Raw genomic sequence first — 72,089 nt, 5'->3', positions numbered from 1 at the left:
ATTCGGTTTTGCCGGTCTAATTGCATTAGAGTGCTCCGCTAGTGACTGCTGCACAATTTCTTTTACCATAGTGGTCAGATCCTCCATAGGTTCCTCCTCTACTGGTATCGAGTAGAAATATTCGGTACAGACTAGCTTCCCTGGCATGCATGTTCTCCCACATGCCCAGCATTTTTTTTTTTTTTTTTTTAGATTTTTTATTTTCAGAATTTTTAACAGTTTAACAGTACAGAAGAAATCAATCATCAAAGAGGTTACAGGACAGTCTTTATGTATGTTCAGACAATGAGTTATATATCAATAATAATTGAAACACTCGTGTATGGAGTATCAGGCAGGTTACACTCATCGAAGTTTAGTGGTGTTGCAATTGGGAGATACCGAGCCAGTGGTATCTACGCTGGGAGTGTATTCTGCATTTTTAAATGTGCGAAAGTGTGGACTGGTGAGAGACAGGGAGGAGAATCACTCAAGGAGTGAGAAATGTGGGGAGTGGAGAACCACTCAACCGATAGCTGCTGCTTGTTGAGAATGGGAGTGAGGAATCCCTGGGGCCCATAGGGATCAATTCACCAGGGACTCACCTTAAGAAGGTATAATGTTGCCATGGAGTGTATTCTCCGTGTCTCTCACCATACGTGTGCAGTGAGTGTCCATACCTGGGGGAATCACGATCTTTCACTGGAGGGTCTATTCCGTGGTAACTATAGGCTATATGTTGTCCTGTTGTTAGACTGGATTAGCCGTCTGGAAAGGTAAAGTGGGTAGGAGGAAAAGATGAGATGAATAGGGTAGAGTGTAGTAGAGAGGAAAAGAAGAAAGAGAGAGGTAGAGGAAAGGAAGAAGAATCCCGTCGGCCAGGTGGCCCCTGCCACGCCTTAAAGGTCCGTCCCTTATATGAGTGATAAAGTATTTTAGGTGAGGATGGGTGGTTTGTGAACGCCAGGGGGTGTGGGCCGTGTCTATGGGGGCTGTGGGGTGGAGGTTATTGCTGCTTTGTATTCTGGTGATTCAGTATATATATGCCAATGGATCCATGTGCGATTATGTGATTCCTCTCTGCCGTGAATGGCATGTGTCATGGATTCCATTAGGTTAATCATTTGTATTTCCTTAAGCCATTCAGAGATTGTAGGAGGGCTAGTGGATTTCCAGTGGCGTGTTATGAGAATACGTGCTGCTTGTATTAGGTGTTTAGCTAGGGACCTTTTAAAGCTTTTAATAGATTTAGTAGTGTGATGTAGCAAGTAGTAAGCTGGGTCAGGGTTGGGTTCACCGTCTGTAAGTGTTTTAATTATCTTCTGTACTTCTTGCCAAAAGGGGTTGATCACGGGGCAGCTCCAGAGAATGTGTAACAAGGTGCCCTGGTCAGAGTTGCATCTCCAACATGTAGGATCAACTGCCGGGTACATGCTGTGTAGTCTAACAGGGGTATAGTACCATCTGCTCAGTATTTTATAATTAGATTCTTGAATCTTTGCTGAGACAGAGGCTTTTTGATTAAGGAGGAGTATTTTTTCCCATTGTTTATCTGTGAATACATGTTCTAGTTCCTGTTCCCATTTAAGTTTGAGGTTTAAGGACCAGGAGTCATCATGTATAAGCAGTTGATAAATCTGTGAGAGAGACCTTTTAGTCTGACCAGAGCCCAAGCAGAGTGATTCAAAGGGAGTTAGGTCCCGGGATAATTGGTCCCTAGTGCCTAGAGAGCGTAGAAAGTGTTGAAATTGCATGAGGCTCCATGCATCTAGGTTTGGGTTTTCCCTAGATGATTGGATCTTGGATAAAGGTGTCCAGATATTGTTGGAGATTAATTCCTTAGCCCTTAAGACCGGTTCCGATCTCCAGGCGTTGTATCCTCGGGGTTTATTTCCTGGTGGAAAGAGGGGATTGTTCAGTAATGGGAGCAGGGGGGTCGGCCAGGGTGAGATCAAATGTAGGCGGCGGTATTGGTAGAGAGAGGTGAGGGTGGAGGATGGCGAGGTGTAGTCGGTGGAGACCTTGGCAGACTGCCATGGGAAGGTGTTAAGGTCTTTTCCCAAAAGATCTTGTTCCAGCTGTACCCATCTTTTGTATGTAGTATGGCGGTGCCAATCAATTAGTCGGCAAAGAGATGCGGCAGCATGATATTTCTTTAGGTCAGGGACTGCCAATCCTCCTTGGGGTTTCGTTAGTACCATGGCTGAATGCCGAATTCTAGGAGGTTTCCTTTTCCATATGAACTGGGAAAAGCATTTTCTCAGATCCCGGAAATGTTCTGGAGGGGGCATAATGGGCAGCGCTTGGTATAGGTATAGCAGCCTGGGGAGCACATTCATCTTTAAGATGTTTATGCGGCCCAGCCATGAAAAATGGGGTTGGTCCCACCGCTGTAGATCCTGTTTAATTTTGGATACTATAGGAGGAAAGTTATATTTATATATTAGGGAGCTTACAGGTGGAAGATGGATTCCCAGGTAGCTGATGGAATGGGGTACCCATTTGAAGGGGAAGTTATGCTGAATGTTAGCTTTCTGCTCTGGATTAAGTGAGATTCCCATTGCCTGACTTTTGTCTGAGTTAATTTTATAGTTGGCTAGATTCTGGTAGGTGTTTAATTCGCGCATTAGGTTGGGAAGAGATATGTGAGGTTCTGCAATGAAAAAGAGAAGGTCATCGGCGTAGGCCGCCACCTTGTGTTCAGAAGAAGGGAGTTGTAGACCCTTAACATCTCTGTTCGCCCGTATTGTGCGTAAGAGCGGTTCTAGAGTTAGGGCAAAAATGAGTGGTGATAACGGGCAGCCCTGCCTGGTGCCATTAGTGATTGGCAGTGAGTCTGACACAGTTCCGTTCACCCTGACACAAGCTGAGGGGCGAGAGTATAGAGACAGAATCCATCTCAGCATGTGAGAGCCGAGTCTTATATGTTTAAGAGTGCCCTCTAAAAAGCCCCAATCTACCCTGTCAAACGCTTTTTCGGCGTCAGTTGACAGGAGCAGAGTGGGGACATGTGCCTTATGGGCCCATTCAATCAGATCCACTGCTCTGATGGTGTTGTCCCTAGCCTCTCTGCAGGGGATGAAGCCAGCTTGGTCGGGGTGCACGAGTTGGCCCATATAGGGGGAGAGCCTGTTGGCGAGGATTTTGGCAAACAGTTTGAGATCGACATTGAGTAATGATATAGGTCTATAATTGGAACACAAGGTGGCGTCCCTACCTGCTTTCGGGATGACAGTGATTTGTGCTGCTAGCATATCTTGGGGAAGTTGAGTATGCGGGGGATCATCTGAGATTAGGCTATTAAGCGCTGTGGTTAAGAAGGGGCAGAGATCTTCCTTGAAAGCCCTATAGTATTCCAAGGGGAACCCGTCTGGGCCGGGGGCTTTTCCTACCGGAGACTCTTTGATAGCTAGTCTAATTTCATCTGGTGTGATGGGTTGCTCTAGTTCCTCCGATGCCTCTGGTGAAAGGGAGGGAAGTCCTGATTTGCTCAGGTATTGTGTGATAGATTGTTCCTTAGTTACTGAGGGGGCGCGTGTCTGTTGCTTAGGGAGGTTGTAAAGAGTGTGATAAAAATTTCGGAAAATTCTTGCTATGGATTCATTTCTGGTTTTCTTGGAACCATTATGGTCTTGTATGCATGAGACATGTGATCTTGTCTGTTGCTCACGTAGGGCCCGGGCTAGATATTTGCTGCATTTGTTGCTATACTCATAGTACGTGCGTCTGCATTTCAGGATTATGTGCTTTTCTTTTTGGTATAGAAGTTGGCGTAATTTATCTTTTTCCTGCGTGAGATTGGAGTAATCCTCTGTTGTCATTGTTGATTTATGTTTTTGTTCAAGCTGGCTAATTAAGGAGAGGGAGTTATTTAAGGCTGACAGACGCTGTTTATTGAGTATACTAGCTTCTTGTATGAGAATGCCTCGGATGACGCATTTATGTGCCGCCCAGAGGGTTAGTGGGGAGATATTTTCAACGTTATTGGTTAGAAAGTAGTCTGAGATGGCCTTTTGTAGTTTTGATTTGAGTTCCGGTTTTTGTAACAGGGAGGTGTTTAGGCGCCATTGTCGAGGAAGGCTTTGTTTGGGACGGAGTCCTATCTCAAGGGTCACAGTGGAATGATCTGATAGGAGGGAGGGGTTGATATCAGTGGTGATTGGCTCAGAGAGGAGATTTTGGGAGATGAAAATAAAATCTATGCGGGTATAGGTGTTGTGTAAGGGCGAGAAGTATGTGAAGTCTCTGGAGGTTGGATTCTGTACTCTCCAAACATCAATAAGCTGTCTAATTCTTAGGGCAGTTCTGCAGGATCTGATTGCCTTGTTGGTCAGGGAGCTCTTACCTGCCGAGTTGTCTATCGTTGGGTCCAGGGCCGCGTTTAAGTCTCCTCCCAGAATGAGGCTTCCTTCGGCAAATGAGTCCAAGGTTTCAAGGGCCCTGACCAAGAAGGCTGGTTGCCCACCATTGGGGGCATAAAATGTACCCAATGTGAGTTTCCTGGATAAGTATTCACCTTTTATAAAAAGGAGTCTACCCGCAGAATCTCTGTGCGTCTGCAGGGACGAGAGAGATATATGTTTGGAGAGGAGGATTGCTACTCCTTTAGACTTGGAGTCTGGGTTGTTGCTGTAAAAAGCCTGGGTGTAGTTTCTATCTGTTAGTTTGGGGTGTGAGTCCCCTCTGAAGTGCGTCTCCTGTAGGAACACAACGTGTATTTTGTCTTTATGTAATTGCTTCAATAAAGCCCTCCTTTTTTCAGGGACATTAAGTCCCCTGGCGTTCACTGTTCTTATTTTAAGGAACATTTGAATGGTGTAGGTAGTAGCTGTGGGGACAGGAGTGACGCGGTGTGGGGCCTGTGGCCAGCGGGACAGGAAAGAATAGATAAAGGACAGAGTTAGAGTAATGAGAGAGAGATGGTCGTCCAGGATTGGACGACAAGCAAATTATTAATGTCATAATTAAAAATGCGAGTTTTCTGTCTGGAACACTTTGTATAGCCCTAAAGGCCATAATGTGTGGGGAACAAAGCAGCATGGTACCGTTTTTCAGAGCTCACGAGCCTGAATATCTGATATTGTATGGGTATGCCATAAGGGAGCATGGGGGGAAAAGAGATAGAGGGGCTGCAAGTACCGGGCCTGCGTAGCCAACCTTTTAAGGAGAGGCATATTGTAGATGTGTAGATTTCTCATGTATAATAGCGCACAACAGTATGTTCATACGGCAACTACATAACACAGTAACAGCATTAAGACATAGCTACCTAGAAGGAGAGTAAAAGAAAAGAACAGCTATCAACTATTGAACCAGTAGTGAACAAAAAATGCTTTCTGAGAGGCGGCGGGGGATTGCAATAGAACTAAATTATAGGAAAAGGTGAGGCCCCCCCTGCCCGCCTCTCTTTCTTGTGTCAAAGGGTGGTTTACAATATCAAAGTCAGGGTAGCAACGTAGGGCCAGGTATGTGCGAGTCTTGAGATAGAAATAGACTCACCCGGAGGCTCCGCATAAAGGCGGGGGATAGAGGGCTCAGTTTATGGTGGTGAGCAAACCATGAGGGTGTAGTCCCTGGGCCTTACTTACGAGGTTGCGGCGTCCTGAGGTCCGTTTCGTCGTGGTCTTTGCTGGCTTTCAATAAGTAGAGAGTCTGGGTCCCAATCAGGGAGTTCAGTTTGAGGGATGGCGAGTGCGGTGCAGAAGCCTTTGAGATCAGCAGGGGTTCTCAGGATAGCTGTGCGAGTGTCTATTTTTGCATGCAGATGGAAAGGGAAGCCCCAGCGGTAGATTGCGCCTGATGTCTGCAGCTGCTGCACTAACGGGCGAATAGCTTTCCGTTGTGCAAGGGTGAAGGGGGCCAGGTCCTGGAACAGGGTAACGGAGGCTCCATCAAAGTCTACTGCGCCATACTGTCTCGCTGCTCTCATAATTGCGTCCTTAATTTCAAAATGGTGGATCCGGCAGATCACGTCTCGAGGGGGAGCCTCTCCGCGTGGCATCGGGCGGAGGGCTCTGTGCACTCGGTCAATGCGGATCGGAGGGGAGTGAGCATGATTGAGGATCTTATCAAAGATGGCTCTTACCGAGTCCGCTAGGTCTTCCTGCCGGGTTGCTTCAGGTAGGCCTCTCAGACGCACATTGTTACGTCTGCTGCGGTTCTGCAGGTCTTCAATGTGTGCACGGAAGATCGCGTTCAGGGTGGCTTGCTTTGTGGAAGCATCTTGGAGGGTTTTCAGCTCCCCTCGTATAGAGGTAATGTCTGTTTCTGTGTGCTCGATTCGCTCTGCAAGAGTGCCGAGGTCTTCCTTCAGGGCCGCAATCTCAGACCGCGTGGTGAGAAGGATCGTCTCGGTTTGCTGAGCCATGTCAGATTTCGTGGGTAGGTCACGCAGGAAGGTCCAGATGTCCTCCAAGTTTTTGGTGTTGGGCGAAATGTGAGATGTGCCCGGGGAAGAAGGGCTCTGCGTGTTGCTGGACGGTGCTGGTGTCTCCGCCATCTTGTCTGCGGCCTGTCGAGTGAGCGGGCCCGAAAAGTACTTAGTTACTGTGTTTGTAGAGGACCCCGGAGCCGTTGCTTGGTTCGTTTTGGTGCCCCTTTTGTTTATCTTAGGTAGCCCGGTATCTGCTTCGGGTTGTGAGGTAGTGCTCTTGCTCATTTTGCGAGGAAAGGTTGCTGCTGGCTCGGAGCTCTGTAGACGCACGTCTTTACAGCACCATGTCCGGCTCCGCCCCCTGCCCAGCATTTTTTACTTCTGCTCTGAGGTTGAGCGGGTTTCTGAGCATCCTCTTTTGATCGAGATTTACTCGACTTTGAGGCAGCATCGTCTCTTGATGGTGAAGGATTTTCTTGAGGTTGGGAGACACTGCAGAGGAAGAAACAGAGCAAAAAAACAAACATATAATGTATAAGGAAGAGTTCTGTGTCTTCTAGCCTTGAAACACAAAACATTTTAGTACTTCTCAGCAAAAAGAAAAATAAGTGAGGAAGTACAAACAATATTCTTCATGTCCTACCTATATTTGTCTGGCTGGTCTGTTTTATGGGCAGAAGAGGCCATATTGCTGTCTTCCATAGGTGACAAGTAGAACCTATATGAAGAAATAGAAGTACTTTATATTGTACTATTTAAGTACAGTGCAACTTATAGCATGTGTAGTAACAGAAAAAGACAATTGTACCTTGATTTAAGGTAACTTGCAGAACTTTGTAGCTGTCAGCAGTCATGCAGGCTCACACAGTTCACCGATGTACTATAGGAACATCCACCTAGAAACAATATCCATCATATGTATCCATCAGAAACAAATAAATTTGCACTTGTGCAGCCTATTCTCCTGACATAGGCATTACACTAGCACATCTCTATAGGGATGACCTACTTGCTGTTACTCGTAGCCTCTGTCGTTCTGTAAGCGCAGGGACAGAAAGCGCACTCTCCTGTTGCTCTCTCCAGCGAAATCGCCGCTCTCAGCGTCCTGTACTCTGAGTTTTGAAGGTTTCTGCGCCGGCTGCGCTATGACTTCCTGAAATGAGCTCACTTCCTCCCGGAAGTGATCCTGCGTCCCAGGCTGGTCCGCATTCGGCATCTGATGCTGCCCAATCCGGTGTACGCCGGTTTACAGCGTATGCGGCCTCACAGGGAGAAGAAAACACCCCCAGAAAGAGCAGCAGAAAGAGGGGGACCACCGCTTATACCTATTTAAGGTAAAACAGCGGGGCTTCACGCTCAAGGCTAAGCGTGGTGGCTGCCAAGAAAGCAGCAGGTAGGACACAAAACATAAGTTACAAAAATAAATGGTAAAAAAAAGAGGAAAAAAATGACAGTCCTGGAGGAGGACAGGAAAAAAAAGCACTAGCTAAGGGAGGGCTTAAGATTTATATAGACATGTCCTGGAGGTGTTAAGGGGCGGGATTAACCCCGTAGTGTGCTGACATGGACATTGGAAGGAAAGAGAGGTTGCAGGGAGCAGGAGACTCCCAGCAGCATCTGGAGACAGAGCAAACAGGCAAAAAATTTAGCCTCTTCTCCCCCATATGTAGATGTGGGCAGCAGAAAAGGGATGCCTGATCAGAAATTAGAAGTTTTGACCATCAAATATCTGATCGCTACATGTTCCTGAAAGCTCTAGCTCACCCTGCTGGATTTTTTTATTTTTGGTAATGCTAAATAATGGGCTCATTCATTACCTGTGCAGGGCGAGTATTCACCAACTATAGAGTAGTTATCATTTTCTAGCTCTTCTCTATGCTGCTGAAGGATTAACTCTTTGTAGATAGTGCTGCAGGCCAGCAGATTCTCATTCTGCAATCTGCTTTTGCTGCAATGATGATCACAAAGAGTTAACATATCAGCAGGTGGAGAAGGTAGGAGAGGACAAGGGATCAGTGGTCACAAGAGGAAACTGGCTCCTGCTTGCTTCCCTTTGACTATTTTATGGATGAACTAGGTGACCTAAGCCCATTTAAAAACGGGCTGTAGGTCTTTCACTGCCGCATGTCAGCAAACGCGCAAGTCCGCCGCGCGCACACGCCGCCCCTTGGCTCCGTCCTCCCCTGCAAGCAGAGCGTCACTCCCCCTCAGTGTCTCTGCGTCCCTGCAAATGCGCAGAGAGAAAACACAAACACAGGGACATGGGACGCAGAGACACTTCCATTTTATTAGGTAGGATAATGATGAGGTAAGGGAAGCAGTGTAAACTGTTTTCTCTTTACTAAAACTGCTGTTCCACTACGCTACAGTGCATAGCCAGCTAGGCATTTTAAACATATATTGCAAGAAGTACAGAAATGCAATACACAACACATTGTTCATTGCTAATGAATTTATTATTTCAACCATATGCATAAAAAAATGGAAGCCTGAATTATGACCATAGAGTTGTAAAACACCATGACTACATGAATGGCAGCAATTTTGCAGGTATCTATATTAAAGAGGAGAGTTTTTTTACTGGCAAGAGAGGGGAACTCGGAGGAGATGGTCAGGAAAAGCAAAGTCCTGGCAATTTACTCAAGGCCTGTTTTGCACGGTCAGTTTCCAGCAGTGCATCCACCACCTTTCAGCTGCTCCCAATAATCTTGTGCAAGCATTCAGAACAGGAAGTGAGATGGCCTGGTGCCCTGCATGAACATCTGATTGGGTGGCAGCTGCTTACTCTACATTGCATGCCTTGGTATCCTGCTGCGCAGTGACTGCACCATGTGACAATTGTTATTGTTCTGTATAAAGGGGAGGTGGCCCACTGAACCACCAGTTAAACTAAGTGGGGGAGGTGGGGCACTAGATCACCAGAGAAAGTAAGGACAAGGGGCAAAGTTTTAGGACCACTATGAGAGGACATAACATAAGGGACACCACAGGGGTTGCTATAAAAGGGAGACCATATAACCACTGTATATTGAGGCGCTATAAAGGGTAGACGCTTTATTGGGGGCATTAAAGAGAATCTGTACTCTAAAATTCTTACAATAAAAAGCATACCGTTTTATTCATTATGTGGGCCCCTCTGTGCGGATCGCTCAAGTCCAGTCTTATCAGCTGAACGACAGACTGTACACACGCCCGATTTGACGTCCGAACGACCGGTCGTTTGGACGTCCAAACGACGGGTCATTTGCGAAAATCAGACGTGTGTATGGGCCTTTATGCTGAGAGTAGGTCAGTGTGAGTCATACAGAGTGTGCAGGGGGCCTAGAGAGGGTGTGCATAGCTTCTACCCAATCACAAGCAGCACAGCACATTCCATCTTGACTGCCTCAGTCCGACAGAGGAGAGAAGATTAGATCATATAACAGATAATACAGCCACTGTGCAACTAGGAAAGGCTGCAGTAAGCCAGAGCACATTAGAACAGGAATAGGAACTTATAGGATAGAAGAAATACGGATGAACATTTTGTTACAGAGTCTCTTTAAAAAAAGATACATTGAACAGGGACATGTATTAGGTACACCAATAAAAGGGAGGATACCATAGGTCCAGGGCCGTATTTGTACTTTTCAGTGCCCTAGGCCTGCTGTCACCTACCGCCCCCCCCCCCCCCCCACCGCCACCACCAAAAAACATTGTGTCCAAAACTCTGACTAGCGATCATTGGTTTGAATGGGCTCATTTCAGTTGTGCTGCTCTGCCTCCCATTCAGCCAAGAATCAGCATGCTCTGTCTGCTCAATAATTCATGCAATTTGCGATCCTGCCCGAATGTGCACAGCAGCCAATAGTGTTCTGGGCATGCATACTTGAGAAATGACGCTGATGTATGTACTTGTCAAGAATGCATAACACTGTACTGGCGTTGGTTGCTGTGCACATCTGGTCAGGAGCAGAAAACTTGCGCAAGTTGCAAGTGGCCAGAGCATGCGCTGCTTCTTTGTCCTCTGTGCGATTCGCTGCAGTCAGAGCCATAAACAGGTGGCAGGGCAGCTCAATGGCGAGAAGCCCATTCAAAACAGAGAACAGGTATGTAGAAAACATCCTCTCAATACCCACTTTGGATGTTTGGTTGCAATTAGAGCGGACCTGAACTCAGAACTTCCTCTCTGCTTCAAAAGATACACAACATAATTACCTTTAAAAGAAAAAACTTTTCTTTGTTACAGCTGATACAAATCCTGCAATAAATCGACAGTGTCTACTTCCTGCTTTTATGGAAGCAAAAATATTGATAACATCTTGTGCTTTCAAATGAGCTTAGATGTTGTGGCAGTCAGGGGACATAGGGGAGAGATCAAATTACAACTTCAGATTAGATGAGGGGGAATTACACAGGCTCTCTAAAAACATACAAGGTGGATTTTTCTATGTTTTCCTTCTGTCCTGTGCAAGAGTTCAGCTCCACTTTAAATCATCTGAATGATTTTTATTTATATTTGCTGAAACATCTATGTATCTCTTTTGAATGTCGAAAGTGCATATGGTGATGTGCTCTAACATATTGACAGTATACAGGAACAAAGTCTGAAGAAGGCTTATTCACAGAAAGATTACTTTTTTTCTTTTAAGCCAATAAATGGTATCATCCTGATTCAAAACTCTCTGCTTTCACTGATGGCTAAGATGCTCTACTGCTACAGGAAAGGAGAAGGATGCCAACCATACACACTAGCATAGAGGTAGTAACAGCTCAGGTGACAGTGACAGTTTAGCAATGAAAGGAAAGCAAACAGCATTTTTATTCCTGCAGTTCTCATAGATGGTAGGAACTGAAGGACGGAAAATGAGTCAGGAAAGAGTTAACTGAGATCACTGCTGGCTAGGAAGAAAAAAAAACCTAAAGCCATAAATGTAGGTAGACTAGAGATAAGAAAGTGTAGTTTACAGCTGCTGGGGTCAGTGTCACAGCTGTAAAGGAGAAAGTTAAGAAACTAGCAGAGCTCACTGATGTCTGTGAATGCCTGCATTAAAACTCAGCGGAACTTAGTTCTATCTGTTTGTAATGTAAATCCCTGGTATTTCTCACATCAACTTGTATGTCCATGATACAGAGGAATGGATCATCAGGTGAGGTGACAGCAGATGTTGATTGTCGTAACACACCAGGAATTGTGAGAGAGAGACTTGCTGGAATTGGGGAATTCTGCAATTCAACTATTAGTGCAGAGCAGGGCGCTGGCTGGCTGCTCTGCGGGACAAGAAGAGGTGATTAACTTTGACATATGACCTCCTCTCTCCAAGTCATGCTGCCCTTCTTCTCTTATCTGATTTTATCGCCCTAGGCCATGGCCTTTGAGGCCTTCCCAGAAATCCGGCCCTGCATAGGTCTATTACAACCTACTGTTATGCCCCGTTTACACTTAATCAGTTGCTCTCAGTTATAACTGAAAGAAAACCTGATTTTCAAAGTAATGCCCATGTTTTCCTATGGCACCTTTCACACTTAACGCGTTTTAACTGAAATCTTTTTTACAATGCACTGCTATAGAAAAAACGCATACTAATGCACACCAACTGATTAAGCGTAAATGGGCCCTTAGCCACCTGCTGTAATCATGCCCACTTTGAGAGCACATACCATATATAATAGTTGCCCTAAAAAAAACCTCATCCCATTTTTGCCATTAAATACGGTTATGTTTTTATAACTTTAATTACAAAGATTAAAATGTACATGATACCGAAAAATATACATTTTAACCTATTTTGGTTCCTGGACGTAGAAACTACGTCCAGGAACCATGCGCGCTACCGCGCGCTCCCGCGGCCCGATCGCGCGCGTGCACACGCACTCCCGGCCGCGGATTCGGTAGCCACGGAATCAATGTATCGGGCTATGGTGCCCGATCACTGATTCCTCTCCCCCGCTGAAAAAGCGACAGCTTCTCTCGGAAGCTTCGCTTTTTCTGGCCGTTCCCTCCCCGATGCGTCACTCTAAGCGTGTGTTACGCTTAGAGTGACGTCATGTAAACAAACTCATGGCCGCCATCTTGTGGCCAAAAAGTAAAACTACAACAAAAAGTAAAAAAAATTAAAATCAACACACATTTACATTAAAAAACTTTGGTTTACATCCCACCCTCCCAAAAATACCCAAATAAAATGTTTAATATAAAAAAAAAACCATTACAATAATAAAAAAAACCATGTAAATATTTACCTAAGGGTCTAAACTTTTTAAATATCAATGTAAAGATGAAATATTTCTATATTTTTTTTTATTTTAAACTTGTAAATAGTGATAGATGCAAAACGGAAAAAATGCACCTTTATTTCCAAATAAAATATTGTCGCCATACATTGTGATAGGGACATAATTTTAACAGTGTACTAACCGGGACATATGGGCAAATACAATACGTCAGTTTTAATTATGGAGGCATGTATTATTTTAAAACTATAATGGCTGAAAACTGAGAAATAATGATTTTTTCCGTTTTTTCTTATTCTTCCTGTTAAAATGCATTTACAGTAAAGTGGCTCTTAGCAAAATGTACCCCCCAAAGAAAGCCTAATTGGTGGCGGAAAAAACAAGATATAGATCAGTTCATTGTGATAAAGTTATAGGCTAATCAATGGGAGGTGAACATTGCTCAAGTGAAAACGACGGAACGTGAATGGGTTAATAATGTTACCATACTTTGTACCAGCAACATCATTTAAAAGTTGATGATGAATACCGTAGATACAATTTGAGGTTTTTTACTACAGCACTTCTGGCAGATCATAAAGCAATTTGTTGTTAACAAAGGCAGGATCTGCAACAGAAATGCCAATTGATCATTAAACGAGATGATTGTCAAATGATGCAGAGTGTAGCTATAGCACCATAGATTTTGTGAATGCCATTTAAAAATTGAGCATAGGGCTGTACACACTGTGGACGATGATCAATTCTCTGCCAAAGTGATCCGCTGTGTCAGTCGTTAAAAATGCCCAAGCATCATCATTTTTTAACAATATCTGATTAATGAGTTTTTTAGGGCTTGTTTGTAACACATTTTTATTCCTGAGTGTACAAGGCTTTATGCAAGTAACATGAATAGGACAACTAACTACAGACACACCCCAGCCCCACCCTGTGGACATCCCCATGATAACAAGCTTTGAAGTTATGGCCCCACTGTATGCCATCCTCACTTTCTCAAATGCAGAGGGACTGTTCACACTGCAATTCACAAAATGTAATCGCTCCACAATCGAGTGTGATTTTGCATCATGCAATTTTTTCAGTTCAAGTGTATAAAATCACAAACTTCCCTAAGAAGAGAGAAGGCTGTGTATCCTAATGTCTGAGTGTTTAAGTTTATATGACTGCATTTCCATATTGTTATTGCATTGCTTACTGGCAAATTTAGTTTACTGGGTATTTCCCAAAATTAATTCAGTAGTGGCTATTGTAAAGTAACAGACCACATCATCCCATATAAATTAAATGTCACTGTTAAAGGGAACCAGAAAGGAATGGCAATAAAAAATAGAACAAGCTTTTATACATACCTGGGGCTTCTTCCAGCCCCATAAGCCTGGATCGCTCCCACGCCGCCATCCTCCGCTTCCTGTATCGGCGGTACCGGGTCCCGTCACTTCCGGCGGACGCGGCCAATTGTCTGCATCACAGGGGCTCCCTCCATACCCGTACGCATGAGGCTGCGCAGTAGGCAGCCTCATGCGTACGTATACGGAGGGAGCCCTGTGTGATGCGGACAATTGGCCGCGTCTGACGGCCGACTCGCAGCAATGATGGGACCCGGTACCGGTGGATCCAGGCTGCAGAGGATGGCGGCGTGGGAGCGATCCGTGCATATGGGGCTGGAGGAAGCCCCAGGTATGTATACAAGCCTTCCCCCAACGTCTCTGGTTCCCTTTAAAGGAATCCGAGGTGAGAGGCTGACAAGTTTATTTCCTTTTAGATATTGCTCTTTGCCTAGCAGCTCTGCTGATCCTCCGTGTCTAATACTTGTCAAAAATGACAAGATTAGCTGCATGCTTGTTTCAGCTGTGTGATTTAGACCCTACTGACCATAAAGACCAGCAGGACAGCCAGGCAACTGGTATTGTTTAAAAGGAAATAAATATAGTAGCTGAAAAGATTTGACTTACAGAGAAGGCATCACAAGAGCTTATATTCAGAAGATGTATCCAGAGCTGGTTTTACTGCTAGTTGTGATGAGACAATGAAGTCTCATTACCTGAAGGTACTGGATCCATCCCTTGCTGCCGGAAGATAGAACAGAAGGGGCATTTCATCAGGACAAATGTTTTGCCCTCACACAGATGTCCATTCAAAGGTAAAGATGAATTGCCTACTATTCTGTAATCTGTTTTCCTCTTTTCTTGTAGAATTTTTCTGTTGCCTATCTGTCTTCAAACTCCCTTCCCATTGTATAGCAGCAAGATTCATTTGTAGGTCTGAAGGCAACCACCAATCCTGACTATGATGTATAACCCACTCAAACACGTGCACCTCTGTAGACGCCCCTTTGTTCGTTAGCAGCACCTTCCCGAGGCTACAACTGGATGTCCAGCCCTCTGTCTTGGACAGCATTGTCCAAGCCCATAGTCTACTCTCCAATGAAGACAACCTGCATTGTTCCAGAGGATGGTTCTGTAAATTTGCATTTACTAAAAAGTGTGTGCATGTGTGAACGTACCTAACACACAAAATACATATTTGAAACCATAAAAACAATACATTTTTTAACGTCTTAAAGTGTTAAAAAAAAGTCTATTTTGATTTTTAGTTTTGATACCCTGCTGGAACAATTCCAGTCACACATACAGAGATTAGAGGTGTACCGAACGGTTCGCCGGCGAACGGTTCCAGGCGAACATTGGGGGTTCGCGTTCGCCTGCGCCAGGCGAACTTTTCCGGAAGTTCGATTCGCCCCATAATGCACTATGAGGGTCAACTTTGACCCTCTGCATCACAGTCAGCAGGCACATTGTAGCCATTCAGGCTACAGTAAGCCCTGGAGCCCCACCCCCCTTATATAAGGCAGCCTCCGGCGGCCATTACAGTCACTCGTGTGCCTGCTAGAGAGAGGAAAGGGACAGCTGCTGCAGACTTTTTCTCTTAGGGACAGATTAGTTAGGTTCTAGGCTGCTTTGCTTGTTCCTGACTGATTAATATTGCTTTTAAAGCACCCAGCAACAGCTCTTTTCAGAGCTCAACCTGTACATTTTTTTTTCTGACACTTTTGTTGCATGCACAGCCTTGCTAATTGATAGTGTGTGTGCCACTGCCAGCAGCCCAGCACATTCAGTGACTGACTGCCTGTGTGTGTGACAGGGAGCTGCACATTGTACTACCCAGTACTGCATATACCCCAGTACCTGTTGTGTTTACTTAACCCACCTCATCACTGCATATACCTAGCTTTGTGTTGAGTGAACCTAGCTCACTGCATCTAACTACCCAGTACCTGTTGTGTTTACTTAACCCACCTCATCACTGCATATACCTAGCGTTGTGTTGAGTGAACCCAGCTCACTGCATCTAAGTCTAACTACCTGTTGTGTTGAGTGAGAACCCACCTCACTGCATCTTAAGTACCTTTACTGTATACTGTTCAGTGAACCCAGCTCACTGCATCTAACTACCCAGTACCTGTTGTGTTTACTTAACCCACATCATCACTGCATATACCTAGCGTGGTGTTGAGTGAACCCAGCTCACTGCATCTAACTACCTGTTGTGTTGAGTGTGAACCCACCTGGCCACCTCACTGCATCTAACTACCTGTTGTGTTGAGTGAGAACCCACCTCACTGCATCTTAAGTACCTTTACTGTTGAGTGAACCCAGCTCACTGCATCTAACTACCTGTTGTGTTGAGTGTGAACCCACCTGGCCACCTCACTGCATCTAACTACCTGTTGTGTTGAGTGAGAACCCACCTCACTGCATCTTAAGTACCTTTACTGTTGAGTGAACCCAGCTCACTGCATCTAACTACCCAGTACCTGTTGTGTTTACTTAACCCACCTCATCACTGCATATACCTAGCCTTGTGTTGAGTGAACCCACCTCACTGCATCTTAAGTACCTTTACTGTCGAGTGAACCCAGCTCACTGCATCTAACTACCCAGTACCTGTTGTGTTTACTTAACCCACCTCATCACTGCATATACCTAGCGTTGTGTTGAGTGAACCCAGCTTACTGCATCTAAGTCTAACTACCTGTTGTGTTGAGTGAGAACCCACCTCACTGCATCTTAAGTACCTTTACTGTATACTGTTCAGTGAACCCAGCTCACTGCATCTAACTACCCAGTACCTGTTGTGTTTACTTAACCCACATCATCACTGCATATACCTAGCGTGGTGTTGAGTGAACCCAGCTCACTGCATCTAACTACCTGTTGTGTTGAGTGTGAACCCACCTGGCCACCTCACTGCATCTAACTACCTGTTGTGTTGAGTGAGAACCCACCTCACTGCATCTTAAGTACCTTTACTGTTGAGTGAACCCAGCTCACTGCATCTAACTACCTGTTGTGTTGAGTGTGAACCCACCTGGCCACCTCACTGCATCTAACTACCTGTTGTGTTGAGTGAGAACCCACCTCACTGCATCTTAAGTACCTTTACTGTTGAGTGAACCCAGCTCACTGCATCTAACTACCCAGCACCTGTTGCGTTTACTTAACCCACCTCATCACTGCATATACCTAGCCTTGTGTTGAGTGAACCCAGCTCACTGCATCTAATTACCTGTTGTGTTGAGTGTGAACCTACCTGGCCACCTCACTGCATCTAACTACCTGTTGTGTTGAGTGAGAACCCACCTCACTGCATCTTAAGTACCTTTACTGTTGAGTGAACCCAGCTCACTGCATCTAACTACCTGTTGTGTTGAGTGAGAACCCACCTCACTGCATATAGCTAGCATACCCCCGAGATGGACAAAATGGACAAACCAGGTAGAGGAAGAGGTAGAGGCAGACCCAGAGGAAGGCCACCAGGCACCGGCAGGTCTGTGGCTGTGCGAGGTGGTGTTGCTGTGATTTCATGCGGACCTGCCCCAAAATACAGTGCTCAGAAGAAGGCACGTGCCATCACTTCCCAAAATCGTGAGGAGGTGATTGAGTATTTAACACAGAACACCTCATCTCCCGCAGCCACCAGCGCTACAACAAGCACCACATCCGCTGCATTTGACACTTCGCAGGAGTTATTTGGTGGTGGTGGTGAAATCACTGATTCCCAGCCACTACTGCAACAACAACAAGAAGGCGCAGGTACACCACCTCATACGTCTGAGTTAGGTGGCGATAGTATGGACGTAACGTGTGTGGATGGGGATGATGGTGGACCACCTGAAGTTGGTGCACTTGAGGAGGTGTCTGAGGAAAGCGCAGCTGGCCAGGAGGATTATGATGACGATTATACGGATACCACATATGTTCCCGGTAGAGGAGATGACCGGGGGACAGTTCAGAGGAGGAGTCAGAGAGGAGTAGGAGGAGACGACTCCATGATAGAAGCAGAGGGAGCTCGTCCTCAGAAACAGCTGGGGGCAGTGTCCGGTGCCATGTATCGCCAGCTATGGCCAGGGAGCACACATGCCCTTCAACGTCAGCTGCTGCTGATGCCACCGTAGCGCCATCACCCCAGGGGGCCTCAGCGGTTTGGAAATTTTTTCACGTGTGTGTCTCAGATCGGAGCAAAGCCATCTGTTGTCTCTGCCAGCAAAAATTGAGCCGTGGAAAGGCCAACTCTCACGTAGCGACAAGTGCCTTATGAAGGCACCTGGAGAGAAGGCACAAACAGCTATGGCAAGAACACCTGAGTAAAAGCAGCACTCCTCAAAAGACAAGCCAAACTCCTTCTCCTCTTCCTCCTTCAGGTGCATCGTCTTCATCCACTTTCTCCCTTGCACCTTCACAGCCACCCTCCTCCACACCGCCTCTTCCCTTGAGCGGTTCCTTCTCCTCTGCCCACAGCAGTACCCAGCTATCCGTGAAGGAAGTATTTGAGCGGAAGAAGCAAATGTCTGCCAGTCACCCTCTTGCCCGGCGTCTGACAGCTGGCGTGGCGGAACTATTAGCTCGCCAGCTATTACCATACAAGCTGGTGGAGTCGGAGGCTTTCCGTAAGTTTGTGGCCATTGGTACACCGCAGTAGAAGATACCAGGCCGCAATTATTTTTCTCAAAAGGCCATACCCAAACTGTACCGTGCAGTTGAGAGGCAAGTGGTGTCATCTCTGGCACACAGCGTTGGGTCAAGGGTCCACCTGACCACGGATGCCTGGTCTGCCAAGCACGGGCAGGGCCACTACATTACATACACAGCCCATTGGGTCAACCTGGTGACCGATGGCAGCAAGCAGGGAGTACGTGGCTGCGCAGAGGACCAACTTGTCACACCTCCACGGCTTGCAGGCAGGCCTCCAGCCACCTCCTCTCCACCTGCTATCACCGCTTCGCTGTCATCATCCTCCTCCTCCTTGGCTGGTGCCGCCATCTCCTCCCCAGCTACACAGCCCCAGCACCCCAGGGCCTATGCTGCATGCCAGGTGCAACGGTGTCATGCAGTGTTAGACATGTCTTGCCTGAAAGCGGAGAGTCACACTGGAGCAGCTCTCCTGGCTGCTCTTAACAAACAGGTGGAGCAATGGCTGACCCCGCACAAGCTTGAGATCGGCAACGTGGTGTGTGACAACGGCAGCAATCTCATTGCTGCGTTGAATTTGGGAAAGCTGACACACATACCCTGCATGGCACATGTGCTTAATCTGGTCGTGCAAAGATTTGTGTCCAAGTACCCAGGCTTAGAGGACGTCCTGAAGCAGGCCAGGAAGTTGTGTGGGCATTTCAGGCGCTCTTACGAGGCCATGGCACGCTTTGCAGAGATTCAGCGTAGAAACAACTTGCCGGTGAGACGCCTGATTTGCAATAGCCCGACTCGCTGGAATTCCACCCTGCTGATGTTCTCTCGCCTGCTAGACCAGGAGAAAGCCGTCACCCACTACCTGTATCATTACAGTACAAGGACACAATCTGGGAGGATGGGGATGTTGTGGCCCAACAACTGGACACTGATGCGAAATGCATGCAGGGTCATGGAGCCCTTTGAGGAGGTGACCAAACTGGTGAGTCGCGATGAGGGCACCTTCAGCGACTTGATCCCCTACGCCTACTTCCTGGAGCGTGCCGTGCGTAGAGTGGTGGATACAGCTGTGGAGGAGCGTGAACAAGAAGAGTTAGGGCAGCAGGATTCATTGGAGCCATTTACACACGAACCCGATGTTTCCACAACACCGGCGGCAGCACAGAGGGGGGAGGAGGAGGAAGAAGAGGAGTCGTGTGGGGAAGGAGAGGAGTCAGACTCTAATGATGGTGATGATGAGGAAGGTGTTTCTGTGGAGGAGGAAGAGGCGGCGGAAGGAGAACAACCGCGGCAGCCATCACAGGGGGCTTCTGCTGCTCCACGTTCCCGTGGTATTGTTCGTGGCTGGGGGGAGGAAGAGGAGTTGCGTCCCGTCACTGAGGAAGAGCATGAGGAGATGGAGAGTACCTCTGCATCCAGCTTTGTGCAGATGTCCTCTTTCATGTTGTCCAGCCTGTTGAGGGACCCCCGTATCAAAAAACTCAAGACGAATGACCTGTACTGGGTGGCCACGCTACTAGACCCTCGGTACAGGCACAAAGTGGCGGACCTCTTACCAACTCAACAAAAGGCGGAAAGGATGCAGCACTTGCATAACAAGCTGTCGATGATGCTTTACAATGCGTTTAAGGGTGATGTGGCTGCACAACGCAATCAAGGTACCACTGGCAGTAACCCTCCTCCTCCCAAGTCCACGCAGGCAAGAACAGGACGCTCCAGCGATCTCAGGGTGATGTCGGACATGCGGACGTTCTTTAGTCCAACTCCTCGCCATAGTCCTTCCGGATCCACCCTCCACCAACTCCTGGACCCGCAGGTAGCCGACTACCTGGCCTTGAGTGTGGATGTAGACTCTGCGAAAAGCGACGATGAACCCTTGGACTACTGGTTGCGCAGGCTTGACCTGTGGCCAGAGCTGTCCCAATTTGCCATACAACTCCTCTCTTGCCCTGCCGCAAGCGTCCTGTCAGAAAGGACCTTCAGTGCAGCTGGAGGCATAGTTACTGAGAAGAGAAGTCGCCTAAGTCACGACAGTGTTCAGTACCTGACCTTTATCAAAATGAATGAGGAATGGATCACGGAGGGCTACTGCACGACCGAAGACTAAGTCAGTCCACTCCCCACACACAGCATCTCTGCCTGCAGGCCGCTTGACTGCCTTCTCCGCCACTACCAACAGGGTCCAGGACTCTAGGCGGATTCCTGAATTTTTAAGGCCGCTGCTAGCAGCGGCCGCTACACTAATTTTTCTGGTGCGTGTACATGTGCCCATCCCCCTTCGTGATCATTACCTTGCCGCGGTGAAGGGGCTTGCGCATCACAATGAAGCAATGACCGCCGGCTATTTGAGTGTCTCGGGTGGGGGTGGCACACAAAAGATATTAAGGTCGTTGTTTCATTGTGGTCAGACCAAATTTGATCAGCTGCAAAGTCACTGTTCTGTCATTCAGCTACATCAGCCGGGCAAGCATATGGGCTGAAAAGCCACCATCACCTGCACTCTCGTCACGGTGCGCACCAGTCCAGCACGGCCGTCACTACACAAACGGCTGTTTGCAGTCACTGCATACCTTTCACTGCATCTGTGACTGCACATTATACCTGGCAGTCAGTGCATAACTTGCACTTGAATGGATACACTTTCAAACAATTTAAAAATACAACCATCTAAACTTTCAAACAATTTAAAAATACAACCATCTAAACTTTCAAACAATTTAAAAATACAACCATCTATCATTTTAAAAAAATTTAAAAAAAGGGCAAAAAAACTTGCACTCCGTAAAACATTCCTGGCAAATGCTTTCGACTTGGTTTGTCTTCCGCTGGCTCAAGGGTCCATCTGACCACAGATGCCTGGTCGGCAAAGCACGGTCAGGGCAGCTACAGCATGAGTCTCAGCAGGCTCCCACTTCTGGCCGGAATCCAACCTTCATTCCCCGCAGTGACAATGGCAGACTTGCCCTCCATAACGGATTCCCGTTAAAGGATTTAAAGTTAGTTCATTTCAATTAGGGCCGCAAAAGGTCCTCCTGAGTCCTGTATTGTTATTTTTGGTCACTACCTCGGGGCGGGCGTGCATGCCTGCCTGCTTCCCTCCTTGCCTGGATGTGTGGTGGTAGACGTTGATCAGGCTCCAACTCCGGAACGCAATACAAGAGGGAGCTCGTCCTCAGAATCAGCTGGGGGCAGTGTCCGGCGCCATGTATCGCCAGCTATGGCCAGACAGCCAACATGCCCTTCAACGTCAGCTGCTGATGCCACCGTAGCGCCATCAGCCCAGGGGGGCTCAGCGGTTTGGAAATTTTTTCACGTGTGTGTCTCAGATCGGAGCAAAGCCATCTGTTGTCTCTGCCAGCAAAAATTGAGCCGTGGAAAGGCCAACTGTCACGTAGGGACAAGTGCTTTACGAAGGCACCTGGAGAGAAGGCACAAACAGCTATGGCAAGAACACCTGAGGAAAAGAAGCACCCCTCAAAAGACAAGCAGCGGAGAACAACCGTGGCAGCCGTCACAGGGGGCTTCTGCTGCTCCACGTTCCCATGGTATTGTTCGTGGCTGGGGGGGAGGAAGAATGGATACACTTTTAAACAATTTAAAAATACAACCATCTAAACTTTCAAACAATTTAAAAATACAACCATCTAAACTTTCAAACAATTTAAAAATACAACCATCTATCATTTTCAAAAAATTTAAAAAAAGGGCAAAAAAACTTGCCCTCCGTAAAACATTCTTGGCAAATGCTTTCGACTTGGTTTGTCTTCCGCTGGCTCAAGGGTCCATCTGACCACAGATGCCTGGTCTGCAAAGCACGGTCAGGGCAGCTACAGCATGGGTCTCAGCAGGCTCCCACTTCGGGCCGCAATCCAACCTTCATTCCCTGCGGTGACAATGGCAGACTTGCCCTCCATAACGGATTCCCGTTAAAGGATTTAAAGTTAATTCATTTCAAATACACAGCAGGGCCTCGAAAGTCCGCCTCCTGTATTGTTATTTTTGATCACTACCTCGGGGCGGGCGTGCATGCCTACCTGCTGCCCTCTTTGGATGTGTAGTGGTAGCCGTTTCTCAGGCTCCACACCGGATTCCATCCCTCATTTCCCGGCCATTACCCGGGGGCACAAATGACAGACTTGCCCGCCTCCATATGATTCTCGTGAAAGGAATGTGGTGTCATCTTTGCCCGCCATAACTGGTTCTCGTTAAAGGATTTAAAGTACATTCATTTCAAATACACAGCAGGGCCTCGAAAGTCCGCCTCCTGTATTGTTATTTTTGGTCACTACCTCGGGGCGGGCGTGCATGCCTACCTGCTGCCCTCCTTGGATGTGTGGTGGTAGCCGTTTCTCAGGCTCCACACCAGATTCCATCCCTCATTCCCCGGCCATTACCCGGGGTCACAAATGACAGACTTGCCCGCCTCCATATGATTCTCGTGAAAGGAATGTGGTGTCATCTTTGCCCGCCATAACTGGTTCTCGTTAAAGGATTTAAAGTACATTCATTTCAAATACACAGCAGGGCCTCGAAAGTCCTCCTCCTGTATTGTTATTTTTGGTCACTACCTCGGGGCGGGCGGGCGTGCATGCCTGCCCGCTGCCCTCCTTGGATGTGTAGTGGTAGCCGTTGCTCAGGCTCCACACCGGATTCAAACCTCTCATTCCCCGGCCATTACCCGGGGTCACAATGGCAGACTTGCCCGCCTCCACAGGATTCTCATTGTAGCGGTACTGAACAAGTACACAGCAAGTAGAAAATGTAAATTAAAAACAAAACGTAAGCTTTTTAACAATGCCATGGAAAGTTGAGAAGGAAGTCACACATTACCTGACATCACTGAGTGAGGAAGAGCAATCACGCCATGTTGCGCAGTAGTCCAGCATGGCCGTCACTACACAAACAGCTGTTTGCGGTGCGTTACACGGTGAGTTTGGCGTGTCAGTGTGAAGCAGTACTCTAATTACACTCCCTGTTTGATGTATACACATGCAAGATGTTTGAAAGCACGTTAGGCCTGCAATTTAGCATTCAATGTGATTTCTGCCCTTAAAACGCTGCTTTGCGTCACATCCAGATTTTTCACCGGGACTTTTGGCATGTATCCCACTCCGCCATGCCCCCCTCCAGGTGTTAGACCCCTTGAAACATCTTTTCCATCACTTTTGTGGCCAGCATAATTTTTTCTATTTTTCAAAGTTCGCCTCCCCATTGAAGTCTATTGCGGTTCGTGAACTTTTCCGCGAACCGAACCTTCCGCGGAAGTTCGCGAACCCGGTTCGCGAACCGAAAATCGGAGGTTCGCGACATTTCTAGCCTTGATCTTTATATAGAGGCACTTTATTAAAGCAACCCTGTATTGTTAAAAAAGAAGTAGGATAATCCAGAGGCTTCTTGAATACTTCTCCAGGCCACTGTTCCAGCGATGGTTTTTTTTTGTTGTTTTTGGAGGGGGGAGCCAGGCTGAGAATGAGCGCATGCGTACTGGCTTCTACTGGGGTCAAATAGGTATAGAGGGACTTGGCCCTATAACAATGGTCTGCAGCAGGGCCAGTGCTACCAGTCAGGCAAAAAGGGCAAGTTTGCGAACCCGGTTCGCGAACCGAAAATCGGAGGTTCGCGACATCTCTAACAGAGATCAGATGTGAACTTCTGTTGGTTAGTCATCCCTACTGAATGTCTATTTGTTACAATTAGGTAAAGTATAAATAGGGTTTCATTGTTGTTTTTTTCTTAACAAATTAAAGTATAATTCCATTCAACAAATTGCAATGTCTTCATTGTTTAGGCAAAATTGCAGTCAGAACAAAGCTGGACTTGGAATAAAAATTTGTCCTTTCTTTTTCCGCCTTTTTAAAAACAGGTGTCTACAAAATCTTGTAAAGCCATATTCGCAGAGAAAACATGGAAGTGTATGGTGAAAGCCCACAGCAACACTGTAAACTTGCAGTTTAACAAGCACTTTTACTCTGCTATTGTCATGCTATCAAATTTTGTAGACTTTGGATTTGTAAATAAAAAAAAGAAAAAAAGGCAATACGTTACAGTGCTTTGTCAGTATATATATATATATATACTGGCTGCAGTTTTTCTCGTTCACTTCAATTGAGTTCAATTACTTCTGTGATGTGGGGCAGTATTGATGGTGCTTTGTAATACTGGGAAATAGGCATATTGTAAAGGAAACTTTAATTAAAAAAACAAGCCTGAAAAATATAGCTTAGAAATCCAAAGTTCCAATTACTTATGCAAGTATATGCATCTGCTATGAAGTAGGTAATGTATCCAGAGGAACATCGCTGGTCTAGGTGGTACTCCACCCCACCCTCCAAAATAAGAAAGAAGAAAAGAGAGAACACTTTCACAATGATGTGTACATGTGCAGGCATGTACATATATGGTTACGTTTCCTTTTATTTCTTTGTCAATGTAACCAGTCATCCTCAGAAAGCTCACTGGCAATAGCCACCCATAAAATGTTTACCCTCTGACTGTCTTTATACAACTTAGGGCTCTTGCCATAGAGCTCAGGGTGGACCTGTATTTTTACTGTCAGGTCCTCAGTAGAGAACATTTGTTTTGTTGCCATGCAGCCTGGTTGGGGGTCTCTCCCTCCTAGTCTCACTTTTGTGACCAGTGCTCGGGATAGGGAAAGCGACCTTACAGCAGGAAATTGCAGGTGATGTATAGACTTTACCGCAAGCAGTGTATTTGGTTGTAAATCGCATATAACTGAATTGCAGTAGTACGCATGTTGTACTGCAATTTACATTGAAAATGCCTTTGCTATCAGAAAAAATGCATGTACTGGCACTGCAGATATCAGAGCAGATTGCCCACAGGTTGAACAGTGCTAAATATAAAAGCCAGGGAAGAAGAGCTGGTTTGGCAAATTTTGTTGTGCAAGCTGCTCTGTCCGTTACAAACACTTTTCAAGTAACTGTAAGATGGGAAACACCAGTGGGGGGTGGGGGGACGATAGTATACAATGATAGAGGCACTGGGAAGCTGAGACACATATCTTGAAGCAGCAGAAATGTGTCTTTGGTGGGGAAAGTTTTGCCCCCCCCCCCTGCATCGATGCTCTAAAAAATGTATCCCTCCACTCCCATTAATTGGAGAGCACTGCTCTACTGTTGTATCCAAAGTACAAAAAGTGGGTAGTTTCTTCTTGTCAGATTTTTTGTTTTGTGGAAGATCTTTTCTCATTAGTAAAAGTAACTTCTTCAGTTAAAGTGAGGTGAAATAATCACTGCAAGGGTGTGATGTATGGGAGCCACCCCTGAGCTAAGATAGGCTTGGGGTGACACCTTCATTGCTCCCCTTTGTCAGTGGTGCACCCAAGTCATGCTATTTTGCAGTTTTTTTTACCAATACAGATGGACACAATGGGCTCGATTGGACACAATGGGCTCGATTCACAAAGCGGTGATAACCCAGTTAAAGACTTTAGGCGTGATAACCATTTTTATTATGCCTAAACTCAGTTTAGGCATGATAAGTTTAGGTATGATAAGTTTAGGCATGATAAGTTTAGATAAGTTTAGATCGCGCCCAAAGTCCCGCACGCAAAGCAGCGCCATTAAACTTTATGCAAAGTGCACCAGACTTTGCTAGCGCAAAACTTTTGATCAGCTGTGCACTGCGGTGCTAACCCAGTTTGTGCTTAAACTTATCACGCCTAAAAACTTATCACACCTAAACTTATCATGCCTAAACGTATCACACCTAAACTTATCACACCTAAACTTATCATGCCTAAACAGAGTTTAGGCGTGATAAAGGGCTTTTCACTAGCGTGCTAACTGTTAGCACCGCTTTGTGAATCAGGCCCAATGTGTTACAAGGTAAATACCTATTTTGGGGGGCGGGTGTGGATGGCTCTCCCTTGTGGTGGCCACGCTTGGGGGGGGGGGGGGGAGGGTGTTCACCTGCACTTTTCAGCTTTCCCCTCCCTGGGTGCATCTGTAGGGCTTCTGAGCAGTGAGAGGGCTTGGTGCTCTGTTCAAGTGGCTTCCCGTTGTATGAGGGCCTACCTGCTACGCCCCTGTTAATGTGCAAAATGTTTTGCGTGGTGTGAAGTTTAGGGGATCCCAGCCAGCACGCAGTACACAGTTGTATAAAAAACAAAGTCAGTTTATTTTGCATAAGTAGTCTAAACAGCTTTTCTCCAGCATAAATTAGAAAATAAATGGTAAGCTTACTTCAGCTCTGTAGTCCATATAACAGTAGTAATAGTCCAGCTTAATCAGATACAGTTCATTTAGGCCAAAGCCATACACACAGCAGTCCAAAGTATGGTTTGGCTTCCAGCAATATCTCCTAACAGACTTTTCAGGAGCTCAGCAGCACACATGCTCCTCCACTTTAACTCCACCCTGACTGCATGTGAGCTGCTTCCTGATATCCAAATCTCTTAGAGCTTCTCTTCAGCTCTATAGAAAACCAGGTGTGCACCTGGGTGGAATGGGAAGGCCCGCCCTTCCTTCCCTCCCATTCGGGTAGTCCGGCCCTGAAAAAATAACAGAGACAGCAAGCTGGCTTGCTGCCAACAATACCCGGACTCCCCTTCCAGGTACACATCTAATTTTAAAGGGACCACAGTCCAAATAACGGGGAAATGTACCTCCTTTCCAGCACCCAGTCCCGATGACCCCTACAGCGGACTAATCCCCACAGTGCAAAATTTTGCAGTACAGTTAATTGTAATACCCTGCATTTTCTGGCAAGCAAATGCAAATTTGCACAAGTTGTGCCTCTTAATGGAGCCAAAGCTAAAGCGGCTTCCTCTGGGCTTCCTACTTGCCCAGAGGAAGCCGCTTTAGCTTTGCGGCGAGTCGCGACGGCTCTTGAAGTGTGCATTGCCCTACATGCCTCTTGTCACACTTTGTAGCTAAGCTTTCTTGGCACAGGCTCTTGCCGCTTTGTTTTTGTTGTTTTTTTTTTTTCACTGTTTTCCATTTCATATTTTTTACTAATTTCACTTGATGGGGTCTTCATTACTGGTCTGGAGGCCTCTTATTTACTGCTCTATATACTGACCTCTGCCATACAATACACTTTATACCTATTGCACTCTCATTTCACTGTTAACCAGCCTACCTATATAGTGTATGATCTCCGGAATTTCTTTTCACCCTTTTGGGTTATTATATTTTTACCCTTTTGGGCTATATGTCTGTTTATAAATATATTATATTATGATTATTGGCTTATGATGGACTATTTATATTCTACTTACTATATTTATTGCGCTTACTCCTATTCTATTGTTGTTTTTATTGTGCTCATGTACATTAATAAAGATGGAATTTTTAATGTATTATTTGAGTGGTGCGGTGTCTATGGAACATATTTAGTTTTTTTTCTCTGTACTATGTCTCGTAGTCTAGGGCCAATTTTTTTTAGGGGGAAGCCCTATGTATGTTTTGGGGATGCGAGTGGAAACTGGAGTACCCAGAAGATACACAACCAGAAATATGGGTTGACACTCTGATTGACACTTTCTATTGATATAAAAAGGATAAATTGGCTGAAGCAAAAATGTATATTATGCAACCTGAAACTGAGTAGCTGCTGATTTCAATTGCATAAGTTTCAGGTTTTTGTGCTATCTGCAACGGATTTGCACCACACCTGGAAAATTAACATTTCATTTATACTTCAAGCGGAATATAACCCTACATTTCAACTTTGCTCTAAAACATTATTTACAGCATATTATATGCAAAAAGCATTTTTTTTTTTTACTAGACCAGCATTGGAAGGGTTAAACACAGAGGTTTAAAGTTCTGTGGAGAGATATGCAGAAGTTCAGATTGTTACATTCTATTTGGTTAAATGTATCTATTGAGAAATGTTGCACACTCTTTCGCTGTCCTCCAGCTCCTCAGTCAGAGAGAGTGAGTCACATTCAACACTTAGATACATTTATGTAAACAAAATGTATCTATGTCAGCTTCGGATGCGTCTGCAGAAATCTCCAGGAACTTTAAAGCCCTGTGTAACCCTTCCAATGCTGGTCTAGTAAAAAAAAATGCTGGTTGCATATAATATACTGTAAATAATGTTTTAGAGCAAAGTTGAAATGCAGGGTTATATTCCGCTTTCAGTATGAGGCTTAAAGAAAACCTGAACTAAAAAAGGAAAAGTCAAAATAAACATACACAAGTCATACTTACCTCGCGTGTAGTCTACTCCTTAATCTCTTTCTCCTTTCCCGTCTCCTGTTTGTCCACTGTGAACAAGGAAATTCTCTGTCCTCCATTTTAAAAATGGCCATTACCCCATTACAGCTTTCTGGTCAGCACACTGTTAAACTGTAACATCGCCCACTTCAGCCATAGGGAAACATAGACATTACTTGGCACATCAGTCGTCCTCTCAGCTATAACTGACAGCAACTGATACATAACTGACAGTAACTGATATATTTCAGTTCTGACAAAATGTTGTCAGAACTGGAAGGGATCATTGTCAGAAGAAAATGGTGAGCTTCTGAGAGGAACTGATGGCAAGGTAACTATGTAATGTTCATTTGAAGTTACCTCATGGGCTTGATTCACAAAAGAGTGCTAACTGTTAGCACGGCCGTTTTCGCGTGAATTTTCGCATTGCGCGCGATCGCGAATTTTCGCGCTAAACGATAACGTTTTCGCGCGCAAACGCGAATTTTTGTGCGAAAACGATATCGATTTTGCGGTAAAATTCATGTTTGCGCGCGAAAACGTTATCGTTTCGCGCGAAAATTCGCGAGCGCGCGCAATGCGAAAATTCGCGTGAAAACGGCCGTGCTAACAGTTAGCACTCTTTTGTGAATCAAGCCCCATGTGTTTATTTTAAACATTTTTACCCAGTACAGGTTCCCTTTAAGGTGGGAGATCCAGAATGTTCATTTGCATGGGGTGGGGCCCAAATGAAGTGTGCATGGTATGCGTCTTCCAACATTTTAATTTTATTGATTTTGTTGGTGGTCCTGTGTGACAGCCAGCTGAGGAACTGCCCTGAATGTAATTGGTTGTACCTACACCATTGGCTGCCCTGCAGTGTCATTTAATCAGATGCAGTGTCCAGTTTCTGCTGTATTCAGTTAAATTTGTATGATCTCGACACATTATGGCCCATATGTAATTAACTTTTTCTCCTGAGTCATCTCCTAGGAGACAATTTTCATATTCTCTTTAAAATAACTTTTAAGCATTTTACAGTTGAAATAGTACATAAACGTTCTATCAACATTATTTGGAGTATTTTCTTGCTTGCTGGGGCGCGCGTACACACACACACACACACACACACACACACACACACACACACGCACGCACACACACACACACACTCTCACTCACTCTTTCTCTCTGGTAAAATAATCAAGTATGCAGATCAGGTGCACTGATTGAAGTCTGACTGGATTAGCGGCATGCCTGTTTCAGGTGTGTAATTTAGGCACCACTGACCAGAAAGATGAGCAGGGCTACCAGGCAACTGGTATTGTTTAAATTGTGGAAATAAATATAGCAGCCTGCTTATACTGTATCTCTCACCTTGGGTTCCTTTCAGTGTTCAGAGAGTGGAGTCTTGAAATCTCACTTTCCCCCTCTTGCCGTCGCCCCCTCCTCCTCTAGCCGCGTGTCAGACCTCGATCAGGCGGCGACCAATAGTGCGGGCGCTAGGACCTAGCACAACGCACTGATATGCGGAAGTGACATCACTTCCGCATATTGAGCGTGGTACGTCCGTGCGCCCGCTCTTATTGGTCGGGTCACCCGCTGAGGTCTGATACGCTGCTGGCTGCAAGGTGGGAGCGGCGGCGGGGGCTCTTGTCACTCACTACCATTGGGGGTCCCTGTCACTATCTAAATGGGGGTCCCTGTGACTCACTACCATTGGGGATCCCTGTCACTCACTACAATTGGGGGTCCCTGTCACTCACTATCTAAATGGGGGTCCCTGTCACTCACTACCATTGGAGGTCCCTGTCACTATCTAAATGGAGGTCCCTGTCACTCACTACCATTGGGGTCCCTGTCACTCACTACCATGGGGGGTCACTGTCACTCACTATCTAAATGGGGCTCCCTGTCACTCACTACCATTGGGAGTCCCTGTCACTCACTATCTAAATGGGGGTCCCTGTCACTCACTACCATTGGGGGTCCCTGCCACCATCTAAATGGGGGTCCCTGTCACTCACTACCATTGGGGGTCCCTGCCACCATCTAAATGGGGGTCCCTGTCACTCACTACCATTGGGGGTCCCTGTCACTCACTATCTAAATGAGGGTCCCTGTCACTCACTACCATTGGGGGGGTCCCTGTCACTCACTACCATTGGGGGTCCCTGTCACTCACTACCATTGGGGGTCCTTGTCACTCACTATCTAAATGGGGGTTCCTGTCACTCTCTAAATGGGGGTGGGTCCCTGTCACTCACTACCATTGGGGGTCCCTGTCACTCACTACCATTAGGGGTCCCTGTCACTATCTAAATGGGGGTCCCTGTCACTCACTTCCATTGGGGGTCCCTGTCACTCACTATCTAAATGGGGGTCCCTGTCACTCACTACCATTGGGGGTCCCTGTTACTCACTACTATTGGGGGTCCCTGTCACTCACTACCTAAATGGGGGTCCCTGTCACTCACTCACTAAATGGGGGTCCCTGACACTCACTACCTAGCTGGGGTCCCTTTCACTCACTACCTAAATGGGGGTCCCTGACACTCACTACCTAAATGGGGGTCTCTGACACTCACTACCTAAATGGGGGTCCCTGTCACTCACTACCTAAACGGGGGTCCCTGTCACTCACTACCTAAATGGGGGTCCCTGTCACTTCCTAACCTGAGGGACGCCTATCACTAACCTGGGGGACGCCTATCACTAACCTGGGGGACGCCTGTCACTTTCTAACCTGGGGGACGCTTGTCACTTCCTAACCTGGGGGACGCCTGTCACTTCCTAACCTGGGGGACGCCTGTCACTTCCTAACCTGGGGGGCTCCTGGCGCTACATAAACTGGGGGGCTCCTGGCGCTACCTAAACTGGGGGACACCTGTCACTACCTAAACTATCCAGGCCAGCCAGCCCAGCATCACCACCAGCCAACCAGCCCAGAATCACTGTCAAAAAGGCCACAGCATCACCACCAGTCAGGCCAGCATTTACTTCAACTAGCCAAGCACAGCCCAGCATCACCGTGAGCCAGGTCACAGCATCACCGCCAGCCAACCCAGCCACAGCATCACTGCCAGCCAGCCCGGCCACAGCATCACCGCAAGGCCTTTCAGCCCACACATCATCCTTAATCCAGCCAAAAACAGTATTGCCAGGCACAGCAGCCAGCAGAGGAGAATTGAGAAGCCAGGTGAGAGGTGTCTACCATATTAAGGGGGCATTCTGCCTATTTATGTGCCTTATGACTGCTGAATTTGTGTTGGTGGGGGCCTCCTGATTTGTTCGGGGCCTCATGATTGCTGAATTTGTCTAGTTGGGAGCATCATCATTGCTGAATTTGTCTTGTTGGGGGCCTCATGATTTGTTGGGGGCCTCAAGATTGCTGAATTTGTCTTGTTGGGGGCCTCATGATTGCTGAATTTGTCTTGTTGGGGGTCACATGATTGCTAACTGTGAGACTATGGGAAAAGCTGAAACATCATCATGAGACAATAGCATTAAACCTACTTTTTTAGCTTTTTTAAAACCGAAAATAAAACTGGGAGGTACTCAAAAAAGAATATATTTTTCAGGAGTAGGATGGATGAAATTATTGATCTTCACAGTTTATTTTCAACTTGGATTTTCCATAATGTTCATGTATGAGTTAAAACGTTTCTATTTAGTTTAAATTGCTGTTGCCACTTTGCGATAGATAAGTGACTTTTGGGTTGCAGTTCGGGCACTCGGCCTCCAAAAGGTTCGCCACCACTGTACTAATCTAATGTCCCACATTGCTAAATTCATGTAAATTTGTCTTCACCCGTGGCCACACCCACATTCTTGTCCATGGCCACACCCTCTTTTCGGCACAACGTAACCCCTATATTTTTTCGGCCCGCCGCACTGGAAAAATTCCCCCCCCCCCTGGAAAATTTTCTGTCGACGCCCATGAGAGAGGATAGGGAGCAAACTGTACAGCAGTAAAAGCACTTTTCTCCCATAAAACAATCTTTTATGTCCACCACTCTCTATGTTTATCTGAGTTACCATCAGAATCTATAAAAAAACAATCTTGGCCCCATACAAGGTACATTTCAGGGTCCTCATGCAAGCTTAAATTCTGGACATCCTTCTTTTTCAGTCCAGAATGGGGTACAGTATATCAAGCAGATCAATAGAATTTATCGATAGTGCAGGTTATCGATGAAAGGAATGTGCATTGAAGAGCTGGGACGTTGCCCTGTCATGAGGAGCAGAATTCATGTTTTCTTAGGATGTTTGAAATCATCGCAGTCAAGCATCGATGCACATTTTACATCAGTACACATGCACTCTTAGTATGTTTTGTTGATTTGAAAAAAACCTCTGCCAAGTAGTTTGACAGTGTGTGGCCATCGTTAGGAGCTCAGAAAACTGGACCAACTCCCAAATCATTCAACAAGTGTAACAGGGTCACTGACTTCTACATGAGGTGAAGTCGTTTTCTCCAGCTCAATAAATAATTATGATTTCATGATCTGCAAATTAAAAAAATAATTGTCAGAAAATGCTTCCATGTGGACTATCATCAGGGTTTACAGGTGTTTAGTAGTTGCCCTTACTAGGCTAACCAGCTGTATACTAGTTCAAAGTACAACACATCACTGATGAGAGATTTTTCAAGCGCAGAACAGCACACAGTGCAGACTAGAACATTGTGTAACTGTAAATAAATTTTACTGTGGTAGATGAGTATGATTCATGAACCTCCCTCTTCTCTCACTGCACCAAAATAAAAAGTGACATTGGCCAATTGTGTAGGTCACCTTTGTAAATCTTCCTCAGTTGTTTGCATTTCTCTCACAATGGATTGCAAGCATAAGGTTTGCTTTGCTACGTAAAAGTTCATCAGTAATAGATGTTTAATACTAGAAAAGAGCCTGATTTTTATGTTTGATCAGTGTTTCTGATCAGGTGATCGTGCTTTTCCACCATAAACCTGAAACTTTAGATGGCAGATGGTAGGCTGGCCCACCATCTGCAAACTAGTCTACAGACACTGTAGAACAGTGGCTGGTGAAACAAGCTTATATGCATTAGTTCAACAGCAAATAACATTAAGGCCTCTTTCACAGTGCGATGTTAAAGGGACTCCGAGCAGTGCAGAAACTATGGAAAGATGCATACCATTTTGAAGCTCTCTTTCTCCTCTTTCCAATGATATATAAACCGTCGCCCTATGCATTTTAGTTTTCTCTATTTTCGTGATCGAAATCGCGGCAAACACAATTTCGATTGCGAAAATAACAAAAAACTAAAAGGCGTAGGGCGGCGGTTTATGTGTCATTGGAAAGAGGAGAAAGAGAGCTTCAAAATGGTATGCATCTTTCCATAGTTACTTGTATTACACAGGATGACTTTTTCCCAAAAAGCAGCACAGTAGCACTCAGCCGCTTGTGCACGGCTTCTTCCTCCGTGCACGAACAGCTTCTACATGTATGGGAGCACGGCTACGAAGAAGAAGAGGCCCGGCGAGAAGCAGTGGTCTGCAAGAGGATTGGAGAAGCCTCTGCATCATCCAGACTCTTTCCTCTACCGAGGTAAGTATGTAGCTTTTTTTCTTTTTACAAGTCACAGGTTTGCTTTAAAGTGAACCTGAACCGAGTAAAATTATTTACAATAAGCGCATGATGTACAGTGCTGCCCATAATTTTTCATACCCCTGGCAAATTTTGACTTAAAGTTACTTTTATTCAACCAGCAAGTAATTTTTTTGATGGGAAATGACATAGATGTCTCCCAAAAGATAATAAGACGACATACAAAAAGGCATTGTGGGGGAAAAAAAATTCTTATATTTTATTTACATTTGAGCAAAAAGTGTCCAGTCCAAAAATATTCATGCCCTTCTTAATAATCAATAGAAAAGCCTATTACAGCAATCAAACGCTTCCTATAATTGCAGAACAGCTTTTTGCATGTCTCCACAGGTATTTTTTCCCAATTATCTTTATCATTGAGCTCCAAATCTTTCAGGCCGGAGGGTCTTCTTGCCATCACCCCGATCTTTAGCTTCCTCCACAGATTCTCGATTGGATTCAAGTCTGACTGGGCCACTCCAAAACGTTAATGTTGCTGTCTGCTAACCATTTCTTCACCACTTTTGCTGTGTGTTTTGGGTCATCGTCATGCTGAAATGTCCATTGGTGCCCAAGGCCAAGTTTCTCTGCAGACTGCGTGATGTTGTCATTGAGAATGCTCATGTATTGCTCTTTTTTCATGGTGCCGTTTACTGTGATTAGGTTCCCTGGTCCATTGGCTGAAAAACACCCCCAAAGCAGTAGGTTCCCACCACCATGTTTGACAGTGGGGATGGTGTTCTTTGGGTTGGAGGCGTCTCCTTTTTTACGCCAAATGAAGGAAACATCATTGTTACCAAACAATTCAATTTTCGTTTCATCTGACCATTACAGATGAGCATTTGCAAAGACCAAGCAAGATTTTGTGTGCCTTATCTGGAGAAGTGTCGTCCTCCTTGGTCTGCATCTGTGGAACCCAGCAGTGTGCAGTGTCCGTTGAATTTTCTGCTTCGAGACATTGCCACCAGCAGAGCCCAGATTCACCAGAATGGCCTTGGTTCTTTTTCGCCTCTCTCACTATCCTCCTGGCCAGCATAGGTGTCATTTTTGGCTTCCGACCACATCCTCTGGGATTTCCCACAGTCCGGAACATTTTGTATGTTTTAATAATACTTTGAACTGTAGCCGCTGCAACTTGAAAACATTTAGAAATTGCCTTTTCCTGACTTGTGAGCAGCCACAATGCTCAGCCGCAGGTCCTCACTGAGCTCCTTTGTCTTAGCCATGACAGTCCACAAACCAACTGCAGAGAGCTGTTGTTTTTCACCTGTTGAGTGGATTAAAACAGCTGTTCCCAATTAATAAGGGCAATTAGGATGCTTTGGAAGTGTAATGCAGGGTAATTGGACTATTAGGAATGGTATAGAACTCTGGATTTTCCAACAGACAGTTTGTGAAGGGTATGAATAACTTTGGACTGGACGCTTTTTGCTCAAATGTAAATAAAAGCTGAGACATTTTTATTTTCTACAATAATGCCTCTTGTACATCGTCTTATTATCTTTTGGGAGACACCCTGTCAGTAGTATCTAAATTACCTCAGCAGCTAAGAGCGTCGCGACCGCCGCTCTCGTGTCTGACGTCACGGCGGATGCCGCCGCCACCTCCTCGGCATCGCTTCCCACCAGGTCAGGTTTCTCCAGGGCGCATCTCAGCAGAAGGGCGCACGCGCGCACACAGAGACAGGACCTTTATGCGCTGAGGAGAAAGGTCAGCTGACCGGCCAGTCAGCTGACGCCTGGGAACTGACCTCTCCCGCCTGATTGGTTGAGAGGTGTGGGCGGAACTGCGGGGATTTCCCTTGCATTTAAGTCCCGGTCTGTCAGTTTAACATTGTCTGCTGTTGCTGAAACTTTGCAGTTAAGCTCTCAGACCTTAGATAGTTCCGGTGTGCTTTGATCCGGGAGGAAACTGGGGATTTCACACAAGATATGAATTGTTTGATAGCTATAATTATAATTGATATTATTGTCTCTATGTGTATGAACCTTGCCTGAACTCTCGACTATCCTTTGCCTCACGATTCTGTACTCTGCCTATCTGTCTATTTGCCGACCCCGGCCCGACCCGACCTCGACTCTGCTCTTGCCTTCTGATTCTGTACCTCCACATATCTGATTGCTGCCGACCTTAGCTATCCTCTGACTACGTACTGTTTGCCGATTTTGTTCTGCTGCCTGACCGACCAGTTACCGACCCTGCCTGTACGACCTCTCCTGTTCTGGTGATAGTCCCACAGCCAGGGGCTATCACTTGGGAGTGCTCCTGACCTACTGTGCACCTAAACACGTGTGATCACTCTGATTAAAGTACTGACAGTTCTGTTACTATCTCTGCATTATTGGTGATTCTGCAGATTACCACATAATCAGATATAGTTTCTATATTATTGGTGATACTGCAGACCACCAAATAATCAGAATCCTGTCACCAGCTGACACTAACCGTTACACACCCGTGTGATTTCCCTTAAAAAAATAACTTGCTGGTTGAATACAAGTAACTTTAAGTCAGAATTTGCCAGGGGTATGAATAATTATTGGCAGCACTGTATCTGCAAATGAATATTACATACTTACCTCGCCATCAGTTCCTCTCAGAAGCTCACCATTTTCTTCTTGCAATGATCCCTTCCAGTTCTGACAACATTTTGTAAGAACTGAAATATATCAGTTGCTGTCCATTATATAACAATTTGTGTCAGTTATAACTGAAATGACAATTAATGAGCAAGGTAATGTCCATGTTTCCAATATAACTAAAGTGGGTGATATTACAGTTTAACAGTGTGCTGACCAGGAAGCTGTTATGGGATAAAGGCCATTATCAAAATGGAGGATGGATAATTCCATTGATCACAGTGCAGTGAACAAACAGGATGCAGGAGAGGAGAAAGAGATTGATGAGTAGACTACACGGGAAGTAAGTATGATGTGAGTATGTTTATTTTGTCTTTTACTTTTCAGTCAATGTCAACCATTTTAGCTAAACAAAGGGAAATCTTTAAAAAAGATGCTAGCTTCCAGCAGCAATAAGAAGGCAGAAGATGAGATTTGCTTTAGGTCTGGAGTCGGTATATGTATTGCTCTAACACATTCATTTATCATACACACATACATGTGTCGGTTGCAGGGCCAGCTGCGGTCCGGCATGGATATGTGTCAATCACTTGATGAATGGTAACACATCCGCTGCAGTACTTTACCACAGCAAACAGGAACACATGATCTGCATGCCTGGTGTGTATCATACTAGACACAATGCGAAAGGGCCCTTCCTGGACTCTCTCTGAAGCGAGTCTTTGGATTAGCATCCAGCATGTGTCAGGATGTCACCCTGACTTTACATATTTTTTTTGTTAATGTTCATCTACTCCTGAGTGATTTCTTATGTTGCAGTGAAGTGCTGCAGTTCATGACTGACAGTCCTCAGTGTAATTCCCCATCTATTTTTAGTCATCCACTTATTAGCTTCTGCAAGAGCTGCAAAGAAAGGCGATACATGCTGTTACGTAATTTGTTTTTAGCACAGGCATTTGAGCATAGAGCTTTTAACATTTATCTAATAATGCTCAGCCCAAGATATTTTTAGGCACTAGGAGGCACTAGATTCGAACATTATTGGATGATATAGGTCCAGGCTATTAAATACAGCTGGGTGCTTGCTATGGAGAGACATGACACAGAAGACAAAACTCAAGACGCATTCTTTTAGGCAAGTTTTCTGTGGAAACCCAGCTGACAGATAAGACTATTTTGTAACAAGTGCGAGCTGACAAGGATATGCATAAATAATCATACATGCTGAATTACCCATAACGAGAGGCGTTAGATGGCCAGTGAATGACGCAAGTGCATTCAGCATGCTGTAACAGAAAAAGACCATATACATTCTGTCAGCTCTTCTGTCAGATGGAAGGAAAGCTCTGAAAAGTCCAATCTTTCTCCACAAAGCGTCTATTATTACCTATTGCCTCGAACAATGACTGCAAGGTAATGTGTGTGGTTATTGCTGTAGGTGTCACAGGAACTTGAATCCTGCCTTTTGTTGTGTGATTAATGCAGAGGTGACAGCAGAACAGTGCCAAAAAACCCCCACCTTTCTGGCAAGTGGCTCTATATTACGGTATCAATATGCATTTATATAGCATAGAAACATTTTTATAGAAGTTTACAGACAACATCAAAACAATTCGCATCACTAAAGATGGCCATCCATTGGCTGATTATGGCTTTATATGCCGAGCTCTGGATTGGAATTCAATCAGATAGGGATCGATTCTTTCCTTACACAGCTAAATGTGATTTTGCCTTCTTAAAGGAGTTATCAGCCGAAATAGCAAAAATGAGCTTCACTCACCTGGGGCTTTCTCCAGCCAATTGCAGCCGACTGTCCCACGCTGATCGCTCCGCTCCCCGCCGACGTCCCGGTCTCCACGCTCGGTTTGGAGGCCGACGCCCGAGGTCGTCCTCACTGCGCCTGCGCAAACCGCCGCTGTCACTCAAGCCCACGTTGTACATGGCTTACTGTGCAGGCGCAATAGTTCTGCGTCGGCTACAAGGGGCTGGAGAAAGCCCCAGGTGAGTAAAGCTCATTTTTGCTATTTCTGCTGATAACTCCCTTAAAGTGTACCAGAGCTCACTAAAAGCTAAATATTTATACATACCTGGGGCTACCTCCAGCCCCATCCGCTCGGATCGCTCCCACGCCGCCGTCCTCCGATGTCTGCAGCTCTGGTACCGGGTCCCTGAACTTCCGTCAGTCTGGCGTAAGAGAAGTGCGCCCTGTACGTATCTCTCCAGCAGCTGCTGGAGAGATATGCAAAAAACGCACCTCTCCTGCGTAGAATAGCTCTGACTGACGGAAGTGTGGGGACCCAGTACAGGAGCTGCAGACATCAGAGGACGGCGATCCGAGCGGATGAGGCTGGAGGAAGCCCCAGGTATGTATAAGGCTCCCTGCACACTGCATGCGATTCCGATTCCACGTTTTAATCGTTTTTTACATCCGATTCCGATTTTTAATCTTTACTGCATGCTGCATTTTTTGATCCGTTTTTCTGTTGAATGTATTCAGGAATCGCAAAACAGATTTGCAGTGTGCAGGAAGCCTAAATCTTTTTCTTTTAGTAAGCTTTAGTTTCCTTTAAAACAGAAAGTATTTGCGATAATTCAGCTTTAAGTGAGCAACTATGGTTTTCCACCATGCATCACTCCTTAATATGCAAATCATCTCTTTATGACCCTGGAAAGGCTGCACTTCCAGAACCGCTGGTGCATAGTGAGCCTGTAGCTAATATATTTTACAGAGCCACATCATTCCAACATGCATACAGCCTGTTGTAGACTTATTGGTCCTTATCAGTGCATGGTATGGATTGATGTAGCACTACGGTACATTCCTGGTGGTTCTGGATCACCATGAGCTATCTGCATAATCCCTACACAACAAATTCAGCTTTAATATATTACATCAAAAATCTATCAAGCATTATTTAAATCACAAGCGTTGGAATGATTGAAGCAGTGTGGTGCTATGGGCAGACATCAAAGTGCGCCCCTCCATCCCTCCCAGCCGTGCTATTAGACTAAGAGGTGCCCCAGCCAGACACCCCCCCCCCCCCAATACCCTAATCTCTAGTTATTTGGCTTGCAGTCACTGCCATGTATCCCCTTTTCTTACTTCTCCTCTGCTTCAAATACAATAGGGGAATGATAGCTGAGTGAGTTGTGCGCCCCCCTCCTACACTGCGCCCTGAGGCTGGAGCCTCTCTCGCCTCTGCCTCGGCCCGGCCCTGGCTGTGGGACATCCCCGCTGCCACCTTTCCAAAATATCTGACTAGACTTTTGTTCCATAAACTGTGCAAAATAGATTGAACATGCATTTGTGTTTTCTGTTTTCATAGAAAGTAAATCTGAAATCGCAAGAAAATAACATAGCACTATGTTTGGTGTGTGATTTTCTTCTGCTCCCATTGATTTTGAAGTACCTCTAAAGCGGGGGAAAAGATCTGAATGGAGCAAATGGGGGCTAATAGAAAAGTAAAGTTTCACTCAGCGTGTTGTGAAACCTAAGGCCAGCGCTGGTGATCACAGCCTGCTTTAGCACATGATCCTGAATAGAGAATCAAAGACTTGCACATCTGTCACCTGATCAAACTGATCATGCTTCTCTGTGACGGCACCCAGTTTCGTCGCCTGGCTCTCAGAGCCGCGCGCGAAATGAACTGATCAGAAGTTTTCCTAGACTTGACCATTACTACTGTGGACTAAATGAGACTACGGTGAATGGAACTGTACTTGAGTACTAGTTTGCACACGTTCTTTAACCCAGAAAAGCTTCATTTTATCTAGAAATGTAATTGTGAAGCATTTACAATCTGAATCTCCATTACAAAAGTAAAGAGAGAAGCTTTACCAGCCTGCAACAGATTTTTGTCCTGTTGCGTAACGTATGGTTTTTACAGCCTTTAGTTCCTGTCCAGATGGAAGATCTTGAGCAAATCTGTCTGTAGTAACACCTGAACTCAGGGCTTTTTTCCTTCCATTTAATAGACTTCTGTTATAAATACAGTATATCGCCTTGTAAACAAAGACAAACATAAATCAATTATCAAATAGTCACTTTTTTTCCCAATCAGGCTTTATTACAAGGATATATCTACTTTTATATAATCCAAAATCTGAGGTACAACAAAAGCCCTAGAAAAGCATGGAACTTCAATGGGAGGAACACTATTCAACTTTTATCTGCTCAATTACTTTCAGCTATTGCACTGGAATGCTCAGGTGCTTGAAGATGGCTGTCATATTTATTGCGGGGAACCTTAACTGAGCCGTCATGTGCCCTCACCGGTCCTCGGCGATGCTCCCACCGTGGCTTAGTTTAGATTTCGGCCTACTGAGAGTCAGCAGGCCACTGCGCCTGGGCGGCCCTGGCTGCACGCATCCTTGTTCGCGTTCCCGTCGTCAAGAGTGTCCTGCACAGGCGCAGTAAGAGAAAACCTCATACTGCGCCTGCACCGGACACTTATTATTATTTTTTTTACTTAGTTAAGGTTCCTTTTAAAGCCCTAGTTTAGGCTCTTTCTTTTTATATTTCATGCTGGCTGGGGTTGCTGTGTTGACATCCTGTGCTAATGTCATGTACTGCTTGGCTTGGCTGAACCATACAGATGGTCAATGAGATGCAAATCACTCTGGGTTGGAAATTTCAGCAAAAATTGCATTCGACTGGTCCATTTCCAACTGCATGCAATTTCAATTCAATTTATTCAATGAGCATGCAAGCTGGAATTCCTTGCATCTCATTGACCTTCTCTACTGAATAGTAGTCTGGGGTCATGTGATGGCTCTCTCTAGAGCAGGGGTCTCAAACTCAATTTACCTGGGGGCCACAGGAGGCAAAGTCAGGATGAGGCCGGGCCGCATAAGGGATTTCACAATCAGCAGCTCCCGCTCCCATAGCCCCCCCGGTGTGAATTTGATTTTTATTTCAAAATTAAATTCACACTGAAGCAAACTATTTTGCCTATTTTACCTTATAGTTTGCTTCAGTGCTCCCATTACAAGTAATCCGCCGTGTCCCTGCCGCAAAGCGAGGGCTGCAGAGCCCCCAAATCGCCCCTCTCACTCCTCCTTCACAGAGAGGGGCGGGGAGAGGCGGCGATCCGTGCTGCAAATGACGTCAGGAGGGGCAGAGCTGAAGCTGAAAGCTCTGCCCCTTCCAGGAAATGCCGGCGGATTGCCCCCCGGGCGATTTGGGGGCTCTGCAGCCCTCGTTTAGCGGCGGGGATGCGGCGGATTACTTGGGAGCACTGAAGCGAACTATAAGGAAGCTTTTGCCGGCGCAGACCACAAAATATTGTATCGAGGGCCGCAAATGGCCCACGGGCCGCGAGTTTGAGACCCCTGCTCTAGAGGATGAAACTCACTCTACTGGTAGCTCTGTGCTTTGTGCACAGATCTCCATGCCCTTTGACTGACTGTTCCTAAGGGGATTTTTGTGGAACTGCTGCATCAAATATGAAAATTGTTTGAGTAATGACAAACTCCACCATGCCGAATTTGTCAAATAGGGCACTAGGGATGTAAATTTAACATCACCCTGCCATTTCATACACTTTTTCTATTGCTCTTATGATGTACAGTACTTTTTACTGATATGTTATATTACTGTTCTATTGGTCTGTAATAGGATGCCTCATTGTAGAGTATAGGGGTTGTGATTTGAACACCCCTGGTGTATACTCTATTTTTTGTGCTTACCATGAGGTTCTCTTTATTAGGACCTGATCTGTACTATACTATACCTCTTTATATTTGTGGTATGAGGGTAAAGATTTGATAGCCTTTGTGTATACTCAAGCTTGGCCTCTCCTATTGTATCTTTCTCCTCTTGGCACTTGATACTAATGATAGGTGTGTGCGTCCAAAGTTTTTTCTAATGGACTCTGTGAAAAACACACCTCACATATCCTTTTTTTCTTTATTTCGGTGATTCTTCCAAGGTATTGAGGCTCTTTTCATGGAGTTTATTTATGAGCCTGGATTTTAATATGTGTTTTGTCTGTTTTTTTTTTTTTATTTAATTATTATTTATATGTATATGGTGGCCTGATGAAGGGCTTTGAAAAAGTCTGAAACGAAACGTTTGTCATTGCCTAACCCAAATGTTCATTGCTCATCACGTCAAGCCAGACCATAATATTTATGTAAGGATTCCTCCTGTAGCGTGTTCTGTCCGTTGCAGTGGAGCTGCAAACGGACAGTTCTGGCTTATCTGCTTGCATTCGGTTGTGCATTCGCAATAAGTCTCATTGTCATTTGCAATCGCTCTGCAGTTCTGGGCATCTCAGGATGCTGTAATCATTCCACCAATTGCTTGTTGCAGCTGAGCTGCGGCAGATAGCCCTGGATTTTCTGCTTGCATGTTGTTACATAATCCTGCATGTATTCCTTATGGGAGTCCTTTGCATTCACAGCCAGCTAGCAAATGGTAAACACACTAACTCAGGATTGAGTGATTACCATTCAGCTGTGTGGGAGTTTGCATGCCTGCACTCATTGGCTGAGGTCCACATAAAAGTCTGCCTCCCATTTTAGACCATGCCCGTCATAGCGGTCAGTACGCGTGTCTGCTGGGCACCTTGTTCCTCTGTATAGTTCTGTTATTGTAGTTCTATGCGACCTTATTACTTGTGCTTTAGCTAGTCTCTTGATAAATTTATATGCAGACTTGCTAATATATATTTATCCCTTAGTTGAGCTGTTTGTTATTTTTCTTATTATTGTGTATTGCCTAGTTCTATGCTTGATGGACGTTCGCTGCATCCGCGGTGGGTCAGTGAAGTCCATTATCCAGATAGCTTGGATTCTGCCATCACCACGTTGGTGATTGGTAGTATTCCTGCTACTCTAGTTTCTGGGAACGTAACTATAGGCTGCAGTTGCTATTAGTTATGTTCTATCCTGTAGTCTTGCCTGGGTGGATGCTTGCTGGTGACTGTTGTTAGCCTGCTTGCTCTGCTTCTGTGGACGTGACTGTGAGCTGATTGGAGTTACGCTCCAATCTATAGTCCTGTCTTGTACCTGTCTGAATACTTGCTATCGCTAAGGCAGCGCAACATCGCACTGCGCTGCCATTGTGTTTTATTTGTTGCGATATCGGAAGCCCAGAGCTGCAGTTGCTCTGGGCAACTTGTGCAGCCTCTTCCATTATTCAGCTTCCAGCCTTGTTGCGCTGGGTGGGCAGAAAGTATGACCCCCAGCATTACAATTTATTGGTTTCATGAAAGCCTCTTTTGGTTGCTCATGTACACGGATGAAAAAAGTTTTTACAACTAATTTTGAACTTTGTATTGTGTCAATAAAGTTTTGTCAATATTTTTGTACTGCAGAGAATGTGCTATAGTATTTTTTTTTAAAGACTGCAGTTCTCTCTAATGAAGTCTAGGCTGCAGGAAGTAGCTGTTGGTTATGTTTCTGACCAGGTATTTTTACGAGAGATGTATTTTATATTAGCTGACTCGAGAGATTGTACATATGAAAAAAGGAGATATGTCACTGGGTGACTCTACAGAACTAGAAAAAATGTGTGCCTTGAGTTTGCCTTTAAGTAACTAAAGTGATAAGCAGAGGCGTAGCTAGGGTTTTCAGCGCCCGGGGACAAAGACAGTTTTTGTGCCCCCTCTGGACAAAATGGGCGTGGCCACACATCAGAATGTGGTCATGGGTGGAGTCAAATGTTATTTAAGTAGCTATATGTGCCCCCTTCCCCCCATTCAGATTGCCAGATGTGCTCCCCTTTAAATAGACAAATGTGTGCCCCTTTAGTTAGCCCAGCTTATTCTGCTGCTGTTAACGCTTCTGCAGAGGGAGGGAGAGAAGCAGGGGCACTTCGAGCAGCCAGCGAGCCACCTCTCATGCACGTGGGGGTGCAATGGCCATGCTAAGCACCCTCACAGTGCTGCGCCCAGGGACATATGTCCCCCCTTGCCCACCCATAGCTACTCCTCTGGTGATAAGGGAGGATAAAACAACCACAAGGAGAATATTTAATAATCCAGACTGTAAAGCCTGAAGTTGAATATTTTGTATGTATCACTTTATGTCTTTCAATTAATATTCAGGCTATGAACAGTCCATCAAATGTCATTGAAATAGCGGAATCAAAGCAATCATCATGCAGTGGCCTACATTATAGATGTGGATGTGTGCTGAGCAAATACAACATCTCTCATGCCATGTAATTGTATACCTATCTATATTCATTAGGATTTGGTACTGCAAGCATAATGGCAGTATTATTTAAAGTGAGCCTGTCATGTTGAGAACACAACTAATTTTTACAATACTGGTAAAGTGCACTCACATTGCACTTCCTGATAGCAAACACAATATTGCACACATTCATTTGTTGCTGAAATGTTGTGACTTGAATCTGAATTCTATCTACAAAACAGTCTCCTATTCTACTGTTTCATAAACAGTACAATCAATGGCTTAACAAATGAATATGAAAAAGCATCAAACAGAGTCCTGAAATGACCTTGTAGTAAGACAGATAATAAGGGTGCCATATGTATTTTCTTTTAATCACTTCAGTCTGTGGGATGTTTTCACCTTAAATAGGAATTGTAGTGAAAATAATATAATGAATAAAATTGCTTAATGTATACTATGTTCATTTATAGATTATTTAGTCAGTGTTTGCCCATTGTAAAATCTTTCCTCTTGCTCTGATTTACATTCTGAAATTTTTCACTGGTGGTGACATCTTTAGTTCTGCCAGGTGATTTGTACATAATGTGCAGAATGTAACTAAATATAGCATATACCACAAACAAGACAAGATGTTCCGTGCAAAAGACCGCACTACTCCATATAAATCAATATAAATTCATCTTTATTCAAAAAAGCCAGGTAATAAAAACACTAAAAACAAAAGCCATATGGGGGGAAGAGGGTACCTGACAACTGTATATATAAATATATATAAATTCATGAAGGGTTCAGTGCAAAAATTGGATCAAATGCACCTAAGTATGAACAATATCACCATATATATAAATTCATGAAGGGTACAGTGCTAAAAATAAGATCAAATACACCTAAGTATAAATATACAGTAAATAAGTACAATAGATCCACAAAATGTGAATAAAATTGATCACAAAATATATATATATAAATAAAAATCCCCAGCACAATGTGGGTAACATCAAAGTAAGTGTCAACAAAACAACATGTGCAAAAACATTTCTCCACTTTACGGTTGGCAGAGAGAGATGTTGAGGAAGGTAAACCACTTACTCCTGTGGCAGAACATGTATTTAGAGTCCATGGGGGTAGCACCAACGGTTGAACTGTTTGTGGCCTTAAACGTATTGTTTTATCTTCCAGGGGTGGTAATATTGTAACATCACTTCTGAGACAAGAAACCAAATGGATCTATGATCTGGGCTCGAGATCCCCGGTAGGACTTAATGAGGATTTTTCTTTTACTGTTTTTTTTACACTGAATGGTGGTGTTTGGGGGATCCGTGGTGAGTGGGTCCCCCCACCAAATGTATTACATTTACTGGGTGTGCATGTTGCCTCTCCTTTGGGGTGTTCTTCCTGACCTCTTGTGTAGGGGTTCTCTTTAATTTACCCTTGTGGAGGATTTAGTGAGTAGTCCTTCATTTCATTTTTTATTTAATTAATCTGGTGACCCTACTTTTTCTGCTGAACCTATGGAATTTCTTTTAACACTTCACCTGTAGTGTTGTGTGTGTGTGTGTGTGTGTGTGTGTGAGTTATTTTTGCTTGTCTGTCCTAGCATTGCTAGTGTCCCAGGTCTCCCTGAGTGAATTTATTATATATTCATATTTATTTTATGTGCTCTTCTTTTTTTGCAGTTTTTAGTGTTTTTATTACCTTGCTTTTTTGAATAAAGATGAATTTATATTGATTTATATGGAGTGGTGCGTTTTTTTGCAGGGAACATCTTGTCTTGTTGGTGGTATAAGAGATACAAATCTGTCCACAAAACCTGTCCAACCTACATTTCCGATCTTACTCGGTACACACCTAGCCGCTCACTCCGCTCTTCCAATGAACTTCGCCTAACCGCCCCCCGCATCACCCAGTCCCATGCACGCCTCCAAGACTTCTCAAGAGCTGCTCCAACACTATGGAACTCCCTACCTCCACCCATTAGGACAGCCCCTCCTTCAACATCTTCAAGAAAGCCCTCAAAACTCACCTTTTCACTCTGACCTACTACCCCTCACAAGTGCTCTAAACCCACAGCTGAACTCTGGTCCCCTACCTTTCGTGTCCTTACCTCTCCCTCTAGATTGTAAGCCTTTGGGCAGGGTCCTCCTCCTTTTGTGTCCTACCTGATTATGCTTCTCCATTACTGTGAACCCATGCTATGCATCTGAGTGAACCTAACTTGCCTAATCTCCATGCTCCCATCCAGTGGCTGACTAAGCATTACCTTGTACTCATACTGTGCTGCATGATCTGGTCTTTCTTGTATTCATGTATTGTCATTTTGCTGTATGTCACCCCTAAATATTGTCTGTAACCTAAACTAATGTCCAGCGCTGCTATATGTAATATGTTGGCGCTTTATAAGTACAATAAATAAATAAATAAATAAGAGAGTGGATAACAGCCAAGCTAACGGGGACAGATCTCCCAGGCAGCAGCAGAAAGGAGGGAACAAAAAAGGCTTTCCGGAATACCCAGGCTGTGTTTTTTAACCTCTTGGGTACCTCATATCAGAAAGCCTGCATGTGTAACATTTCTTAAAGTTCTTCTAAGCTGTGGCAGTTAAATAGATTGTTTAAAAAGACTAAAAGACAGATTCAGCGCAGATTCAGGGCAAACAGAGGCAGTTTTTAAAAAAATACACATCTAAAGGGAAGTTGGGGCTGCCTCTTTTATTGCAACGCTGTTTCTATACAGAGAAAATGTATCAACTCAGGCAGCTTCTCATGTTACCGCCAGCCTAGTTTGGGAAATCCCCGACCTTTTATTGCAACTGTAAACGTTTTTAGGAATTAGCACATAAACGTCTACAATACAGATGCAGTATTTTCCCTCCAAGATATTTTTACCTTAAAGAGACTCCGTAACAAAAATTGCATCCTGTTTTTTATCATCCTACAAGTTCCAAAAGCTATTCTAATGTGTTCTGGCTTACTGCAGCACTTTCTACTATCACAGTCTCTGTAATAAATCAATGTATCTTTCCCCTGTCAGACTTGTCGGCCTGTGTCTGGAAGGCTGCCAAGTTCTTCAGTGTTGTGGTTCTGCTATGAACTCCCCCTTCCAGGCCCCTCTATGCACACTGCCTGTATATTATTTACATTAGGGCAGCTACTCTCTTCTCTCTTATCTTTTACAAGCTGGATAAATCGTCCTCTGAGCTGGCTGGGCTTTCACATACTGAAGAATTACAGACAAGGGCAAAGCTGTTTGCAGGAAGAAAAGAGCAGCCTGAAACTTCAGTGCATGAGAACTGCAGGGGGAAAGAAACACACAAATGATCTCTTGAGATTCAAAAGGAAGGGTGTAAACAGCCTGATTGTGTATGGATGTATTTTCTATGTGTGGACATACTGTACATCAACCTACTTCCTGTTTTGGTGGCTATTTTGTTTGTTTATAAACAAACTTTTTAAAACTGTTTTTAACCACTTTTAATGCGGCGGGGAGCGGCGAAATTGTGACAGAGGGTAATAGGAGATGTCCCCTAACGCACTGGTATGTTTACTTTTGTGCGATTTTAACAATACAGATTCTCTTTAAATCCTTTTATGAATAGAGCCCAATGTCAGCCATACAGATGCCCTTGATGATCTATTCGAGAAAAGGTAAAGATTTTTCCAGGGAAAGGGGGTATCAGCTACTGATTGGAATGACGTTCAATCCTTAGTTAAAGTCCTCTTTAAGAACAGAAGCAATTTTCCCCTGTCAGAGCTCCTTCCATTCATTCACCAATGCATTTATCACTACTTATCACACCTAAATGATCTATAACTTGTTGTTGTTGTTTTTTGCCACAACTTCGGATTTTTGAAGGTGATACTTGTTTTCAGTGATTTCAGTAATTAATTTAAGTAATTACTTTATTTTCTATGCATTTTATAGGGAAGTACAAGAAAAAATTAAATACACAATTACTTTCATCCCCTATAGTTTCAAAATAAACAATGCTACAATAGATAAAACCTACACATTTTATTTGCCTAGTTGTCCCGGATATAATAGCATTTAAATTATGTTCCTAGCACAATGTATAGCGACAAAATATTATTTTTTTGGAATATAAGACACACTTTTTCTTCCCCAAAACCAGGGGGGGGGGAGTGGGTGTGTCTTATAGTCTAAAAGTACGGTATTTTGGCCCCAAAACATACTTACAGATCCTGCTGCCGCGATCCTCTCCTCCTCTGCCTGACTGCCGTCATCCGAGGGTCATCCAAGGGTACCAGCTGCGGTCATCCGAGGATCCCAGCCATCCCATCCAGTATCCCAGCTCTTGAGTGTCCCAGCCGCCGGACTTTCTTCACTGAAGACTGTAGCCATGCGGGACACTCAAGAGCTGGGATACTGGATGGGATGGCTGGGACCCTCAGATGACCGCAGCTGGGACCCTTGGATGACCCTCGGATGACAGCAGTCAGGCAGAGGAGAGGATCGCAGCGGCATGATCAGGTGAGATGCAGCAGGGGTGAAGTGTAGTGTAGTTTGTGTTGGCTGCAGGATTTAGTTAGTGAAGTGTAGTGTAATGTAGTTTGGGTTGGCTGTAGGGGTTAGTTAATGAAGTGTAGTGTAGTGTAGTTGGTGGTGGTAGCAGGGGTTAGTGAAGTGAATTGTAGTTGGTGGGGGAAGTGAAGTGTATTGTAGCAGGATTTAGTGTAGATGGGCAGTGTAGCTTAGATAGAGACAGTTGGGGGGGGGGGGGGGGGGTGGTAAAAGTCCATAAGATGCCCCTGCACCATAGACACACCTAGGTTTGGTTGATTTTTTTTTTCCATGATTTTTGCCCATTAAATCTAGGTGCGCTTATATGCCGGAGCGTCTTATATTCCGAAAAATACAGTATTTTTTATTTGAAATGAAGTATATTTTTTCAGTTTTGTGTTTGTTGTTTTTCAATTATTACAAGCCCTTATTTGCTAAAATAACAATAATGTACCCTCATTACAAACAAGGCTCAGAACCTTAGGTAACTATTTATGTTGTTTTTTTTAACTGTCACTTTTATTTTTTTAACATATATTTATGTTTGGTAGTTGCGAGAAAGGGGTGGGAGTTAATAAGGTTTAATTAAATATAAAATGTATTTATTTATTTGTTTACTTTACTTTTACTTTTTGGCTGCTACATGGTGTTATAAACTATTGTGAAAGTTACAAGGAAGTGCTCAATCTTTTTTTTTTTAAACTACATTTGTACTTTCACTTTTATGAATCAACATGCCTAGTGAATTGAGACATGATTATTCATTCACAGGTGTTTCGGTTGGCTCTGGGAACACATGTTCCCCTTCATCAATTGATCCCCTGTAAGTCCCGCAGCAACAACACTGGACGCGGATATGCATCCAGACAGACTAGTGCGGCTCCTATCTGGATGACTATAATCATCCAGATAGGATTAAGTGGTTAAAAATGTGATATATCTTGCTGTCCTTCTGATTTTGGACTTCAGTAGTGTCTGAATTAATCACCAGAAATAAGGATGCAGCCAGTACGGTCAAAGTTTAGTCAGAGTACCTGACCTAAGCCTGGTACACACATGTAATTTTGATTGGCCAATTTTACCACTTCCACATAGTATGATGGCCTACCTACACAATCTGTTAATGGTATTCAAAATCTTTTGGCCCTCATGTTACATGGAGGTGGTAAAACAAAATACTCGCCTATGTAGACATCTCTGGTCCTTGCTCTGCTGTCGCTGTCAGTTACCTGTTCAGACGCGACGGCTGATACACACTGATGCACCGGTTTTCTCAATCAGATCGCACGCTAAGTACCGTGCGCAAAGTTTTACGCGCGCAAAGTCCTATGCGCCCGCTAAGTCCCATAGGCTTTAATGGGCACTTAGCGCGGTGCGCCCTGTGCTCTGTGCAGTGCGCGCGTAAAGTTTTACGCGCATAAAGTTTTGCATGCGTAAAGTTTTGCGCGCAAAAAGCTTGTTTAGACGTGCTAAGGGGGTTTTCACAGGCGTGCTAACAGTTAGCACCGCTTTGTGAATCAAGCCCCATGTGTGTTTTCTCTTTTCTCATTGGCAATCATTAACCACTGTGGAAAAATGCAGATGAACACCCTTAGTCTCTCAAAAAGTGGGTGTGAAAAAATGCGCACTGACAAGTGTGAGCCATCCCTGAAACTGCTTTGTGGTTAATATATCACTAGTGGGTATAGGAGCCAAACTTCTTAGTTTTAAGGAACCTTAATTACCGGGGCGCGGCTGCGGACTATAGCATTGCAGCTATAGCCACGCTGTTAAGTGATGAGCTGTTTCTGTATTTTACAGCCTCCCATTTTTGAATGCAGGAGTCGTCTGCCCATGACGCCACCTGAATGATGTGCATCAGGCATCGTCATGCGTCAGACAGCATCCCGCCCACGCCTCTTCCACTAGCCACCGCTAGTTTACTTCCGGTATATGCGCTGCTATGGGAGCCGCTCTCCTTTCCTCACTGCGGCGCTGCGGGTCACCGCTGGTCTGAGAGTAAGCAGACGAGGGGGGCTCGGGGAGACTGTCCTGCTGCAAGAGGCAACCACCGCTTGTTTCAAGAGGGTAAACTAGCGGTTGCCGGGTGTGAGGGAAGGGGGGGAAGGTTAGGATTGCTAAACTGAGGAAACCGACCTGGCTAAACAGTACTGGGGAACCTAACATGTGTCAGGTTACTGAAGAGAGTAAAGCAGCAGGGATGAAGCCAGGAAGCACAGACAGGACATGTGAGCAGCTGGGGGGAGACCTGGAGGGGGCTCAGTAGTGCTCAGGGGCCCTGGGGCAATTGCCCTTTTTGCCTGACTGGTAGCACTGGCCCTGCTGCAGACCATTGTTATAGGGCCAAGTCCCTCTATACCTATTTGACCCCAGTAGAAGCCAGTACGCATGCGCTCATTCTCAGCCTGGCTCCCCCCTCCAAAAACAACAAAAAAAAAACCATCGCTGGAACAGTGGCCTGGAGAAGTATTCAAGAAGCCTCTGGATTATCCTACTTCTTTTTTAACAATACAGGGTTGCTTTAATAAAGTGCCTTTATATAAAGATCAAGACTAGAAATGTCGCGAACCTCCGATTTTCGGTTCGTGAACTTCCGCGGAAGGTTCGGTTCGCGGAAAAGTTCGCGAACTGCAATAGACTTCAATGGGGAGGCGAACTTTGAAAAATAGAAAAAATTATGCTGGCCACAAAAGTGATGGAAAAGATGTTTCAAGGGGTCTAACACCTGGAGGGGGGCATGGCGGAGTGGGATACATGCCAAAAGTCCCGGGGAAAAATCTGGATGTGACGCAAAGCAGCGTTTTAAGGGCAGAAATCACATTGAATGCTAAATTGCAGGCCTAGCGTGCTTTAAAACATCTTGCATGTGTATACATCAATCAGGGAGTGTAATTAGAGTACTGCTTCACACTGCAGAGGCGTATCTAGGCAATATAGCGCCCGCGGCAAACACTGAAATTGCGCCCCCCCCGTAGTCACATGCCTCCAGATAATTAATCAAGTAGTCACTGCCTCCCAATTAAATATTAAGTAGTTACACACCTCCACTTTGGGCCATCACTTCTTGTAAGGTAAATAAAGATCAGGGGACCCTGAACCATATACGGTACTAATCAAATATTTGGCACAGATCACTTTTAACAGTTTTCCTTTTTTTTATTAAAAACAGTGATGATGCAGTGTACCCCAGACACTGCACTTTTACAAAAGAATGCGTCTCCCAGACCACCACCTCCCCCTCAGACACACACATATACACACACATATACACACACACACGCACGCACACACACACGCACACACTTACTTCCCCAGATGACCCCTGCACATTCACCGATAAGCTGTCCGGGCTGCTACTGCTTTTCTTTCTCTGCTCTCCTGCTGGGACACTGACCTGAGCAGGCAGATCTAACAGCCGCAGCTCTGTCTTCACTGAGGCTGCCAAATGACAAACTTGGAGACTGGAGAGCTTCCGTGCACGCTGGGTGAGGAAGGGGGGCGGGGTGGCCTGCATGCACGCTGGAGATTCTGACTGACTCGGCTCCAGCTGAAGGCTTCCATCATTACTGCAGATGATCTGCACATTGGGGGGACCCGTCGCGGATCTCCAGGGGGCCCTCTGCAGCAGACCTCCAAATCACAGTTGTGGCTGTGTTGCTATGGTGATTCCTTCGGTCTCCCCCGCCTCTGCTCGCCGGATCTCTGTCCTTGCTGTTAGAGTTTAGATTAGCTGCAAGACCCGAGACAGAGAGGGCGCACACTTCCGACCCAATGCGCTTCAATTGCAGTAAGTGACTGATGATGTCACTTCCGCATTTCACGCACGGGTGGATGGTGTGCGTACTCCGTGTCTCTTCTCTTGCCGCTAATGTAAACGCTAAAAGCAGGGACTGAGAGCCGGCGGGTGGAGGTGGGGGAGACCGGAGGAATCGAGCATCGGAAATCGGGCACACGATGCGGAGGTGGTGGGGAACATGGGGGCAGACATGGCGCCCATGGTGCACTGGCGCCCATGGCACTAGCCATGCCTGCACCCCTCTAGATCCGCCACTGTCACACTGACACACCAAACTCACTGTGTAACGCACCGCAAACAGCTGTTTGTGTAGTGACGGCCATGCTGGACTACTGCGCAACATGGCGAGATTGCTCTTCCTCACTCAGTGATGTCAGGTAATGTGTGACTTCCTTCTCAACTTTCCATGGCATTGTTAAAAAGCTTACATTTTGTTTTTAAATTACATTTTCTACTTGCTGTGTACTTGTTCAGTACTGCTACAATGAGAATCCTGTGGAGGCGGGCAAGTCTGCTATTGTGACCCCGGGTAATGGCCGTGCAATGAGGGGTTTGAATCCGGTGTGGAGCCTGAGCAACGGCTACCACTACACATCCAAGGAGGGCAGCGGGCAGGCATGCACGCCCGCCCGCCCCGAGGTAGTGACCAAAAATAACAATACAGGAGGCGGACTTTCGAGGCCCTGCTGTGTATTTGAAATGAATGTACTTTAAATCCTTTAACGAGAACCAGTTATGGCGGGCAAAGATGACACCACATTCCTTTCACGAGAATCATATGGAGGTGGGCAAATCTGCCATTTGTGACCCCGGGTAATGGCTGGGGAATGAGGGATGGAATCCGGTGTGGAGCCTAAGAAACGGCTACCACTACACATCCAAGGAGGGCAGCAGGGAGGCATGCACGCCCGCCCCGAGGTAGTGACCAAAAATAACAATACAGGAGGCGGACTTTCGAGGCCCTGCTGTGTATTTGAAATGAATTAACTTTAAATTCTTTAACGGGAATCCGTTATGGAGGGCAAGTCTGCCATTGTTACCGCGGGGAATGAAGGTTGAATTCTGGCCCGAAGTGGGAGCCTGCTGAGACCCATGCTGTAGCTGCCCTGACCGTGCTTTGCAGACCAGGCATCCAGGGGAGGACTGGCCAGGGGGGAAGGGAGGAGATTTCCCCCCAGGCTGCCTCTCATTTAATGATTTAGGGCTGGTACAATGCCTGGGGCATTCAGGTTTTTGTATAAGGCAATGTGAACCGCTAGGCTGGCTGAGGGAAATAAACGCCCAATTACAGAACAATTAGAGGGCGGGAAAACTGGTAAATATACACAGCATGATGCAGAGCAGACGCCTGCCTACAGGCTCCATGGGAAAAAAATATGTCTGGTCTCTGCCCATTGTTAACTGCATGTGCATAGCTACATAAGATATTGTCTAGGTTAAAACGTTTTTTACAGTCCCTAGACTCCAGAAAGGCTGCTTACAAGACAGTCCCTAGACTCCAGGAGGGCTGCTGGCAGACAGTCCCTAGACTCCAGGAGGGCTGTTTGCAGAACTTGTGTGAGAGATGAAAACCCTGGCCGTTGTAACTCAAAATGTATTATGTGCCCCCGTTGCAAGTGCATTTATACTTTACTTGTCACGCTGTCCCTCGAGTGTCCTTGCTGTATTTCCCACGTGACTACCAGCATATATGTGATGTCATTAGGGCTGGAACTTCTGTGAAAATGGGCCTCTAGTTTGTGTTTTCCCCCAGGCCAAAAGGTCCCAGTCCTCCCCTGCAGGCATCTGTGGTCAGATGGACCCTTGAGCCAGCGGAAGACAAACCAAGTCGAAAGCATTTGCCAAGAATGTTTTACGGAGGACAAGTTTTGTTGGTATTTTTGTAAATTGTTTGAAAATGTAGATGGTTGTATTTTTAAATAGTTTGAAAGTTTAGATGGTTGTATTTTTAAATTGTTTGAAAGTTTAGATGGTTGTATTTTTAAATTGGTTGAAAGTTTAGATGGTTGTATTTTTAAATTGTTTAAGTTTAGCCATTCTTCCTCCCCCCAGCCACGAACAATACCATGGGAACGTGGAGCAGCAGAAGCCCCCTGTGACGGCTGCCGCGGTTGTTCTCTGCGGCTTGTCTTTTGAGGGGTGCTGCTTTTCCTCAGGTGTTCTTGCCATAGCTGTTTGTGCCTTCTCTCCAGGTGCCTTCGTATAGCACTTGTCCCTACGTGACAGTTGGCCTTTCCACGGCTCAATTTTTGCTGGCAGAGACACTAGATGGCTTTGCTCCGATCTGAGACACACACGTTAAAAAATTTCCAAACCGCTGAGCCCCCCTGGGCTGATGGTGCTACGGTGGCATCAGCAGCTGACGTTGAAGGACATGTTGGCTGTCTGGCCATAGCGGGCGATACATGGCGCCGGACACTGCCCCCAGCTGTTTCTGAGGACGAGCTCCCTCTGCTTCTATCATGGAGTCGTCTCCTCCTAGTCCTCTCTGACTCCTCCTCTGAACTGTCCCCCTGGTCATCTCCTCTACCGGGAACATATGTGGTATCCGTATAATCGTTATCATAATCCTCCTGGCCAGCTGCACTTTCCTCAGACACCTCCTCAACTGCACCAACTTCAGGTGTTTCATCAGCCCCCTCCACACACGTTACGTCCATACTATCGCCACCTAACTCAGACGTAGGAGGTGGTGTACCTGCGCCTTCTTCTTGTTGTTGTAGTAGTGGCTGTGAATCGGTGATTTCACCACCACCACCACCAAATAACTCCTGCGAAGTGTCAAATCCAGCGGATGTGGTGCTTGTTGTAGCGCTGGTGGCTGCGGGAGATGAGGTGTTCTGTGTTAAATACTCAATCACCTCCTCACGATTTTGGGAAGTGATGGCACGTGCCTTCTTCTGAGCACTGTATTTTGGGGCAGGTCCGCACGAAATCACAGCAACACCACCTCGCACAGACCTGCCGGTGCCTGGTGGCCTTCCTCTGGGTCTGCCTCTACCTCTTCCTCTACCTGGTTTGTCCATTTTGTCCATCTCGGGGGGATGCTAGGTATATGCAGTGAGCTGGGTTCACTGAACAGTAAAGGTACTAGGATGCAGTGAGGTGGGTTCACTCAACACAACAGGTAGTAGGATGCAGTGAGCTGGGTTCACTGAACAGTAAAGGTACTAGGATGCGGTGAGGTGGGTTCACTCAACACAACAGGTAGTAGGTATATGCAGTGAGCTGGGTTCACTCAACATTACAGGTAGTTATGTGCAGTGATGAGGTGGGTTAAGTAAACACAACAGGTAGTAGGTATATGTAGTGAGCTGGGTTCACTCAACACTACAGGTAGTTATGTGCAGTGATGAGGTGGGTTAAGTAAACACAACAGGTAGTAGTAGGATGCAGTGAGCTGGGTTCACTCAACACAACAGGTAGTAGGTATATGCAGTGAGCTGGGTTCACTCAACACTACAGGTAGTTATGTGCAGTGATGAGGTGGGTTAAGTAAACACAACAGGTAGTAGTAGGATGCAGTGAGCTGGGTTCACTCAACACAACAGGTATTAGGTGTATGCAGTGAGCTGGGTTCACTCAACACTACAGGTAGTTATGTGCAGTGATGAGGTGGGTTAAGTAAACACAACAGGTAGTAGTAGGATGCAGTGAGCTGGGTTCACTCAACACAACAGGTATTAGGTGTATGCAGTGAGCTGGGTTCACTCAACACTACAGGTAGTTATGTGCAGTGATGAGGTGGGTTAAGTAAACACAACAGGTAGTAGGTATATGTAGTGAGCTGGGTTCACTCAACACTACAGGTAGTTATGTGCAGTGATGAGGTGGGTTAAGTAAACACAACAGGTAGTAGTAGGATGCAGTGAGCTGGGTTCACTCAACACTACAGGTAGTTATGTGCAGTGATGAGGTGGGTTAAGTAAACACAACAGGTAGTAGTAGGATGCAGTGAGCTGGGTTCACTCAACACAACAGGTAGTAGTAGGTATATGCAGTGAGCTGGGTTCACTCAACACTACAGGTAGTTATGTGCAGTGATGAGGTGGGTTAAGTAAACACAACAGGTAGTAGTAGGATGCAGTGAGCTGGGTTCACTCAACACAACAGGTTGTAGGTATATGCAGTGAGCTGGGTTCACTCAACACTACAGGTAGTTATGTGCAGTGATGAGGTGGGTTAAGTAAACACAACAGGTATTAGGTGTATGCAGTGAGCTGGGTTCACTCAACACTACAGGTAGTTATGTGCAGTGATGAGGTGGGTTAAGTAAACACAACAGGTAGTAGTAGGATGCAGTGAGCTGGGTTCACTCAACACTACAGGTAGTTATGTGCAGTGATGAGGTGGGTTAAGTAAACACAACAGGTACTGGGGGTATATGCAGTACTGGGTAGTACAATGTGCAGCTCCCTGTCACACACACAGGCAGTCAGTCACTGAATGTGCTGGGCTGCTGGCAGTGGCACACACACACTATCAATTAGCAAGGCTGTGCATGCAACAAAAGTGTCAGTTTGACACACAGTAAAAAAACAAAAAAGTACAGGATGAGCTCTGACAAAAGCTAGGGTGCTATAAAGCAATAACAATCAGCCAAGGAGCAAACTAAGCAGCCAAGAACCTAACTAATCTGTCCCTAGAAGAACAAGTTTGCAGCAGCTGTCCCTTTCCTCTCACTAGCAGGCACACAAGTGAGTGTAATGGCCGCCGGAGCCTGCCTTATATAAAGGGGGGTGGGGCTCCAGGGCTTACTGTAGCCTGAATGGCTACAATGTGCCTGCTGACTGTGATGCAGAGGGTCAAAGTTGACCCTCATAGTGCATTATGGGGCAAATCGAACTTCCGTAAAAGTTTGCCTGCCGCAGGCGAACGCGAACCACCAATGCTCGCCTGGAACCGTTCGCCGGCGAACCGTTCGCTACACCTCTAATCAAGACATCAATAGAAAATCTGAAATAGGAGCAGAAGAGGACACATGGCTACCACATAAGAGATATGAAATCATGTGTTTTCTTTCTGCTGGACTGTGCCTCCTCCATTTTTTCATTCTCCTAATTCTACCTATGTTTTCTATAGCATGATGTGATTCACTATGATTGGGTTGTAAATGTTTGAGACTTAACTTGCCTGTCAAGCCTTAGAAATTTACAAATGTGCAATAAATGTAAGATGGTTACAACACCTTTATAACCAAAGAGCCTTACATTTCATGCTATATACTAGCATGTCGGTTTTCCACTCTTTATATTATAGTCTGCCTACTTGTTCTTTGGAGTGTTGCATAAGTGACCATATCTGTGATGATTGCTTTTATTGAAGCACCACTGCAGGAAAGTAATATTTTAATTTAGATGGTTGGAAAGCCTTTTGTGTTTTTACTGCTGTGTCTCTGCTGGGTTGAACTCTAGTCAAATATGAAAAATTACAGAATCCAGCAATGTGTTCAAGGAGGAATAATTAAATATATATTTATTTTTATACAGCACAAGTAAAGGTGCCAAATTCCAACAAGTACAGCAGAATGGTTAGCTTCTCCGGTAAGGATGTATTCACATGGACATTTCAGGAGACCATTCAGTGGGCATTCCTGCCAGTCCTGTGGTCTAATTTAGGAAGACTGTTGAGCAGTTCCTTGGAGCAATTCAGTATTTTTTAAATGAAAGAATAATTCTGAATGGTAGTTACAGAGTGGCACGCAAAATTCTGACCCAGTTGCCTGCCAGGAGCGTGAATAAACAGGTAACGCCGCCAAAAAGGAGTGGAGTTTGAGGTCAAAAAAAGATTTACAACCCATTTCCAAAGAAAGCTGTGATGGTGCGTAAAATGTAAATAAAACAGAATCTGATTAACTACTTATGACCGACCGCAGGCACTGGCCCCTTTGAAGTGTACAGGAGGCGACGTGTGACATGATGAGATAAACATGTGTATGTACAATGTGAAACATATTAATAACGAGGTTGCTTTACTTGTTGTATTTTTCTGCCTGAAAGAGTTAATTTTCAGGCATGGAAGTGACAGTTTCTGTTTTGTCGGTACCTTGTCAGGAATATAGTAGACATCACTGAAAGCAAATTACAGCCATAAAAGTTTCCTGGCAGAATACAACTTCTGAGAGCGAGAGGAGATACAAAAAGGTTAATAGTTCATGTATTTTAACTCTGGGACATTTAATAGACTGCCAATGAGCAGCGGCAACAAAACATTCAATCTAGTTTGTAAATGTTTAAATATAAAATAAAACCATGGCATATCTAAAAAAGGTAATTGTTAGGAATTGTTTATCTCATCAGTGTATTTTCACCTCAGGTTCACGTATAAGGGCTAGAGCCTTTTTTATATTACGTTTCCTGATCACTGGGATTGGCTCACAGTGATCAGGGGGTCAAGAGCCAATGAAATCGGCTCCTGACCAAGGTATGGAGCTCAGCTGTCTTTAGAGAGCTGAGTTCTGTGCCAGCTGTGACGTGCAATTGCGTCCTGTGCATGGGATTGGGCGGCATTAAAACTACACCGCATCTGGCTTAGGCAGCCACAAGTGCAGCGTAGTGCGAATTGGTTAAATGAAAATTATTCAGACTCTGTTTTCAATAGAAAATAAGGCAAACACAGCGTAACATGTTGAAACTACGAACATTTATTGTTTTATGAAAACATAAGATTATTTTTAATATGATGACAGCAACATGCATCAAAACAGGAAATATGTAATTTTACAAGAAAGAACCTGGTGGAACAGCTTCAATTATGGTTAATTGATAACAGGTCAGTAATGTAATTGGAAATAAAAAGAGCAACCCAGAGAAGCCGAGTTATTTCACTCTTATACAATGCATATAAAGCAAATGTTAACAAATAATATTCCTCGGTGTAAAATTGCTAAGAATTCGGGGATTTTATTATATACATATCTACAGTCAAGATACATGCATATGTTTAAATTAGGTGCAAGTTAATTTGGCATCTGGGTCAAGCTGATAGGTACATTAAAATATTACCGATATGCTACTTGCGGCTTACTTCGTGCACAAATTACAGTGGTGCAAGGGGCGTAGCAATAGGGGTTGCAGAGGTCGACCGCATCGGGGGCCCTTGGGTCAGAGGGGCCCCATAGGGCCCTCCCTCGAGCACAATATTAGCTCTCTATTGGCCCTGTGCTGGTAATAATCACTTCTAAAGATGCTTTAAATAGTAGTAATCATTAACAAACTGTTTTCCATCCCCTTCTTGAACCTCTGACACTGTGGTTGTCCTTGGCAGGTTTTGGTGCACCGTATTAATTATGTATAAATTGCTTGGGGGGCCCCATGTAAAACTTGCACTGGGGCCCATAGCTCCTTAGCTACGCCACTGAGTGCTGCCCTTTTTCATCCTATGCCCCAGAGGGTACTTGAACTTGTAGTTCTGAGACCACTCAAGCTCCACCAGGTTGGATGGGAATCATTGGTGCACAGCCATTTTAAGATCTCTCCAGAGATGTTCAAATGGATTCAAGTCTGGGCTCTTGCTGGGCCACTCAAGGACATTCACAGAGTTGTCCTGAAAAACTTGTCCTGAAGCCACTCCTTTGATATCTTGGCTGAGTGCTACGGGCAGTTGTCCTACTGAAAGATGAACCGTCGCCCTAGTTTAAGTTCAAGAACATTCTGGAGCAGGTTTTCATCCAGGATGTCTCTGTACAATACTGCAGTCATCTTTCCCTTCATCCTGACTAGTTTCCCAGTTCCTGCTGCTGAAAAACATCCCCACAGCATGATGCTGCCACCATCATGCTTCACTGTAGGTATGGTATTGGTCTGGTGATGAGTGGTGCTTGGTTTCCTCCAAATGTGTCACCTGGAATTCACACCAAAGAATTCAATCAGTGTCTCATCAGACCAGAGAATTTTGTTTCTCAAGGCCTGAGAGTCCTTCAGGTGCTTTTTGGCAAGCTCCTGGTAAGCTGCCATGTGCCTTTTACTAGGGAGTGGCTTCCTTCTGCCCACTTTACTGTACAGGTCAGCTGAATAAATGGTTTACCATATGGAATGTTCTCTCTCCACAGAGGACATCTGGAGCTCTGACAGAGTGACCATCGGGTTCCTGGTCACCTTTCTGACTAAGGCCCTTCTCCCCCCGATCACTCAGTTTAGATGGCCCGCCAGCTCTACGAAGAGTCCTGGTGGTTTTGAACTTCTTCCACTTATGGATGATGGAGGCCCCTGTTCTCATTGGGGCACAAATTTTTCTGTAACCTTCCCCAGATTTGTGCCGAGATCTACAAACAATTCCTTTGACTTCATGCTTGGTTTGTGCACGGACATGAACTGTCAACCTTGGGACCTTATATAGACAAGTGTGTCCAAATCTTGTCAAAGCAACTGAATTTACCACATGTGGACTCCAATTAAGCGGCAGAAACATCTCAAGGATGATCAGGAAACAGAATGCACCTGAGCTCAATTTTGGCTACGTTCAGAACTATTGATGTACACTACACTACATAGTATCATGAAATCATTCAGAGAATACCATACTTTGTATGCAAGAAACAAGTCCAAGAGCCAATATTAGATGATCTCCAGGCACTCAGGTAGCAGTACAATTAAAAGACGTGCAAAGAAAATCTATGCATGAGCTAAAGAATACTTACAAATTCCCACTCCTTAAATGTAATTACCGGTAATACAAGAAATGTAAAAAAGTATAAATGGCAAAAAAAATTAGATTAAGTGAAAAATGGGTATGTGTTGTGCATGCATTCAGCTTGCAATGTATGGAATATTGGAATACACTAAGAGCCTGAGTCCACTGACACAGTTGTGTCCGCTTTTAGGTTACACATCAATGTTAGAGATGCTGAAAGCAGACAGAAGAGAATACAACTACGTCAGTCGGCTCAGGCCCTAACTGATTATAAGCTGCCAGTGGTGACAGCACTACTCAATTGTTAAAGAACAGGCAACGCTCCTGTGTAAATGCAGGCATGTAGTATGTTTCTATTGTGTCATTATTTTATCCTTTAGAAATTTGAATTTGTATTGTGTGTGTGGTAGTAGAGGTGGGAGGCAAGGTTGGCCACAGTAGCAGATGGACACAAAAGTGACATAGCACATCCAACTTGTAAACTGCACAACCCTTAAACCAAACCTGAGCACTTGGGGTGAGTTACTTTACATGACCTTTGTAGGACAGGACCCTCTTTTAGTTTTGGCTTACTGTGCAGGTGCTGCCATACTCATGCCTGCACAGTACAGTCATGTTTGTACACAAAGGGGAGCATGGCAACAAGGACATATACAACAAGTTCTTGTCGGTTATGTTCAGAGGGTCCTTGTCCTGCAATAGTGGGGTCTAGGGGATGCACTCAAGTACCTAACTTTAAAGCATAAAGTGAGCTGCCATCTACTATGAAGCAAACTTAACATTTGGGAAGTAGCTAGAAAAAAGATTTGTTAGATTGTTTCTCACCCCTTAGCGCTCTTTCGCACTAGAGCCCCTTTCCTGCATTTTAATGCAAAGTTGTAATGAATAGCGACATAACAGCGGCGGTGAACGGTGTTACCACCGCAGCTGCTTCTGATTCTCTGCCTGCCAGTCTTCCCGCACCTCGGGCATCTAGCATGCCGAGGACGGGTGTCTCTGCTGTTCACAGGGATGCATTAGCGCATGCGCGCGCTCACTGTCAGGATCTTCATGCCAGGAGGAGGCGCGTCACCGGGTGGTCGGCTGACGTCACAGGGCACGCTCGCCGCCGCTGATTGGTTGAGGTGCGGTGGGCGTGCCTCAGGGGTCTCCTCCACTTCTTAAGCACGGCGGATTAAGTAGCAACCTGTCTGCTGTTGCGAATACTTCATGTTAGCGCTCAGACCTTAGATAGATCCGGTGTGCTTTGATCCGGGAGGAAACCGGGGATTTCACACAGTGATAGTATTGTTTGATAGCCATAACTGAAAATTGTATTATCTGTTATGACTCTTGCTTGTTCTGACTATTCTTACTCTCAGTGATTTTGTACTTCTGCCCATCTGATCTTGCTGCTGACTCTGCCTGCTATAACCTTCTTGTCTTTGCCTTCTGACTTCGTACCGTACCGTACTCGTGGGAGATACCCTGTGAGATCTGTTGCTAAAGTCTATCCATCACCTTCTCCTCCTCCTGATGAACCGATGCAAATCGGACATTCAAAATTATCAGAGGTAGAGAAAAACCACAGACTGACAGAGAGACTCTGTTTATATTGTGCAGAAAAGGGTCATGTAGTACAGAACTGCCCTAAGAAGTTGGGAAACGCTGCCGCCTAGGTGTAGTTAGAGGTACTACCCTAGGCGAGCCAGCATTACCTCTAACCGATAATCGTTTACTCCTTCCCTGTTCTATCAACTGGGAGGGTCAAGTTTTGTCCACTCAAGCTTTTGTGGACTCAGGCTCTGCAGCCAATTTTATTGACTATGATTTCGCTAAAAAATTAGGGATTCCCCTAATTCCATTAGACAGACAGATCTTGGTGACAGCTGTGGATGATTCTCCTCTGCAGTGTAAAAAGCCTCTTTCTCAGACCCCTGTACTGCTGTGTCAGGTGGGGGTATTACATAAAGAAGAATTACAGTTTTTTGTGCTTCAAATGGCAACCTCCACTGTGATCCTTGGGATGCCGTGGTTGCAAAAGTATTCTCCTCAGATTGACTGGAGTTCCGGCCAGTTGTTAAACTGGTCCTCCTTTTGTCATCATCATTGCATGGAGAACGTTGCTGTTTGCGCCATCAAGGTTCAGGTGGAGGGGGTGCCTAGGCAGTATGCAGAGTTTGCGGATGTGTTCTGTCCCAAGTCTACAGACAAACTTCCCCCGCACCGAAGTTTTGACTGCCCTATCAAGTTACGATCAGGTTGTATGCCCCCTAGGGGTCACTTGTATAATCTCTCTGGTCCTGAAAAACTTGCTATGCAGGATTATATTAAAGGGGAACTTCAGCCTAAACAAACATACTGTCATCAAGTTACATTAGTTATGTTAATTAGAATAGATAGGTAATATAATCTCTTACCCACCCTGTTTTAAAAGAACAGGCAAATGTTTGTGATTCATGGGGGCTGCCATCTTTGTCATGGGGGCAGCCATCTTTTTGGTTGAAAGGAGGTGACAAGGAGCAGGAGACACAGTTCCAACTGTCCTGTGTCGTGATTACCCCTCCAAGCTGCACACGCTAGGCTTCAAATGTCAAATTGAAAATGTAAAAAAAAAAAAATTGCACCAAAACAGCAGAAGGAGAACAACAAAATCAGAAATCCCATCATGCTTTGCACAGCATCAGGGGAAAAAAGCCCGGGCAGTTTTCTTCTGTGCAGCTAAAAATGAGGCTTGTATAAGAGAAACAAAGTTCTGATGCTGTGAAACTGTTAAAGAAACACCAAGCCTTTTCAGTGCTGCTGAGTCGATTTTTAGTCCGGAGGTTCACTTTAAGGAAAACCTGGCCAAAGGGTTTATCCGTCATTCCAGGTCTCTGGCCGGGGCAGGTTTCTTTTTTGTTCAGAAAAAAGATGGTGGCCTTTGACCATGTATTGATTATCAGGGATTGAACAAGATTACCGTAAAAAATCGTTACCCACTCCCTTTGATTGATGATTTATTCTCCCAGGTGACTAATGCTAGCATTTTCTCTAAACTCGATTTGAGAGGGGCATACAACCTGGTACGCATAAGGGAGGGTGACGAATGGAAGACGGCGTTTAACACGCCCGACGGGCACTACAAATACCTTGTCATGCCCTCCGGGTTGTGTAACGCCCCTGCCGTCTTCCAGGAGTTCATCAATGAAGTGTTTAGAGAAGTTTTAGGGAAATTCGTTCTGGTATATTTGGATGATATACTGATCTTTTCACCTAATCTAACTAAACATAGGGAACATGTAAAGTTTGTCTTGAAGAAACTTAGACAGCATTCCCTATATGCTAAGTTAGAGAAATGTCTTTTTGAGGTGACTGAAGTCCCGTTTTTGGGATATATCATTTCTACCTCTGGCCTTTCTATGGATCCAGGAAAAGTCTCTGCCGTTCTGGAGTGACCACAACCCGTGGGGTTGAAGGCACTCCAGAGATTCATTGGCTTCGCTAACTACTATAGAAGATTTATTAAAGGATTATCTTCGGTAGTAGCACCTCTCACCCAGCTCACCAAGAAAGGGGTGGATACGTATAACTGGTCAGCAGAAGCTCACTCTGCTTTTTCATTATTAAAGCAGCTGTTTTGTTCCGCTCCTATCTTGCGGCATGTGGATATCACTCTTCCCTTTATTGTGGATGTGGATGCATTAGAGATTGGGGTCGGGGCAGTACTGTCACAACACTCTGGTTATCAAGGCAGGTTGCACTTCTGTGCTTTCTTTTCACGTAAGTTCTCCCCCGCTGAGAGAAATTACGATGTTGGAAACAGGGAGCTGTTGGCCATTAAACTTGCATTCGAGGAATGGCGCCATTGGCTCGAAAGGGCAGAACATATGATCACGGTCTATACAGACCATAAGGATTTGTAATACATAGAAGGGGCTAAGAGACTTAGTCCCCGAAAGGCTCGCTGGTCCCTATTTTTCTCAAGATTCAGGTTCGTGATTACCTATAAGCCAGGTAGTAAAAATGTTAAAGCAGATGCCCTGTCTAGATGTTTTGAGCCTAAAAAAGTTCAGTCACCGCCCCTGAGAGTATTCTTCCAGAGAGGGTGGTCCTAGCAGCCACAGAGACTTGGGAAGATTGGTCAACCACTTTAGGCCCTTATCAACAAGATGTTCCCGAGGGGAAACCTGAGGGGGTTCTATTTGTACCACTTCCCTTTCGCCTACAGATTTTGCAATTGTTTCATACACACAAGAATGCTGGGCATCCCGGGGCAGCTCGGACACAGGATTTGCTTTCCAGATGTGTCTGGTGGCCATCTTTGGCTCTTCATTGTAAAGAGTTTGTGAAGGATTGTTCCATCTGTGCCAGGAACAAGCCGTCCCGTCAGGCTCCTGTGGGTACTCTGCAATCATTGGCAGTGCCTAAGGAGCCATGGACCCATTTGTCCACGGACTTTGTGGGGGAACTCCCCAGGTCCGAGGGAAAAACGGTCATCTGGGTGGTAGTCGACAGGTTCAGCAAGATGGCTCATTTCATGCCTCTGGACGGTTTCCCCTCTGCCCAAGAATTGGCGGATCTCTTCATTCAGCACATTTTCCGGTTGCATGGCATCCCGGGGAGAATGTGGTGTCACATAGGGGAGTTCAGTTCGTGTCCAGATTCTGGAGAGCCTTCTGTCATCATCTGGGAATGGACCTGTCATTTTCCTCTGGCTACCACCCACAGACCAACGGGCAAACTGAAAGGGTTAACCAGTCCTTAGAGCAGTTTCTTAGATGCTATGTGGCTGATGCGCAATTGGAATGGGCAAAATTCTTGCCATAAGCAGAATTTGCGCATAACAACTTGAAAAGTTCTTCTTCTGGCTTTTCTCCCTTTCAAGTGGTAACGGGGCGATCTTCAAAGTTTTCCCCGTTGTCAGTGGTTTCTTCTCCTTTTCCTGCTCTAGAGGAGTGGCAGGGAGCTTTAAAGGAGATGTGGATTATGGTTAAAAGGAATTTGGAAAAGGCCTTTCAGACTTAGAAAAAGCAGGCAGATAAAAAACGGTCGGTGGAATGGGAATTCGTGCCAGGAGACATGGTGTGGGTTTCTACCCGTCATCTGGCCCTAAAGCAGCCCTCACCAAAGCTGGGCCCCAGGTTTATAGGCCCATACCGTTTCTAAAAATATTAATAATGTCTCTTATGTCATTTTTCTGCCACCCAGTATGAAAGGCGTAAAAACATTCCATGTGTCACTCTTGAAGCCAGCAGTGCATGTGGATTCCTCCCCCCCTCCCCCCCCCCCCCCCCCCCCCCCCCCGTGGTGATTGATGGTGAGCCTGAGTATGAGATTGAGCAGATTTTGGATTCTCGTCAGGTATGCAACTCTATACAGTACCTGGTTCATTGGAAGGGGTATGGGCCTGAAGAGAGACCCTGGGTGCCAGGTCATCGCATGCATGCTGAAGAATTAAGGCAGATGTTTCATGAATTATATCCTGAAAAGCCAGGTGGTACGTGTCCGGAGTCCACGCCTCAAGGGGGGGGGGGAACTGTAATGAATAGCGACATAGCAGCGGCGGTGAATGGTGTTACCATCGCAGATGCTTCTGATTCTCTGCCTGCCAGTCTTCCTGCACCTCAGGCGTCTAGCATGCCGAGGACGGGTGTCTCTGCTGTTCACAGGGGTGCATTAGCGCGTGCGCTCACCGTCAGGATCTTTATGCCAGGAGGAGGCGCGTCAGCTGATCGGCTGGTCGGCTGACGTCACAGGGCACGCTCGCCGCCGCTGATTGGTTGAGGTGCGGTGGGCGTGCCTCAGGGGTCTCCTCCACTTCTTAAGCACGGCGGATTCAGTAGCAACCTGTCTGCTGTTGTGAATACTTCGTGTTAGCGCTCAGACCTTAGATAGATCCGGTGTGCTTTGATCTGGGAGGAAACCGGGGATTTCAAACAGTGATAGGATTGTTTGATAGCCATAATTATAATAGAAAATTGTATTATCTGTTATGACTCTTGCTTGTTCTTACTATTCTTACTTTCAGTGATTTTGTACTTCTGCCCATCTGATCTTGCTGCCGACTCTGCCTGCTATAAGCTTCTTGTCTTTGCCTTCTGACTTTGTACCATACCGTACTCGTGGGAGATACCCTGTGAGATCTGTTGCTAAAGTCTATCCATCACCTTCTCCTCCTCCTGATGAACCGATGCAAATCGGACATTCAAAATTATCAGAGGTAGAGAAAAACCACAGACTGACAGCAGGGCCGGCCCGCCCATGAGGCGGGGTGAGGCGGGTTCCTCAGGCGGCAGGAAGTGGAGGGGCGGCACCAGGCATTAAGAGGAAGTGCCGGCTGCGCCTGGTTCTTGCCGCCCTCAGGACAGGAGAGACTGGAGTGTCACTACCTACCAGCTACTGCCGCCCGCCTGCCTGGCCGCCTCAAGTGCTGGCTGCAGTGAAATCTCCCGGTGAGTGACCCTGGCTGGCCTCCTGTGTGGACAGTGACGCGGCGGCGGCGCCAGCCTGGCCCCTGCCACTTGCGTGACGGGCGGCCCACGCCCACCCACCATGCCGGACTTCCGAGGCGAGCTCTGCCGCCTACTAGGCCTCTCTGACTGAGGCTGTCCTGTCCGTCCTGGGCCTGGCTGCTCCGCTGCGCTGCCTCCGCTCCGCCTGCAGAATCCGGCGGGAACGGAAGTAACTGCACGCAGCACGCTTCCTCTGACAGCCGCCCGCCGCCAATGATAGTCACGGTCACTGAGAGCTGCCGCTCGTGACCGTGACAATAAAGAGCCCGCGTTGCCCCCCGGCCTTGCCCGCCTGCTGCCCTCTGCCCGCCGTCGTCGCGGTCCGGTCCGGACCCCACCATCCCTGGACCCTGGTGAGTCACTTTGCTGCGGCTCAGCAGCGGCTGGCTCTGGCTGTTAGCGGTGGGGTCGGTCCGGGGTCGGATTCCGTATTTTAATGTTGTGAGTGACAGTCAGTCTGCTGTAGTAGTCAGTCAGACTGACTGGTGGAAGAGGTTGTGGGTATATATTTATTATTTGGAATGGGTGGGGAGGAGGGTAAGGGTGCCTGCTGTGGGTGGGGAGGAGGGTGGGATGGCCGTGGGTCAGGAAGGTGATGGTGCCTGCTGTGGGTGGGGAGGAGGGTGGGATGGCCGTGGGTGGGGAGGAAGGTGATGGTGCCTGCTGTGGGTGGGGAGGAGGGTGAGGATGGCCGTGGGTGGGGAGGAGGGTGATGGTGCCTGCTGTGGGTGGGGAGGAGGGTGAGGATGGCCGTGGGTGGGGAGGAGGATGATGGTGCCTGCTGTGGGTGGGGAGGAGGGTGAGGATGGCCGTGGGTGGGGAGGAGGGTGATGGTGCCTGCTGTGGGTGGGGAGGAGGGTGAGGATCGCCGTAGGTGGGGGGGAGGGTGATGGTGCCTGCTGTGGGTGGGGAGGAGGGTAAGGGTGCCTGCTGTGGGTGGGGAGGAGGGTAAGGATGGACGTGGGTGAGGAGGAGGGTGATGGTGCCTGCCGTGGGTGGGGAGGAGGGTGAGGATGGCCGTGGGTGGGGAGGAGGGTGATGGTGCCCATGGGTGGGGAGGAGGGTAAGGGTGCCTGCTGTGGGTGGGGAGGAGGGTGAGGATGGCCGTGGGTGGGGAGGAGGGTGATGGTGCCTGCTGTGGGTGGGGAGAAGGGTGAGGATGGCCGTGGGTGGGGAGGAGGGTGATGGTGCCCGTGGGTGGGAAGGAGGGTAAGGGTGCCTGTGGCTGGGGAGGAGGAGGATGAGGATGGCTGGGGAGGAGGATGAGGATGGCCAAGGCTGGGGAGGAGGATGAGGGTGGCTGGGGAGGAGGGTAAGGGTGTCCGTGGGTGGGGAGGAGGGTGAGGATGAATGACCGTGGGTGGTGAGGAGGGTAAGGGTGCCCGTGGGTGGTGAGGATGGCCGTGGGTGGGGAGGAGGGTGAGGGTGCCGGTGGGTGGTGGGGAGGGTGAGGATGGGTGCCACTGTAAAAAAAAAAAATGATCGAGGCGCCAGCCGCGGGTAAGTGGGATGCGGGACACGTGCATCCCATTACTACCTCCCTTGGAATATGGCCCCTGTGTGTCCTCCCGTTAGCAGAGTGCGGAGCGGGCTGTCATTACCTGCGTTCATGCGTACCAATGTCCAGCTTCATTCAGCCTTCTTCCTGCTTCGTGTGACGTCACAGGAAGCAGAATGAAGCTGGACATCGGTACGCATGGAGGCAGGTAATGACAGCCCGCTCCGCACTCTAACCAGGGGACACACAGGGGCCAGATTCCAAGGGAGGGAGGGAGGTAGTAATGGGATGCACGCATCCCACTTACCCGCGGCTGGTGCCTCGATCCTTTTTTTTTCTACCATCACTGCCCACTGCCCCCCGGGACTTGGGGGCTCATACCGTGATAGCGGGGGGCCGCCTCCCCCCCCAAAATCGTGACAGTTACGGAAAACGGGATGGTTGGGCCCTATGCGTCAGTGCCTAGACTAGTGGTATTGGTATGCAGGCCCAGCCCTGCATATACAGGTGTGTGTGTGTGTGTGTGTGTGTGTGTGTGTGTGTGTGTGTGTGTGTGTGTGTGTGTGTGTGTGTGTGTGTGTGTGTGTGTGTGTGTGTGTGTATATATATCTGTGCTTAGTCCACAAAAATGAAATAAACCAATCAATTAATAGTTAGTTGTGCTGCAGACAGTCCCTGTATTTTTAAAGTCAGGTATACACATCTGATTGTGACTGTATATATGATGTGTACACAGGAATCTCATATATACTAAAAATCATTTACGCTGTAAGAATAAAGCCTGATGTGCAGCCGTGTCACTAATAGAGATGGTCAATGAGATGGAAATAATTCTGCGTTGATGCTGATGCTGATTTATGCAAATGTATGCACTCTCTTTGCTCATGAAATCAAATAATTTGATATGTCGGTAAAATTTGGTTTGGTGGCTACAAATTAAATGGTACCTGAGAAGGATGAAAAGAGAAGTTTTATACACACCTGGGGCTTCTTTCAGCCCCCTTCCGGCTAATCAGTCCCTCGCTGTCCACCTCTGCCACCTGGATCTTCTGCTATGAGTCCTGGTAATTCAGCCAGTCAGCGCAGTCTGGCCGCATGCCGCTTCCACAGCCAGGAGCGTTATGCACCTGCGCAATAGTGCTGCGCAGGTGTAGTACGCTCCCGGCGGCGGAGTGTGTGCATGCGCACTACGCCAGACTGCCTCAAGTACCTGGACTCAGAGCAGAAGATCCAGGTGATGGAGGAGGACAGCGAAGGACTAAATAGCCTGAAGGGGGCTGGAGGAAGCCCCAGGTATGTATAAAACTTTAATCTGTCTCAGGTTTACTTTGTTACACAGCAGTACTGTACTCTACGTATGCACTCCCCACAGAGCTGCAGGGAATCCACTGAGAATGTTGTGCCCATTGAACACAGAGGTGTCGTCTATCACCCATAAACCGGTTTCAGATTGTAGATGAAGAATGTGTAATAGAGGAAGAATCCTTGGATTCCCTTCACATGCATCTAAGGTATTTTGATTCCACCTTTATAAAACAGAGACCATGTGGCCTTCTCTCCTCTTCCCTCTCCATTCTCCTCCTCCTTACCTTCCCTCTCCTCTTCCCTTTCCTCCTTCCCTCCCCTGTTCTGTTTTACTATTTGACTCCATTTTTTATTTCTTATAGGTGTCAATTTGGAGGCCTGGACGCAAACTTCTAGAGGTCTTTGGGCCTACAATATGGCTTCAACGTCACACTCTGGATTTCCCTAACATGCATGCAAGGTAAACAGACAATGTGTCCTCCTCTGCCCCCTTCCCTTTCCTCTGCCCCCTTCCCTTTCCTCTGCCCTCTCCCCTTTCCTCTGCCCTCTCCCCTCTCCCCTTTTACGATTTAACTCCATTTATTTATTTCTTACAGGTGTCAATTTGGAGGCCTGGGAGCAAACTTCTAGAGGTCTTTGGGCCTACAATATGGCTTCAACGTCACACTCTGGATTTCCCTAACATGCATGCAAGGTAAACAGACAATGTGTCCTACTCTGCCCCCTTCCCTTTCCTCTGCCCCCTTCCCTTTCCTCTGCCCCCTTCCCTTTCCTCTGCCCTCTCCCCTTTCCTCTGCCCTCTCCCCTTTTACGATTTAACTCCATTTATTTATTTCTT

This window comes from Hyperolius riggenbachi, chromosome 5 (genome assembly GCF_040937935.1).
Source record: "Hyperolius riggenbachi isolate aHypRig1 chromosome 5, aHypRig1.pri, whole genome shotgun sequence".
Classification (NCBI taxonomy): domain Eukaryota; kingdom Metazoa; phylum Chordata; class Amphibia; order Anura; family Hyperoliidae; genus Hyperolius; species Hyperolius riggenbachi.
Note: the sequence above shows the minus strand (reverse complement) of the source record.